This window comes from Oncorhynchus tshawytscha, linkage group LG18 (genome assembly GCF_018296145.1).
Source record: "Oncorhynchus tshawytscha isolate Ot180627B linkage group LG18, Otsh_v2.0, whole genome shotgun sequence".
In the NCBI taxonomy this organism is placed as follows: Eukaryota; Metazoa; Chordata; class Actinopteri; order Salmoniformes; family Salmonidae; genus Oncorhynchus; species Oncorhynchus tshawytscha.
In genome coordinates, this window is record NC_056446.1 from 10510692 (window position 1) to 10582780 (window position 72089).

At 43.4% G+C, this 72089-nt stretch overlaps 1 protein-coding gene across 2 annotated transcripts; it reads right to left on the reverse strand.

The window, feature by feature from the left end:
- Positions 1-8407: 8407 nt before the first annotated feature.
- On the reverse strand, positions 8408-41151 carry LOC112217474 (bifunctional protein GlmU). 2 transcript variants are annotated; one of them, XM_042300637.1, is made up of 3 exons: positions 40854-41151; positions 22221-22451; positions 8408-13036 (listed from the first exon to the last, which is right to left on the reverse strand). In XM_042300637.1, the coding sequence occupies exons 1-3, from the start codon at positions 40854-40856 to the stop codon at positions 12785-12787; spliced, it is 486 nt and encodes a 161-aa protein (XP_042156571.1). In that variant the 5' UTR covers positions 40857-41151; the 3' UTR covers positions 8408-12784. The 2 variants fall into 2 exon arrangements, with proteins under 2 accessions (XP_042156571.1, XP_042156572.1); XM_042300638.1 differs by having other exon boundaries at positions 22266-22451; positions 40854-41149.
- Positions 41152-72089: the final 30938 nt, after the last annotated feature.

Consider the following 72089-nt stretch of genomic DNA (forward strand, 5'->3'; position numbering starts at 1 on the left):
GCACCGGCAATTAAACATTGCTGTTTGGACCAGCATCGGGGAGGGTCGAGCCGTCCCGTCTGCCTTTTCACATGCATCCCCTTATCGGACTGCTTGGGTGATTGATGGCGAGTGTTCCAAATGGCACCCTTTGCCCTTCATAGTGTACTACTTTGCCCAGGGCCCATTTGAACACAGCCCTATGGGCCCTGGTCAAAAGTAATGCACTACATAGGGTATAGGGTGCCATTTAGGGGGCAGACATTGAGAATGGGATCAAAACAGAGTTATATGCTGCACTGCAAATGCATGCCAAACACTCCTTTGAAAATAATTGAATCACACTCCAGTTAAAAGGCTAACTGGGGGAAACATGTTTGTTATTAAAATGCTTTATACTCACAGCTCATCCTCTGCATTTCCATACTAATGGGCAGGTAAGGGCCCTCACGCGTTCGTATTACTGGGCACACTAGGCCCACTGCCAGTGGCTTCCCTTGCTTTTAACAGAGTGCTTTCAATTCAGATCAATTTAGCCCAATTAAACTGCTTTACGTCCCACCGAGAGTGTTTCAGAGCGGCATTACAAACCACCCTTTTCAATTAAGCATGATGAAAAGATACATGACAGATCCCCTTGTTTTCATGTTTGAATATATACCATGGATGTCCTGGGTGCCCTTCTGATATCACTGTTAACTCACATTTTGTTATCAGTACATGTTATCATCTTTGGGTCACATCTTGGGTCCCTTGGCCGATAACCAACAATAGGGCCTGTGTGACTGTCTGGAGGACTGTCTGGAGAACAGAGGATAGTGTCTTACTGTTTGTCCCACAGAAAGAGGAGACCTACTAGGTGCATCACATCTGGATGTTCTCTTCCCTCAGTGCTTAGTGCCCTGCTCTCTAGATGTATGCATTGATAGAGGATCTGATTGTCTCAATATTATCGTATAGCATTGAACTGAATACTAAACTTCCCCTTTCACCAAATGTGTACTGTAGTTTCAGTGAAATTGGCTACCCCTTAATGTTTACAGTAAAGTTAATTACTGAGCTTCAATGGGCGATCAAATCTTCTGATACTGTATGTACATTTTCCTCAAATATCTCACCTAGTAGATGTTGTCATGCCTGGTAATGTTATGAAGAGGCTTTATTTATTTTCTAATGACTAATATAAATACATAGAGTAGTAGAGCTCCAGTAATTATGATCAGAGAAGCAGTTCCTATGCTTTGGTTTGTCTTTGCTCCAAACAGGGCAGTTTCCCACAAACAGAGGATATATCACAATAACACACTAGAGCACTGTGGGGTCTCAGCTGCTCACTATAGCTTCTCATTTGATGTACAACTACCAGGGGCGGACATAGTGATTTGGAGACCCCAGGCAGTGGCCACTCTGAGGGCCCCCCTCCCCCCACTCCATAAAACAAGGGGGGAAAAGGGTTTCATAGTAAAGACTGGGGCTGTTACGGTGACCGTATTACCGCTACACTGATGCTACTGATGGTCATTAGTAGCCTACCAAACTTGCTAACTGCCTGGTACGCAGCACTCTATTGTCCCTCTAATCACTCTGACATCAATGCAAATGTGATCAAAAAATCTAACACTTAATGGGGAGCACATGAGCTCCTGTTGCTCAACATTTCTACAGGCAACACAATTGAGTGAGTAAACATTGATGGTCTCTATTAAAAAGAGGTGGACCCCATCAGCTTTCAACTGGCTACTATATTTATTTTCTCAACTTTCCTAATATTAAGCACATTGCTTCTCTTTACAACAGGAGTATAGCCTACCTGGCTGGCATGAAAATTAACCTTGGGAATAGCGTGCTCCATTCGCTATTTAAGTGCATAGATTACATGTATTTTTTCCCCCTGCCTGTGTTTCCAGACAGGTGCATGGTAATGGTCCATTCTAAATCCCAAAAATGTCACACATATTATTTAGTATATGTAAAGATAAGATTAAATCAAGAGTAGTCTGAATAGCATTACATGCATAATCGCATTTGTGGTCACTTTTGAGAATGGTGTTTTCCTGCTAATGGAACATTTGCGCTTATAGCCTACTGCCATGTGCGCATTACTGTGCTTATAATGTGAAGAAATAGCCTAATCATTTATCAATATCTTCAGCTAAAATGTTCTAATCTGTTGCGACAGCCTCATTACCTAAAAAAGTTGTTTTGATGCTAGTGGTTGTATTAATTTGGGATCTATCACATCCCACAAAGCTCATGCCTTTCATGCAACTTCTTCAAATCCTCATTACAGTTGCATCATGCAGCCTTAGAATGTATTAAAAAGTATATAAAGTAAAGTATATAGCACAATGTTTGTTTCACAACTAAAGTGACATAACTCTAAATTAAGCATTTAGGAGTACCTATTTCCTTGTTAACCTATCAATACAGAATAGCCGCATGTGCGCACTTCTCCAAATCGTTTGGAGAAAACATCCTTTATATTTTATTCAGATATGTTCAATTGTATTCTTCATACTATAAAATAATATAAAGCTAATCTTGTCTGCTAAATGAAATCGTGTAGCCTACAGGCATATGGCATAGCCAGATCAGGACCTAACATCAAATAAAACTTTATTTGTCACATTCACTGAATACAACAAGTGTAGACCTCACCGTGAAATGCTTACTTACAAGCCCTTAACCAACAGTGCAGTTCAAGAAGAGTTAAGAAAATATTTATCAAATAAACTAAAGTAAAAAAATACAAAATTATAAAAGGTAACACAATAACATAACAATAACGAGGCTATATACAGGGGGTACCGGTACTGAGTCTGTGTGCGGAGGTACAGGTTAGTTGAGGTAATTTGTACATGTAGGTAGGGGTGAAGTGACTATGCATAGATAATAAACAGCGAGTAGGGGGGGGGGTCAATGCAAATAGTCAATTTGATTCATTGCTCAGCAGTCTTATGGCTTGAGGGTAGAAGCTGTTAAGGAGCCTCTTGGTCCTAGACTTGGCGTTCCGGTACCGCAGAGAAAACAGTTTATGACTTGGGTGACTGGAGTCTCTGACAATTTTATGGGCATTCCTCTGACACCGCCTATTATATAGGTCCTGGATTGCAGGAAGCTTGGCCCCAGTGATGTACTAGGCCGTACGCACTACTCTCTATAGCGCCTTAAGGTCAGATGCAGAGAAGTTGCCATACCAGGCGGTGATGCAACCAGTGCTCTTGATAGTGCAGCTGTAGAACTTTTTGAGGATCTGGGGACCCATGCCAAATCTTTTCAGTCTCCTGAGGGGGAATAGGTTTTGTCGTACCCTCTTCACGACTGTCTTGGTGTGTATGGACCATGATAGTTCGTTGGTGATGTGGACACCAAGGAACTTGAAACTCTCGACCCGCTCCACTACAGCCCTGTCGATGTTAATGGGGGCCTGTTCGGCCCGCCTTTTCCTGTAGTCCACGATCATCTCCTTTGTCTTGCTCACATTGAGGAAGAGGTTGTTGTCCTGGCACCACACTGCCAGTTCTCTGACCTCCTCCCTATAGGCTGTCTCATCGTTGTCTGTGATTAGGCCTACACTGTTGTGTCATCAGAAAACTTAATGATGGTGTTGGAGTTGTGTTTGGCCACGCAGTCGTGGGTGAACAGGGAGTACAGGAGGGTACTAAGTACACACCCCTGAGGGGCCCCAGTGTTAAGGATCAGCGTGGCAGACCTGTTGTTGCTTACTCTTACCACCTGGGGGGGTGGCCCATCAGGAAGTCCAGGATCCAGTTGCAGAGGGAGGTGTTTAGTCCCACTGTCCTTAGCTTAGTGATGAGCTTCGTGGGCACTATGGTGTTGAACGCTGTACTGTAGTCAATGAACAGCATTCTCACATTGTTGTTCCTTTTGTCCAGGTGGAAAAGGTGTGGAGTGTGGAGTGCGATTGAGATTGCGTCAACTGAATAACATAAGGATAACTCAGAGTAAGCTAGTAAGTTCTTCTGAAACAGACTACATTTTCTTCATTTCATGTTTCTTTAGACCCGTCTAAAATAAATAATGGATTTATTGTGATGGTGTAGGCTATATTACATGGATTTATTAGGCTTTTTAAAATGTAGATGTTTCAAAATGCTATCTGGCCAAAAAGAGTATGACATGCAATAGTCTTTTTGGCCAGAAAGCATCAGATACATGGTCTACATGTAGTAAGACAGCGCCGTTTTTTCTCGCTCAGATGCTTTCTCCGTTGAGATAGTTCCAGCCTCTTGCGAAATTAAGGAAAGTTTGTGGGTGCACAGTACACTGTTTGGATGATGTAATTATGGGCTACACATACATGTCCTCTGCCTGGGGGGGAGGGAGGTTATGCCCCGCTCATGACACCGCTCGATGATGTGAGGCCTGAGGCAATTGCCACTTCTGCCTATTGGTAAGTCCGTTACTGCTGACCTAGAAAAAAACATGGCTTACATTTTCCCCATTGAGTCCGTTCAATACTGTGACCTTGGGACTTATGTAGCAGAGAGCAAATCCCTTTAATTTATGTTTCTATTTGGGCCTCTACAGTGCGAATTGAAACAAGGTTGACTACCAATAATAATGAATAATGACAAGTCATTTAAAGAGGGTGGCGTGTGGGAACTACACGGCCACTGGCAAGGTTGGGGTTTTCAGCAATAAAAGCAGGAGCTTTGCTGCTCACAAGATTGTCTACTCTGGCCTTATATATATATATATACATTTCAGTTGAATGCATTCAGTTGTACAACGGACTTGGTATCCCCCTCTCCTTATCCCTTTCCCTTATACCAGACTAGCCTGTGGTTATTGTCAATGCAGTCATATAGGCTAACCTTGGTCAAGACTGCCCCCACCTGGTAGAGTGTTGAACCAGCAGAGGATTGTCACTGATGCTCTCCCTGAGGATGGGCAGATTTGACTTGTCTAAGGTCATGAATTGAAATCTCCTATGTGAGGTGGGTATAGTGTTGATGACTTGCTAAAACAGTGTCATAATGAATCAGTCAATATACGGCACAGAGTCAACAGATCTCGGGCTGCCCACCCAGATGTCCTCTCTCAGATGTGTTTGTGGAGGAGCTTAGGGCTCAGTCCAAACTGTGAAATCACATAGAAGCCCCACTCGAGTGAGGCCACACACCTAAATGAATAGGGATCGTCTTGGTCCTGCCTTAGGAATCTTGCTTTAGTTGGAATCCACATCGTAAAGTCGTAAAATGTGACGGATTCCCCAAATAATATGCAGTATTATATGAATGAAACAGAATAGCAGACTGCTAAGCAGACGTTTTACCGGAAGTAAAAGACTTCATAATATAACAGACACAAGAAAAATAGTAAGCAGAACTGATCACAATACATGGTGAGAGTTCTTGTGTATCTACTTGCGCATGCGAGTCCTACTTTCACATTGTGTGTACTCATGAATATCTGTGCATAGTAGTGCGATCCACTTGATTAACTTTTGTGTGCCTAGCTGCTTTTCTACAGCAGTCGATGGGATCCATTCAGGCCTCAGATAAGTTCGCTCTGTCTGTCACAATAACGGTCTTTCAGCTGCCTATCTATCGAAGCTGTAATGGCCCTTTTCTTCCCCCGTCTGTGTGCCCTGCACATTCAGCTCCAGTCAGGTGGCCTTGGAGCATTAGGCCCAGTGGAGTCGTTATGTTCTATATTCAAGTATTCAATACTTTAATGTCCTTTCTGCACACATTTATCCCAGGTTTCTACGATTTATGTTTCGAAAGTCAAATAAGTATGGGCACAAGGTCCAACATGGGTTAACGCGGCTGTGTCGCTTCGGAGACCGGGTGTACCGGTTTCTCTTTGAACGTGGTCTTCTACTAGTCCCCTTTTACGTAGATTGTGCTGTGCAGTCTGGGAATGTAACATTTGAGACCGCAGTGTGATCATGGACACATGCTTGAAAACGTTCCACAACCACAGTTCATTATTCCACTTATCTCACGATTTTAGCATAGAAATAGGAATGCCCGCTGTGTGCCCGCTATAACAAACAGCCCTTATCAACATGACATCCGAGTGTGTACTGTACACAGTAAATAATACCCACTGTACAGGGCATTACTTTTGACCAGTCACATGGGCCCCGGTCAAAAGTGGTACACTGTATTGGGAATAGGGTGCCGTTTGGGACGGAACCAGGCGGACACCATAACAACTTCTGTCCCCAATAAGTGATTTGTCAACTAAGTTATTCAGCCCGAGGCCAAAGCCCCGTGCTGTGATTTAAACAGATCTCTCTGTCATTAGGCTGGGAAACTTTGGCTTTGACATGAAAGCTACGTGACACCAGTAAGAGCGACAGTTCTGCCCAATCAGTGCCGGCACCCCGGGGGGGTGACCATATTCCCCACTTAGGGGACTTGCATATTGGTACTGCTCAGTTGGCACGTTTTTCTTGTTCTCTCAGTTCACAGCTAGATCAGAGACTGCTAAGCAGACGTGCGATAATGACATGGATTTGGTTGTGTTTAGGGCCCACGGCAGGGGAGGTGGGGCACTAAGCAGCCAGAGCTACTGAACCTGCAACTGTAGACCATCTCATTATATCACTAATATGGCTCACAAACAAAGGCATCGATAAGGAAAAGTCACTAATGAGAAAACACACGCTAAATAGGAGCTCTCTGAACTGCCCTGGCTGCTTTCAACAGGCACACACAACATCAACAGGCACACACAACATCAACAGGCGCACACAACATCAACAGGCGCACACCACATCAACAGGCACACACAACATCAACAGGCACACACAACATCAACAGGCGCACACAACATCAACAGGCTCACACAACATCAACAGGCACACAACATCAACAGGCGCACACAACATCAACAGGCGCACACAACATCAACAGGCGCACACAACATCAACAGGCACACACAACATCAACAGGCACACACAACATCAACAGGCACACACAACATCAACAGGCGCACACAACATCAACAGGCTGACCGACACACACACGAACACAAAATGCAGGATATTTCACTTAGGCCTTCCGTTATCTTCTTCTTACTGCAGCTTTATCCATCCCTTGTAGAGGGACAATAATAACGATGATAAATAACTGGGAAGAAAAAGCCTTCAATGACTGAAGAAGAAAGGGCGATAGACCAATGACAGGACAGGAGAAACCAGGAGTCATACCATCTATCTACTTTGCCTTATCACAAAATCATGGCCTTCTTTGGGGAATTATACATCCAGGCCTACTGTATGTGCAACATGAACAAGAAACACAGATAGTTGCCGCCTATTACACATTCTGAGGATGGTAAACAATGCAAATGCTGTAAAATAAAAATGGCAGCCAGAGATCGATTTAGCAGAGCAGAGGCTTCTGTTATGCCTCCTCCTAGCTGCCAAATTATTCCAGTCCCACTCATTCACTCCAAGCCCTCATCCCTAATCATCTGCCCACACTACTATGACTGCCAGCCACCGCTGCCTCTCTATACACATGGAACAGGAAAGGGGGATTATTGCACAGTTTGCTGTGAATGAATGAGAGATCCTTCAAATGTAATGGTGCTCTTAAATGATTCATTAGCACAACCGTGTATTCAGGAGGGAAGAATTCACCCCTTTTTTTAGGAAATCTATCCAGATGTAAAATGAGGACACAGTGAAGGGGGCATTCACATTCAGTTCTGTTAGCCAGGGCATTGAGTAATAGGAACCAATAAATACTCTCTGGTTAATGATGTTGTCAGTGGGGATAATTTATGCTAGAGAGCAACACAAAAGAAGATTGTCCACAAATAACTATTGCTTTTTCCATCCTCATTAAGAAAGACTGAATGCTACTGTTTAGTGCCCGCAGCAGCAAAGCTACTCTTTGTCCCATTGATAGAGGCCATTGTGTGTACGGAATCTACGGATGACTGTGTCACGATTCCGGAAGCTATGAAACGGATGGAGGATGATAAGCCAATCAATCATTTAGTGTAGAGAGATTGATGCCTTTGGATTTCACAGCACAAAACTGTACTATAGTGACATCAGGCCTCATTCATTTACTAAAGTGTTTCCTTACTGTATGTGCAGTTTATTCTCAAATGAATACAACGTTTTATTTATTTATCCCTTATTTAACTTGGGAAGTTACTTTGAGATTGTTCTTTTTCAAGTGAGCCCTGAATGTAGGTCTTTAGTAGAGGGTTTAAAGTAGGGTAGGATTTAGGGTAAATGTACTTCAAATGTTTTTAACATAGTTTTTTTTGTCATATTAATCCCTTATACCATAAGATGTAAAAAAATAAATAAAGAGCTTCTTAAATCGAAACCATAGATTGCACGCCTTCCATTATCAAGCTGTCATTTTATATGCACATTGAACAGCATTACATTTATTCAATTTATTCTTTATCACAATTCTCCTTGACCTCACCTGAAATGCATTTGTGAAATAGCTTTTAGTAATTGCATCCATTTCACTGTAGCTCACTGGTTTGGCGTTGAAGTGTTTTTTTTTCCCCCAACAAAATTCCAGCATGAATCTAGTCCCATGCAGTTGAAAGGGAAATGTGTAAATATGTAAAACTTCCAACCAATTATCATTGGATAGTGCCTCCACATCAATTAAATTAATTTCCAATTATTTTCAAGACACAAATGACATATTTCACAGGCGCAACATGTCAAGGCACATTTCATTAGACCATTATACTGTATATTTGGAGACAAATCATTTTGGTCAGTCAGTAAAAAAGGACAGATAGCTTTCCAGTGGACTCTCAAAAGCATTTAGTTTAGTACTGTAGCCGCCTCGGTCAAGTTCTATCTGCTCCTTTCTCTTGTCGCGGGGGTACAATAACAAGCATCCTCCGCAGACAGAGGCAGTCGTGTACGTCAGTGGAGGCTGCTAAGGGGAGGACGGCATAATAACGGCTACGGCGAAGCGAATGGAATGGCATCAAGAGGATGAATGTAATACCATTCCCCTCAAGCCATTACCATGAGCCCATCCTCCCCAATTAAGGTGCCACCAACCACCTGTGGTGTTTCGTGTAAGTCTCCAGATAGAGTGCAGCCTTCTGCAGAATCACCACAATCCAGACAGTGTGCCCTAGAGCAGAGAGAGCTCCAACCATGACCACCCCCAATCACAGAATTTGCATATAACAGTTGAACACAGTAGAGGGTGGAAAACTAAGCAACTTCTCTCTCACTCAGAAACACTAAGGGCACGTTGGACTCGGAGAGCAATGAAAACCAACAACACAGATCTCTGAACACTTACGGCAAGATCAATATGCTGCAGAACTGTAGCAAATCTTTAGATCTTTAGATCCAGAAACATCCGTTTGGGGTCACTGTTGCTCGCCTGCTCATTTGTCACAAAAGAGGACTTTGAGCTGCTTAGCAGTACGTGTAGCTAAAGCAGTCCCAGTGGGCACGGGGGCAGACCACCAACACATTCGGCCACCATGCTGTGTAAACAGATCAAAACAAAAGCACAAAGATGCTTGCCGCGGGAGCTCTATAGTTCCCTCAACCTCTGGCTTCATTTGCTTCTACCCTGCAGGCATCTAGCTGTGTCCCCTTGGACTGGAACCATCCGTTATTGTGACACAGTAACAGTGACTAAATGCCCTTTTTGGGGAGAATATTCCAGTTGATTGTCCCTACTCCCAGTGGGCAGCTGTGTCAATACACATGTCTTTCTGGATTCTTACTGTTATATCAGCCTTCTGCATATTTCAGTGAAATTTTACATTAACATGACATTGTGTTATCATTATAAAATTATACCAAGCGAGAGAAAAAGAGTTAGCTACCTCTTGAAGGAAAGAAATTCATACAAGAACATCACCTGGTGTTGAGGGTAATCCACACAAAAAACATGAGTGGTGACACTACAAATATGGCTTAAGAGAGGACATTAAAAAAGCCATGAACCAATGGCTCGTCTGATGTAAAAATGAAAAACTAAAATGGGATTTCTTTTGTGACAGGATTAGCATTCCACCCCAAAGCGGGGATTGTTGGGGAGAGGGGTGGCAAGGCCACTTCAGCATGCCCGCTCAGAGCTGAAAGCACTGGGAGCCCAGTAGTAAGTGATGCTCCGGCTCATTTCAATGGGCACTTAGAGACTCAGCCTCTCGTCCACATACTGTGAAAATGTATCTGTAGTGCTGCCCTGTGAGTAAGTGTGTATCCATGTGTCCCTTCGTCAATGTCAAAAACCTTGCTGTACCTATTGCTGTGCTTTGAGGCACTCTTCCGTCCTGCACACTTTGAGTTCATTTGGAACATGAACTATAGTACACACAAAATACAGCTCTCTCAGAATGGCACCATGTAAACTTTGAGTTGTGTGATGCAGTTAAATGTACAATATATTGATCACGGTTTCCTGCTTTAAAAAGTATAATGTAATGGGTTAGTTACAGTGTGTTAAACTGCTTGCTTATTCCAACTCTAATTTTACTGCTCTAGCCCTCTGACTTTAATCCGAAACACAATCAACTGTCTCTCTAGAATCAGGATGCGGACCAAATGGAACCCTATTCCCTACATAGTCTCTGGTCAAAAGTAGTGCACTATGGGCCCACTTTATAGGGAACCGGGTGCCATTTGGAATGCATCCTCAGTCTAGCTTCCTCCTCCAGCCTACCAAGACTTTGCGGTGACTCATAAGCAGGAACCCACGACAAAAGCTATATAATCTACCGTATTGTTTCCAGCCCAATTCCATGTTGTATTCCTGATTTAACTTTGTTGTGGGATCTATTACGATAAGACCGGTAATCAACACAGGACCTTGATGGCCCACTCCTTCACTAGCCATTTGACATTTAAGAATGACAACAGGCACACCAGAAGGTGCCTGGAAGGGAAAAGCCAAAGAAGATGCATAAAATGGATACAAATTTCCATGCTAAAAAAATCTGTAAAATCCTTTAGGAAATGTGGTGAAGGGCTTAGTTATGTACCGTCTAGCTCCTATTCGAGTCATCATCAACACTCTGATCTGAAGAACAACTTAATGTAGCACTCGCTCAGTAAGCACTTACAACACATACAGGTATGCTTTCAATGTCACCCCTCTCTCCCTCGGGCCTAATTAAAGCACATAGATCTATGTGAACCCTGCTCCATCAAAATGTTGTTACCACTCCCTGCCCACATACAACCATGTATCTGTCCCCTCAGACAGCCCTGTGCTAGCCTACTTTCTTCAGTCGGGCGGCTGGGGCTGTGTGGATGTCACAGCTAATCCTGGGGGAGTTCTCACATTGTGTCTCAGCAAACAGGCGGTCAGAGCCATTAAAAAGACATGCTTTGGTTAAACATCTATTAGCAGAACACTGCCCAGGCCCCTAGAGATTCTCCTATTGGTCAGAACGACTCCACGCTCAGGGGAGGGAGGGGTTCTGTTCGAAACGATTTCTCCCACAGCTGTTCGGTGTTACATCATTAGTCATCTGCTCCATAGAAAGTGTTACCGTCCAAAGGCGCTCTATGGAGGCTGTATTTGGGGATCGTCAGTTCACATTAGCAGAGGAAAGGTGGAAGAAAATAATATATAACTACTGTGAAATAGCTGTTTTCCTATCAATTTTACAACCTCCCAGTGAACAAAAGAGCCAAACCCAACATCTACATGTGGAAACTGGAAGAGACAACAAAATGGAAGAGTGCTCTCTCCAGTTGGCTGTTCCGTCAGCTGTTGACATATGCTACAAACATCCTTATGGTATTGTCAGTGCTCTCCAAGGCCTGCTCTGGTGAAGACCACTGTTCACTGGTGGCTGTATGTGTGGGGGAGAATAAGAACACTAAGCTTAAGAAAGTGACCAAGAAGCGGGTTAGATTAGGGAGATGTGCTGTATTAAGGCTGGTCTTGGTGAACGTAGTATACTACATTACAAAAGCATAATAAGAGTGTAGTAAACGACAAAGACAAAGCTGTCTCCAAATATCTGGTATAAAGTGGTACACTGCCATTGTAGTCAAGCAGAATGAATTAAATCTCATTACAATCTAATTATATTAAACTGCTAGAGGAGAAGATAATTTCTATTAGACATCCAAACACTCCCATCCATATGAATTTAGTCAGTGAAGCATTTTTTTTTTTTTGGGGGGGGGCTCTATACTCCAGCATTTTGGATTTGAGATCAAATGTTTCATATTACTTGAAGCACTTTGAGATTCTATGATTAGCGCTACAGAAGTTTAATACATGAAAATGCTAACCTGCTATTGGTAATGGTGAGAGGTTAGCATGTTTTGTTGTAGCCTCTGTAACCTTCTCAATCGTCATTATTCTTGGTTCTCTCCTGATTTTTCTTAATCGTGGCATTTACAGGATTAATTTTAGAAGTGTTGAGAAACATCTTATCTATTCACTTAGAATAGATAACTACTCCAGACATCATTCACCATTCAGTTCCTATTGGGCAAAACGCAACCAAAACCAACTGCAAATGCATCCATCGAGTTTGTAGGGTCACCAGATTGATGTAATCATTGTGTACTAGGAATATAGGACCAAATACTAAACGTTAGACCACTTCAATACCCTATAAGTGAATTTGTCCAAATACTTATGACTTATTTAAAATGGGGCAACTTGATACATGAAGTGTTTTCATATCTGAACAGTAAAACAGAAAAGGTGACATTCTGTACTGTCGCCTCATAGGAAACATTTGATCGTAAATCCAAAATTCTGGATTACAGAGAAATAATTTTAAAAATGCTTCACTGTCCAAATAAATATGGAGGTGAGTATAGGAGAATAAAGGCCTCCTTCGTCTAGTTCATTTCAGAGCGGGGTTGGATGACCAGCTCAGGGAAGCCTGTGCGATGGTCCATCTGTCTGTCAAACAGCAGATCAGAGGCCTCACCGATGACCACCTCAGCCGTGGTGAACACCTCCAGGTCTCCCAGTACATGTCCTCCCAACGTCTTCCCCTCCTTGTCGGCCAGGCAGATGTGGAGGTGAGCCTCCTTGTTCAGCGTGCCCACCAGCGACACGATCTCAAAGCGCTCGTCAAGATGGATCACCTGGAAACAGGTTGGAGGAGAAAACACAAGGTTATTACAGTGCCTTCGGAAAGTATTCAGACCCCTTGACTTTTTTCCCACATTTTGTTATGTTACAGCCTTATTATAAAATGCATTAATGATTACATTTAAATAAAAAAATCTACACACAATACCCCATAATGACAAAATGAAAACAGGTTTTTAGAAATGTTTATACATTTGTAAAAAACAAACCCAAATACATTATTTACATAAGTATTCAGAACCTTTGCTATGAGACTCTAAATTGAGCTCAGGTGCATCCTGTTTCCATTGATCGTACTTGAGATGTTTCGACAACTTGATTGGAATCCACCTGTGGTAAATTCAATTGATTGGACATGATTTGGAAAGGCACACACCTGTCTATATAAAGGTCCCAGATGACAGTGCACGTCAGGGAAAAAAACAAACAAAAAAAACAAGCCATGAGGTCTATTTACTATACAGGATTACAGTCGATTTTCGTCACTTCCGGTCACAACTTGCATCCTTGTTGACGTGTTGCTGTGCGTTCTGTTGCCAACATTAATTTGCTACCTGACAACTTTACGGTTTTTACTTTTTAATTACCGTTTATATTTTTTGTTTTTCCCTCTCTCAACTTTTTTCACCCCGGACAAGGTTCGTCAGGACTTCCAACAGTTGATGCTAAGTAGTAACATTAACATGATGCCTTCTAATTGCAGTCGCTGTACTCATAATATATAGGAAAACGATCGCCTTACGGCGAGGATAGCTGTGCTGCGAGCCCAGCTTCAGACGCAATCTTTAGGCAATTGTAATTTCAGTGTAGGAAAATGTGAAACGGCGTCTGTGCCACCAGTAAGTACAGATAGTAACGTTAGTACAAATCCCCTCGTGCAGTCCCTGCAGCCGGACAACTTTCTCATGGCTTCTGGAGGGAAATGCTGTAGGAGCGCTCAACCGGTGTCACTCATTCAGCCGACAGAAACTTTCAACCGGTTCTCCCCATTAAGCAGCGAGTCGGAGTCTGAGGCCAAGCCTTCTCTGGTCTCTACTCCTCCCGTTACGGGGTCTGAGACGCCAAAGTCTTCCACCATTAGCTCTGACAAATTGAAAACCCTAGTCATTGGCGACTCCATTACCCAAAACTAATCATCCAGCGATCATACACTGTTTACCAGTGTCACGCCCTGGTCTTAGTATTTTGTGTTTTCTTTATTATTTTGGTCAGGCCAGGGTGTGACATGGGTTTATTATGTGGTGTGTTTAGTCTTGTTTTTTTGTAGGTATTGGGATTGTGGTATAGTGGGGTTTTCTAGAAAAGTCTATGGTTGCCTGAAGTGGTTCTCAATCAGAGGCAGGTGTTTATCGTTGTCTCTGATTGGGAACCATATTTAGGCAGCCATATTCTTTGAGTGTTTCGTGGGGTGATTGTTCCTGTCTCTGTGTTAGTTTGCACCAGCATAGGCTGTTTCGGTTTTCATGTTACGTTTATTGTTTTTGTATTGTTCGTGTTTATTCGGTTATTAAACATGTATCAAAATTACCACGCTGCATTTTGGTCCAATCCTTGCTACACCTCCTCGTCAGAGGAGGAGACAGAAGAAAACCGTAACAGAATCACCCACCACAAAAGGACCAAGCGGCGTGGTGGCAGCAGGAGCAACAAGGTCTGGATTATACGACTTGGGAGGAAATAGACAGGTGGGCGGTCGACCCAGGGAGAGTGCCGGAGCCCGCCTGGGATTCGCTGGAGCAGTGCGAGGAAGGTTATAGGAGAATGGAGTTGGAGAAACGAACACGGCGGCGTGGAAGGAAGCCCGAGAGTCAGCCCCAAACATTTCTTGGGAGGGGGCACAGGGAGAGTGTGGCAGAGTCAGGAGTCAGACCTGAGCCAACTCCCCCTGTTTATCGTGAGGAGCCAAGGAGGAGACCAGAACCAGAGCCGGTGTTGGAGGTGAGTGAAGCAGAGACTGTGAAGGAGTTAATGGGGAAATTGGAGGAGAGAGTTATGAGGGAGTTGCTGTGTTGGTGCTTTAGGCACGGAATTCGCCCGACGGAGCGTGTCGGGGATTTGATGGCACCTGGGTCAGCGCTCCATACTCGTCCTGAGGTGCGTGTTAGTCGGCTGGTGAAGATTGTGCCAGCCTCACGCACCAGGCCTCCTGTGCACCTCCCTAGCCTTCCACTTCCTGTGCCAGCCCTGCTCTCAAGATCTCCAGTACGCCTTCACGGTCCAGGCCATCCTGTGCCACCTCCAGACACCAGCCCTCCGGTGGCAGCTCCCCGCACCAGGCTTCCTGTGCGTGTTCTCGGCCCAGTACCACCAGTGCCAGCACCACGCACCAGGCCTTCAGTGCGCTTCGCCTGTCCAGCGCTGCCAGAGCCTTCCTCCTCTCCAGCGCTGCCGGAGTCTCCCGCCTGTTTAGCGCTGCCAGAGCCTTCCTCCTCTCCAGCGCTGCCGGAGTCTCCTGCCTGTTTAGCGCTGCCAGAGCCTTCCTCCTCTACAGCGATGCTGGAGTCTCCTGGTTGTTCAGCGCTGCCAGTCTGCATGGAGCAGCCAGAGCCACCAGTCTGCATGGAGCAGCCAGAGCCGCCAGTCTGCATGGAGCAGCCAGAGCCGCCAGTCTGCATGGAGCAGCCAGAGCCACCAGTCTGCATGGAGCAGCCAGAGCCGCCAGTCAGCATGGAGCAGCCAGAGCCGCCAGTCTGCATGGAGCAGCCAGAGCCGCCAGTCAGCATGGAGCCGCCAGGCAGCCAGGATCTTCCAGATCCGCCAGTCAGCCAGGATCCGCCAGTCAGCCAGGATCTTCCAGATCCGTCAGTCAGACAGGATCCGCCAGTCAGCCAGGATCTTCCAGACCTGCCAGTCAGCCAGGATCCGCCAGTCAGCCAGGATCTGCCGGAACCGCCAGTCAGCCAGGATCTGCCGGAACCACCAGCCAGCCAGGATCTGCCAGAGCCAACTACCTGCCTGAGCTTCCTCTCAGTACTGAGCTTCCTCTCAGTGCTGAGCTTCCTCTCAGTGCTGAGCTTCCCCTCAGTCCTGAGCTTCCCCTCAGTCCCGAGCTACCCCTCAGTCCCGAGCTTCCCCTCAGTCCCGAGCTTCCCCTCAGTCCCGAGCTACCCCTCAGTCCAGTGGGGTCCTTGGTGAGGGTTATTAGGCCAAGGTCGGCGGCGAGGGTCGCCAATCTAAGGACTCGATGCAAGGGGACTAAGACTTTGTTGGAGTGGGGTCCACGTCCCGCGCCGGAGCCGCCCCCGTGGACAGACGCCCCCCTGGACCCTCCCCTATGGGTTTAGGTGTGCGGCCGGGAGTCCGCACCTGGGGGGGGGTTCTGTCACGCCCTGGTCTTAGTATTTTGTGTTTTCTTTATTATTTTGGTCAGGCCAGGGTGTGACATGGGTTTATTATGTGGTGTGTTTAGTCTTGCTTTTTTGTTGTTGTAGGTATTGGGACTGTGGTATAGTGGGGATTTCTAGAAAAGTCTATGGTTGCCTGAAGTGGTTCTCAATCAGAGGCAGGTGTTTATCGTTGTCTCTGATTGGGAACCATATTTAGGCAGCCATATTCTTTGAGTGTTTTGTGGGGTGATTGTTCCTGTCTCTGTGTTAGTTTGCACCAGCATAGGCTGTTTCGGTTTTCATGTTATGTTTATTGTTTTTGTATTGTTCGTGTTTATTCGGTTATTAAACATGTATCAAAATTACCACGCTGCATTTTGGTCCGATCCTTGCTAGAAGAAAAAGAAGAAAACCGTAACAACCAGGGGGCAGGGCTACCGATGTTAAGGCTAATCTGAAGATGGTGCTGGCTAAGGCTAAAACTGGTGAGTGTAGAAAGTATAGAGATATTGTTATCCACGTCGGCACAATGATGTTAGGATGAAACAGTCAGAGGTCACCAAGCGCAACATAGCTTCAGCGTGTAAATCAGCTAGAAAGATGTTTCTGCATCGAGTAATTGTCTCTGGCCCCCTCCCAGTTAGGGGGAGTGATGAGCTCTACAGCAGAGTCTCACAACTCAATCGCTGGTTGAAAACGGTTTTCTGCCACTCCCAAAATATAGAATTTGTGGATAATTGGCCCTCTTTCTGGGACTCACCCACAAACAGGACCAAGCCTGGCCTGCTGAGGAGTTGACGGACTCCATCCTAGCTGGAGGGGTGCTCTCATCTTATCTACCAACATAGACAGGGCTCTAACTCCTCTAGCTCCACAAAGCCATCCTCTCTTGGGGAATGCTGCTTTTTAGTTAGCTTTGCGACAGTATCAAAAATAAATTTCGGATCGTTCTGTTAGCCAGCCTGCCAGCTTAGTGGAGTCAGCTCCGCTATCCCCTATCCTCATTGAGACCGTGTCTGTGCCTCGACCTAGGTTGGGCAAAACTAAACATGGCGGTGTTCGCCTTAGCAATCTCACTAGAATAAAGACCTCCTCCATTCCTGCCATTATCGAAAGAGATCATGATACCTCACATCTCAAAATAGGGCTACTTAATGTTAGATCCTTCACTTCAAAGGCAGTTTTATAGTGTAACGTTCAATGAGTGAAAAGGTGTGGAGTCAGGCGCAGAAAGCAAAAGGATGTGGGAAAAACACGCTTCAATGTCCAGGAAAAATAACATGAACAAAAGTAGATAAACAAATGATCAGAAATAATAACAGACAGCGCGAAATGCAAACAAAAATCACTCAAACACAAAACAGACGAACAAGCCCGCACGAAACAGAAGCGGGCTGAACAAACTTAAATAACCCCACCCTAACAACCAAACAAGAAACAGGTGATACCAATTAGACAAAACCAAACGAACACAGAACAAAGGATCGGTGATAGCTAGTAGACCGGTGACGACGACCGCCGGGCGCCACCCGAACAAGAAGGGGAGTCACCTTCGGTAATATTCGTGACATATAGTCAATTAACTAATCACTGATCATATTCTTGATGTGATTGGTCTGACTGAAACATGGCTTAAGCCTGATGAATTGACTGTGTTAAATGAGGCCTCACCTCCTGGTTACACCAGTGACCATATCCCCCATGCATTCCGCAAAGGCGGAGGTGTTGCTAACATTTACGATAGCAAATTTCAATTTACAAAAAAAAAAAAATGTTTTTGTCTTTTGAGCTTCTGGGCCATATACAGTGTTCCTCACTGAGTTCTCTGAATTCCTATCGGACCTTGTAGTCATAGCAGATAATATTCCCATTTTTGATTTTAATATTCACATGGAAAAGTCTAGACTCACTCCAAAAGGCTTTTGGAACCATCATCGACTCAGTGGGTTTTGTCCAACATGTCTCTGGACCTACTCACTGTCAGTCATACTCTGGACCTAGTTTTGTCCCATGGAATAAATGTTGTGGATCTTAATGTTTTTCCTCATAATCCTGGACTATCGGACCACCATTTTATTACATTTGCAATCGCAACAAATAATCTGCTCAGACCCCAACCAAGGAGCATCAAAAGTCGTGCTATAAATTCTCAGACAACCCAAAGATTCCTTGATGCCCTTCCAGACTCCCTCTGCCTACCCAAGGACGTCAGAAGACAAAAATCAGTTAGCCACCTAACTGAGGAACTCAATTTAACCTTGCGCAATACCCTAGATGCAGTTGCACCCCTAAAAACAAAAAACATTTGTCATTAGAAACTAGCTCCCTGGTATACAGAAAATACCCGAGCTCTGAAGCAAGCTTCCAGAAAATTGGAATGGAAATGGTGCCACACCAAACTGGAAGTCTTCCGACTAGCTTGGAAAGACAGTACCGTGCAGTATCAAAGAGCCCTCACTGCTGCTCGATCATCCTATTTTCCAACTTAATTGAGGAAAATAAGAAGGATCCTAAATTTATTTTTGATACTGTCGCAAAGCTAACTAAAAAGCAGCATTCCCCAAGAGAGGATGGCTTTCACTTCAGCAGTAATAAATTCATGAACTTCTTTGAGGAAAAGAAAGCAAATTACGGACTCCTCTTTAAATCTGCGTATTCCTCCAAAGCTCAGTTGTCCTGAGTCTGCACAACTCTGCCAGGACCTAGGATCAAGAGAGACACTCAAGTGTTTCAGTACTATATCTCTTGACACAATGATGACACAATCATGTCCTCTAAACCTTCAAGCTGCATACTGGACCCTATTCCAACTAAACTACTGAAAGAGCTGCTTCCTGTGCTTGGCCCTCCTATGTTGAACATAATAAACGGCTCTCTATCCACCGGATGTGTACCAAACTCACTAAAAGTGGCAGTAATAAAGACTCTCTTGAAAAAGCCAAACCTTGACCCAGAAAATATTTTAAAAACTATCGGCCTATATCGAATCTTCCATTCCTCTCAAATAGAAAAAGCTGTTGCGCAGCAACTCACTGTCTTGCTGAAGACAAACAATGTATACGAAATGCTTCAGTCTGGTTTTAGACCTCATCATAGCACTGAGACTGCACTTATAAAGGTGGTAAATGACCTTTTAATGGCGTCAGACCGAGGCTCTGTATCTGTCCTCGTGCTCCTAGACCTTAGTGCTGCTTTTGATACCATCGATCACCACATTTTTGGAGAGATTGGAAACCCAAATTGGTCTACACGGACAAGTTCTGGCCTGGTTTAGATCTTATCTGTCGGAACGATATCAGTTTGTCTCTGTGAATGGTTTGTCCTCTGACAAATCAACTGTACATTTCGGTGTTCCTCAAGGATCCGTTTTAGGACCACTATTGTTTTCACTATATATTTTACCTCTTGGGGATGTTATTCGAAAACATAATGTTAACTCTCACTGCTATGCAGATGACACACAGCTGTACATTTCAATGAAACATGGTGAAGCCCCAAAATTGCCCTCGCTAGAAGCCTGTGTTTCAGACATAAGGAAGTGGATGGCTGCAAACGTTCTACTTTAAAACTCGGACAAAACAGAGATGCTTGTTCTAGGTCCCAAGAAACAAAGAGATCTTCTGTTGAATCTGACAATTAATCTTGATGGTTGTACAGTCGTCTCAAATAAAACTGAAGGACCTCGGCGTAACTCTGGACCCTGATCTCTCTTTTGATGAACATATCAAGACTGTTTCAATGACAGCTTTTTTCCATCTACGTAACATTGCAAAAATCAGAAACTTTCTGTCCAAAAATGATACAGAAAAATCAATCCATGCTTTTGTTGCTTCTAGGTTAGACTACTGCAATGCTCTACTTTCTGGCTACCCGGAAAAAGCACTAAATGAACAAAGCATTACATGGGCTTGCTCCTACCCATCTTTCCGATTTGGTCCTGCCGTACATACCTACACGTACTCTACGGTCACAAGACGCAGGCCTCCTAATTGTCCCTAGAATTTCTAAGCAAACAGCTGGAGGCAGGGCTTTCTCCTATAGAGCTCCATTTTTATGAATGGTCTGCCTACCCATGTGAGAGACGCAGACTTGGTCTCAACCTTTAAGTCTTTACTGAAGACTCATCTCTTCAGTAGGTCATATGGTTGAGTGTAGTCTGGCCCAGGAGTGTGAAGGTGAACGGAAAGGCACTGGAGCAACGAACCACCCTTGCTGTCTCTGCCTGGCCGGTTCCCCTCTCTCCACTGGGATTCTATGCCTCTAACGCTATTACAGGGGCTGAGTCACTGGCTTACTGGTGCTCTTCCATGCAGTCCCTAGGAGGGGTGCGTCACTTAAGTGGGTTGAGTCACTGATGTGATCTTCCTGTCTGGGTTGGCGCCCCCCTTGGGTTGTGCTGTGGCGGAGATCTTTGTGGGCTATACTCGGCCTCGTCTCAGGATGGTAAGTTGGTGGTTGAAGATATCCCTCTAGTGGTGTGGGGGCTGTGCTTTGGCAAAGTGGATGGGGTTATATCCTGCCTGTTTGGCCCTGTCCGGGGGTATCATCAGATGGGGCCACAGTGTCTCCTGACCCCTCCTGTCTCAGTCTCCAGTATTTATGCTGCAGTAGTTTGTGTCGGGGGGCTAGGGTCAGTCTGTTATATCTGGAGTACTTCTCCTGTCTTATCCGGTGTCCTGTGTGAATTTAAGTATGCTCTCTCTAATTCTCTCTCTCTCTGAGGACCTGAGCCCTAGGACCATGCCTCAGGACTATCTGGCATGATGACTCCTTGCTGTCCCCAGTCCACCTGGCCGTGCTGCTGCTCCAGTTTCAACTGTTCTGCCTGCGGCTATGGAACCCTGACCTGTTCACCGGACGTGCTACCTGTCCCAGACCTGCTGTTTTCAACTCTCTAGAGACAACTGGAGCGGTAGAGATACTCTTATTGATCGGCTATGAAAAGCAACTGACATTTACTCCTGAGGTGCTGACTTGTTGCACCCTCGACAACTACTTGCACCCTCGACAACTACTATTATTATTATTTGACCATGCTGGTCATTTATGAACTTTTGAACATCTTTGCCATGTTCTGTTATAATCTCCACCCGGCACAGCCATAAGAGTACTGGCCACCCCTCATAGCCTGGTTCCCTCTCTAGGTTTCTTCCTAGGTTTTGGCCTTTTTATTTATTAGGTTTTATTTACTGCAGTGTCTACTTGTCCAAACGCACAGCCGTGTTCCCACTCTATTGCCACAGAATGTTCACAAATGCCTCACTATACGTCCTATCCAAACATTAAAATGTTAAAATGACCATATATAAGTGCTCTTTTGTCTGATTAATTTTTTTTTTTAAGTAGTCATTCTTCCTGGTGGTGTAACATTTTTTTTTAAATGTATGAACAGATTTTAATAAGATTTTAATAAGCTTGTTGTTGCTAAAACGCTGTCAGTTCCACTTTAAGCAGGTAGTCCAAATGAGCTCAGAGGACCTCTTTCCCAAGGGAGACTGTAGTGTAGTATTACTGTAGTATATTGTCGTACTATAACACAACACGTACCCATTTATGAGAGATTTGCTGTGTGTACAACAGTGCTCAAAGGCCCTTTCATCATGTCCTTTGACATCTTGCCAGATGTCCTCCCAATCCCACTCAGTCCCAACCCAAACCCCTGTGAATTCTGTGGAGGCACTTACAAGACTTGGCTATGTCCCAAATGGTACCCGATTCCCTATATAGTGCACTACTTTAGACCAGAGCCATCAGAAGCCTGTTCAAAAGTAGTGGACTATGAAGTGTATAGGGTGCCATTTGGGATGCCGACATTGTCTTTTCATTTACAACAACAATTTAGACACTTCACCAGAAGCATGACGGCTGGTTGCCAGCCAACATCTCTGCCAAGTACCTCATTGGTATTCCCTGCAGTGGCGTTTGCCAGCCGGAGTGTTGCCTTGGTTACGCTGCCCACGCAGGTGATGATGAATGGCGCTTTGAGGTTTCTCTCCTCCACAAATGCCAGCAGGGAGCACAGCAGCTCCTGTCCCGGCCCAAAGCGTACTGCGTGGACTTTGAGGGCAGAGCCTGCAGATGCCTAGGCACAGTGGACATAGAAAGGGGGGAGGTAAACCGAGACATGAGCATGTTTGGTACTGGGCTGGTGGCGAACTGTAGCATTGCAAAGCTCCCAAACTTTATTCACTCCCAACCCCTAGCAGCCATCGCTTCTTTCTCCTTCTCAATCTGGGGCTGCTCTCTATTGCTCCAGGCCTGGCTTGACCCAATTATGGTTTCCCACAGTCATTGAACCCAAGAAGTCCATTAATCATAGTTCAGATGTTGGGTAAAGGGGAACAGAGGGAGAGGAGAGGGGAGGAGAATAGGGGTATAGACTCTAGAGGCACACTCGCTAGGATGGTGGTCCATTCAGTTCTTTAACAGGATCATCACGGTTAACTAAATACGAGCCTGACCCCATAACCTGCAGTAAAGACATGGGCCCCAGCCGGTGTATACAAATGAGTTTATCACCACCTCGGTGTTCTTTCCAACGGATTCCATATCGTATTCTCATTTACTCAGTGTTCACCCTGCTGGTCTTCAACCGCCTGACAGAGCAGCTCTGCATTACAGAAGTAAACCATAACATCATGATTTTTCTTAAAGCTATCCACGGCTTGCCTCGTTCAACCAACTTGATCTTATGAACTACACATTCAAGTTACACAAACTGAAAGGCAATGGGAGCGTAGAGGTCAGTCGGTTTCATGAGACTAATCAACAAGGAGAAACATTTGCGTTATTGATGCACATTTTAAAAATGTATTCATTTAACTAGGCAATTCAGTTTAGAACTAAATCTTATTTACAATGACGGCCTACCCCAGCCAAACCTTAACGACGCTGGGCCAATTGTGCGCCGCCCTACGGGACTCCCAATCATGGACGGTTGTGATACAGCCCGCAATCGAACCAGGGTCTATGGTGATGCCTCTAGCACTGAGATGCAGTGTCTTAGGCCGCTGCGCCACTCGGGAGCCCCCCGGATGTGAGCATCTATGTTTTGTCCAATTACTTAGCCCCTATTCAGATCATTAAGGCAATGTTTCATATAGCTTATATAGCTTATATAATATTTATCATGGATGGATGAACAAAAATACACTACATGACAAAAAGTATGTGGACACCTGATCATTGAACATCTCATTCCAAAATCATGGGCCTTAATATGGAGTTTGTCCCCCCTTTGCTGCTGTAACAGCCTCCACTCTTATGGGAAGGCTTTCCACTAGATGTTGGAACATTTCTGCGGGGACTTCCATTCAGCCACAAGAGCCTTAGTGAGGTCGGGCACTGATGTTGGGCGATTAGGCCCGGCTCGCAGTCGGCGTTCCAAATCATCCCAAAGGTGTTTGATGGGGTTGAGGTCAGAGCTCTGTGCAGGCCAGTCAAATTCTTCCACACCAATCTCGACAAATCATTTGTGTATGGACCTCGCTTTGTGCACAGGGTTATTGTCATGCTGAAACAGGAAAGGGCCTTCCCCAAACTTTTGCCATAAAGTTGGAAGCATAGAATCATTTACAATGTCATTGTATGCTGTAGCGTTAAAATTTCCCTTCACTGGAACTAAGGAGTCTAGCCCGAACCATGAAAAACAACCCCAGACCATTATTACTCCTCCACCAAACTTTACAGTTGGCACTATGCATTGGGGCAGGTAGCGTACTCCCGGCATCCGACAAACCCAAATTCGTCCATCGGACTGCTAGATGGTGAAGTGTGATTCATCACTCCAGAGAACGCGTTTCCACTGTTTGAGTCCAATTGCAGCGAGGTTTACACCACTCCAGGTGACACTTGGCATTGTGCGTGGTGATCTTAGGCTTCTGTGCAGCTGCTCGGCTATGGAAAACTATTTCACAAAGATCCCAATGAACAGTTCTTGTGCTGACGTTGCTTCCAGAGGCAGTTTGTAACTTGGTAGTGAGTGTTGCAATAGACAGACAATTTTTACACGCTACGCACTTTTAAGCACTCGGCGGTCCCATTCTGTGAGCTTGTGTGGCCTACCACTTCGCGACTGAATCGTTGTTGCCAGGCATGGTAGAGAAATTAATTTTACATTCTCTGGGAATAGCTCTGGTAGACATTCCTGCAGTCAGCATGCCAATGGCACGCTCCCTCAAAATTTGAGACATCTGTGGCATTGTGTTGTGTGACAAAACTGCACATTTTAGAGTGGCCTTTTATTGTCCCCAGCCCAAGGTGCACCTGTGTAATAATCCTGCTGTTTAATCATATTCTTGATATGCCACATCTGTCAGTTGGATAGAATATCTTGGAAAAGTGTGCAGCGCCTCTAAAAATGAACCATGAATGAATTATCTTCACGAGAGCACAGCCCCCAGCCAGACAGTGTTCCAGCACGAGGTGGAATAGGCTAGAATTTGTGCGATTTAATTTACCAGCTATAAAACAAAACGGCATAAATACTTTTTAAACATCAACTGCAGCATTTATTTTACTATAAATGTGATCATATTTGACTTTTTTTTTAAATTCACAAATGCGAGTGAAATGCTCGCACTGTGGAGCCCTGACCACCCGCCGACGTGGCTGGTGAAATAGACATCTTAAAGCCAATATCTGAAAATGTGGTTAGTCTCCGTATGGAGGTTGTGATGCAATCGTGGAGCCTCCGGAGGCCAAATTGTGCTCCATACTGTGTCACTGTGCGCCTCCCAAATATTGTAACACTACGGATGGGTCCATGTAGCTCCATAATTTACATGATTGGTTGATGGTAGGCGGGGACGGGAGGTCTTGTATAAACACAAACACACGTCCTTGACAACTTCCTTCACAACAGGTCTGTGCTGCTCCGCGAAGCGCAAGAAGGATGAATGCCCTGACTTCTGCTGAGGCCGTATCCCCGTAAATTCTGCACAGCCCAATGCAGATTCCAGATTGACTTCTCAGCACCTTTTACCCTCCAATGACAAAATCTACCCGCATATGGCAGGTGTTAATTTTAGGCCCTGATGGTCTATATTGTTTGTTACAGGGTTTGTTAGTATCTAACCTGCCACAAACACAATCAGGGGACTTTTGTTCGAACCAAAACAGTGATTGTAACCCTGGATCTGAACAAGCAACTTCCAGCTTTGTCACAGAGCAGAGAGAGGCTCTGATGACTGCACGCTTTTAAAGCACATAATTATCAAACCTCTGTGAAGCACCTCTCTGTCACTCTCTCCTGCTCATCTAACTACTTAAAATCCCCTGGATTGGATCACCACAAATAAACACTTGTACAACCAAGTGATCAAAGACAACCCAAATATTTCAGGTGATGAATACATGTTTGGAGTAGTTGTAGTGTGCTTGATTAATGCAAGGACATTTTGGTTTGACAATGACAATTAATGCACATTTATTTATGGGGAAACTTTAAATGAGCTCAAAAGAGGAGATGCCAAAGCATGTATTCATACATACAGGCATAATGCAATGTCGTATGGGCAGATGACGTTACACTTAATTTATATTGCTATGTTTGTTATAGGTTACCCCGTTCATTAGCACCTATTGATGGTATCTTAAATGCGCATTGATTGTGGGAAGTTCCTTATGTTTCCAACATGTATCTTTCATATCAGATAGAAATCATTTTCAAAAAAAGCTTAAATTACTACACACCGCCCACACAGCCATACCTCTATATTAGAGGCAACCACCTGGGCTAATTAACTATCTAGCATGCTCCGCACTCCTGTGTGTAACAGAAGGCCACCAGAAACGTGTTGTAACTGACAAATACTGTTGGCTGCAACTGTCATAAGGCTGATTATAACAGCGTACAGTAAGTGTGTATTTTGAAAATATTTTTGAGGAGATATGAAAGTAAAAGTCTTTATGTTTCGAGAACAGTATCGCAATTGAGATTCGATTCATGTTTAGATGGGGTATTTGGCTGCCAGAGCCAGTCTACCTCGGGAAATTAGGTAGTAGTCTGGGTCCAGTTTCCCAAAAGCATCGTTAGGCTAAATTCATCATTAGAGCCTTCGTAGGAGCATCAGAATATCTCGAGCTGTTTTCCAAAACCATCGTTATTAACGTTGCACTTAAATGTAGATCAGCGAAGTGCATCGTTAGATGCTTTTTTTTGCCCTTCTTCATCACTTTATACAATATAATCACATGGTTTATCGGCCCTCTGTGAACACTTTTAACTTCAGAACAAAGTTGATTACACATACAATGTTGCCAACCGATGTCTTTGCAATTGATAGAAACAAGCAACGTATAAAATATGCTTAAAATGAAAAACGAAATAAATGCATTAAAATATAAAATGAGCAAAGTATTGAGACAGTGAGACATTTTTTTGTTTTGGCTCTGAACTCCAGCACTTTGGGTTTTAAATTATACAATATAGGATGTTAAAACTGCAAATGGTCAACTTTCATTTGAGGCTATTTTCATCCATATGGGGTGAACTGTTTAGAAATTACAGCACCTCTTTTTTTTTAACACAGTTCCCCCCCATTTTAGAGTACTAACAGTATTGGGACAAATTCACTTGTGTATTAAAGTCACTTTTATTGTAAATAAGAATATAATTTTTCTAAACACTTCTGTTTTTATTTACAATAAAAGTGAATCCAAAATGACACATTATATTATTTAGCCTACCATTCATTTCTATTGGACACAAAATAATCTGAAACACAACCAAAACAAACAAAATGCATCCAACAAATTTCTAGAGTCACAAGTTTGATGTAGTCATTACGTGCTAGGAATATGGGACCAAATATTTAACGTTTTACTACTTTAATACACATTTGACCAATGACTGATACCTGACATGATAACTCCTTGCTGTCCCCAGTCCACCTGACTGTGCTGCTGCTCCAGTTTCCACCAACTGTTCTGCCTTATTATTATTCGACCATGCTGATCATTTATGAACATTTGAACATCTTGGCCATGTTCTGTTATAATCTCCACCCGGCACAGCCAGAAGAGGACTGGCCACCCCACATATGCTCTCTCTAATTCTCTCTTTCTTTCTCTCTCTCGGAGGACCTGAGCCCTAGGACCATGCCCCAGGACTACCTGACATGATGACTCCTTGCTGTCCCCAGTCCACCTGACCGTGCTGCTGCTCCAGTTTCAACTGTTCTGCCTTATTATTATTCGACCATGCTGGTCATTTATGAACATTTGAACATCTTGGCCATGTTCTGTTATAATCTCCACCCGGCACAGCCAGAAGAGGACTGGCCACCCCACATAGCCTGGTTCCTCTCTAGGTTTCTTCCTAGGTTTTGGCCTTTCTAGGGAGTTTTTCCTAGCCACCGTGCTTCTACACCTGCATTGCTTGCTGTTTGGGGTTTTAGGCTGGGTTTCTGTACAGCACTTTGAGATATCAGCTGATGTACGAAGGGCTATATAAATACATTTGATTTGATTTGAGAGTGATGGGAGTGCTGGATCAGATGACCTGGCCTTCACAATCACCCGTCCTCAACCCAATTGGGATGAGTTGGACTGCAGAGTGAAGGAAAAGCAGTTAATAAGTACTCAGCATATGTGGGAACTCCTTCAAGATTGTTGGAAAATAATTCCTCATGAAGCTGGTTGAGAGAATGCCAAGAGTGTACAAAGCTGTCATCAAGGCAAAGGGTGGCTACTTTGAAGAATCTCAAATATATTTTGATTTGTTTTTTGGTTACTACGTGATTCCATGTATTTCATAGTTTGTCTTCACTATTATTCTACAATGTAGAAAATAGTAAAAATAAAAATATTATCAGCTCTCAACCAATCATGCTATTTTTTTTCTCCCCCCCCCGCATTGTTCGTAACTTGTTTTGTACATAATGTTGCTGCTACCATCTCTTATGACCGAAAAGAGCTTCTGGACATCAGAACTGGCATTCCTCACATCAAATTGGACGAGGAGTTCTTCTTCAATGAGTCGGACGCAAGGGATATACTGCAGACACCAGGCCCCGATTCGCTGGAGAAGGAAACTGAGATTGAGGCAAAAGATCCGAGTGCCTTGCGACGAGTGGGTTTTCTGCCCTTGCCATTCTGCTAGCTAACGTTCAAATGCTGGAAAATAAATGGGACAAACTGAAGGCACGTACAGTTGAAATCGGAAGTTTACATACACATACAAGGAAGTGGATGGCTGCAAACTTTCTATTTTTAAACTTGGACAAAATAGAGATGCATGTTCTAGGTCCCAAGAAACAAAGAGATCTTCTGTTGAATCTGACAATTAATCTTAATGGTTGTACAGTCATCTCAAATAAAATTGTGAAGGACCTTGGCGTTACTCTGGACCCTGATCTCTCTTTTGACGAACATATCAAGACTGTTTCAATGACAGCTTTTTTCCATCTACGTAACATTGCAAAGATCAGAAACTTTCTGTCCAAAAATGATGCAGAAAAATTAATTCATGCTTTTGTTACTTCTAGGTTAGACTACTGCAATGCTCTACTTTCCGGCTACCCGGATAAAGCACTAAATAAACTTCAGTTAGTGCTAGAATCCTGACTAGAACCCCAAAATGTGATCATATTACTCCAGTGCTAGCCTCCCTACACTGGCTTCCTGTTAAGGCAAGGGCTGATTTCCAAGGTTTTACTGCTAACCTACAAAGCATTACATGGGCTTGCTCCTACCTATCTCTCTGATTTGGTCCTGCCGTACATACCTAAACGTATGCTACGGTCACAAGACTCAGGCCTCCTAATTGTCCCTAGAATTTCTAAGCAAACAGCTGGAGGCAGGGCTTTCTCCTATAGAGCTCCATTTTTATGGAATGGTCTGCCTACCCATGTGAGAGACGCAGACTCGGTCTCTCTAACCCTATTACAGGGGCTGAGTCACTGGCTTACTGGTGCTCTTTCATGCCGTCCCTAGGAGGGGTGCTTCACTTGAGTTGGTTGAGTCACTGATGTGATCTTCCTGTCTGGGTTGGCGCCCCCCCTTGGGTTGTGCCGTGGTGGAGATCTTTGTGGGCTATACTCGGCCTTGTCTCAGGATGGTAAGTTAGATATCCTTTTAGTGGTGTGGGTGCTGTGCTTTGGCAAAGTGGGTGGGGTTATATCCTTCCTGTTTGGCCCTGTCCTGGGGTATCATCGTGGGGCCACAGTGTCTCCTGACTCCTCCTGTCTCAGCCTCCAGTATTTATGCTGCAGTAGTTTGTGTCGGGGGGGCTAGGGTCAGTTTGTTATATCTGGAGTGGAGTACTTCTCCTGTCTTCAAAAATCAAATCAAATTTTATTTGTCACATACACATGGTTAGCAGATGTTAATGCGAGTGTAGCGAAATGCTTGTGCTTCTAGTTCCGACAATGCAGTAATAACCAACAAGTAATCTAACTAACAATTCCAAAACTACTGTCTTATACACAGTGTAAGGGGATAAAGAATATGTACATAAGGCTATATGAATGAGTGATGGTACAGAGCAGCATAGGCAAGATACAGTAGCTGATATCGAGTACAGTATATACATATGAGATGAGTATGTAAACAAAGTGGCATAGTTAAAGTGGCTAGTGATACATGTATTACATAAGGATGCAGTCGATGATATAGAGTACAGTATATACGTATGCATATGAGATGAATAATGTAGGGTATGTAAACATTATATAAGGTAGCATTGTTTAAAGTGGCTAGTGATATATTTACATCATTTCCCATCAATTCCCATTATTAAAGTGGCTGGAGTTGAGTCAGTGTCAGTGTCAGTGTGTTGGCAGCAGCCACTCAATGTTAGTGGTGGCTGTTTAACAGTCTGATGGCCTTGAGATAGAAGCTGTTTTTCAGTCTCTCTGTCCCAGCTTTGATGCACCTGTACTGACCTCGCCTTCTGGATGATAGCGGGGTGAACAGGCAGTGGCTCGGGTGGTTGATGTCCTTGATGATCTTTATGGCCTTCCTGTAACATCGGGTGGTGTAGGTGTCCTGGAGGGCAGGTAGTTTGCCCCCGGTGATGCGTTGTGCAGACCTCACTACCCTCTGGAGAGCATTACGGTTGAGGGCGGAGCAGTTGCCGTACCAGGCGGTGATACAGCCCGCCAGGATGCTCTCGATTGTGCATCTGTAGAACTTTGTGAGTGCTTTTGGTGACAAGCCGAATTTCTTCAGCCTCCTGAGGTTGAAGAGGCGCTGCTGCGCCTTCTTCACGATGCTGTCTGTGTGAGTGGACCAATTCAGTTTGTCTGTGATGTGTATGCCGAGGAACTTAAAACTTGCTACCCTCTCCACTACTGTTCCATCGATGTGGATAGGGGGGTATTCCCTCTGCTGTTTCCTGAAGTCCACAATCATCTCCTTAGTTTTGTTGATGTTGAGTGTGAGGTTATTTTCCTGACACCACACTCCGAGGGCCCTCACCTCCTCCCTGTAGGCCGTCTCGTCGTTGTTGGTAATCAAGCCTACCACTGTTGTGTCGTCCGCAAACTTGATGATTGAGTTGGAGGCGTGCGTGGCCACGCAGTCATGGGTGAACAGGGAGTACAGGAGAGGGCTCAGAACGCACCCTTGTGGGGCCCCAGTGTTGAGGATCAGCGGGGAGGAGATGTTGTTGCCTACCCTCACCACCTGGGGGCGGCCCGTCAGTAAGTCCAGTACCCAGTTGCACAGGGCGGGGTCGAGACCCAGGGTCTCGAGCTTGATGACGAGCTTGGAGGGTACTATGGTGTTGAATGCCGAGCTGTAGTCGATGAACAGCATTCTCACATAGGTATTCCTCTTGTCCAGATGGGTTAGGGCAGTGTGCAGTGTGGTTGAGATTGCATCGTCTGTGGACCTATTTGGGCGGTAAGCAAATTGGAGTGGGTCTAGGGTGTCAGGTAGGGTGGAGGTGATATGGTCCTTGACTAGTCTCTCAAAGCACTTCATGATGACGGATGTGAGTGCTACGGGGCGGTAGTCGTTTATCCGGTGTCCTGTGTGATTTTAAGTATGCTCTCTCTAATTCTCTTTCTTTCTTTCTCTCTCTTGGAGGACCTGAGCCCTAGGACCATGCCTCAGGACTACCTGGCATGAGGACTCCATGCTGTCCCCAGTCCACCTGGCCGTGCTGCTGCACCAGTTTCAACTGTTCTGCCTGCGGCTATGGAACCCTGACCTGTTCACCGGACGTGCTACCTGTCCAAGACATGCTGTTTTCAACTCTCTAGAGACAGCAGGAGTGGTAGAGATACTCTTAATGATCGGCTATGAAAAGCCAACTGACATTTACTCCTGAGGTGCTGACTTGCTGCACCCTCGACAACTACTGTGATTATTATTATTTGACCATGCTGGTCATTTATGAACATTTGAACATCTTTGCCATGTTCTGTTATAATCTCCACCTGGCACAGCCATAAGAGTACTGGCCTCCCCTCATAGCCTGGTTCCTCTCTTAAGTTTCTTCCTAGGTTTTGGCCTTTTTAGGGAGTTTTTCCTAGCCACTGTGCTTCTACACCCGCATTGCTTTCTGTTTGGGGTTTTAGGCTGGGTTTCTGTACAGCACTTTGAGATATCAGCTGATGTACGAAGGGCTATATAAATACATTTGATTTGATACACCTTAGCCAAATACATTTAAACTCAGTTTTTCACAATTCCTGACATTCAATCCTAGTAAAAATTCCCTGTCTTAGGTCAGTTAGGATCACCCCTTTATTTTAAGAATGTGAAATATCAGAAAAATATCATGATTTAGTTAATCTTTTATTTATTTCATCACATTCCCAGTGGGTCAGAAGTTGACATACACTCAATTAGTATTTGGTAGCATTGCCTTTAAATTGTTTAACTTGCGTCAAACGTTTCGGGTAGCTTCCCACAATAAGTTGGGTGAATTTTGGCCCATTCCTCCTGACAGAGCTGGTGTAACTGAGTCAGGTGTGTAGGCCTCCTTCCTCACACACATTTTCAGTTCTACCCAAAAATCTTCTATAGGATTGAGGTCAAGGCTTTGTGATGGCCACTCCATTACCTTGACTTTGTTGTCCTTAAGCCATTTTGGAAGTATGCTTGGGGTCATTGTCCATTTGGAAGACCCATTTGCAACCAAGCTTTAACTTCCTGACTGATGTCTTGAGATGTTGCTTCAATATATCCACATAATTTTCCTACCTCATGATGCCATCTATTTTGTGAAGTGCACCAGTCCCTCCTGCAGCAAAGCACCCCGTGCTTCACAGTTGGGATGGTGTTCTTCGGCTTGTAAGCCTCCCCTTTTTCCTCCAAACATAACGATGGTCATTATGCCAAACAGTGTTGTTTCATCCGACCAGAGGACATTTCTCCCAAAAGTACGATCTTTGTCCCCATGTGCAGTTGCAAACCGTAGTCTTGCTTTTTTTATGGCGGTTTTGGAGCAGTGGCTTCTTCCTTGCTAAGCAGCCTTTCAGGTTATGTCGACATAGGACTCGTTTTTACTGTGGATATAGATACTTTTGTACCTGTTTCCTTCAGCACCTTCACAAGGTCCTTTGCTGTTCTGGGATTGATTTGCACTTTTCACACCAAAGTCGTTCATCTCTAACTCGTCTCCTTCCTGAGCGGTATGACGGCTGCGGGTCCCATGGTGTCTATACTTGCATACTATTGTTTGTGCAGATGAGTGGTACCTTCAGGCGTTTGGAAATTGCTCCCAAGGTTGAACCAGACTTTTGGAGGTCTACAATTTTTTTCCCCATGATGTCAAGCAAAGAGGCACTGAGTTTGAAGGTAGGCCTTGAAAAACATCCACAGGTACACCTCCAATTGACACAAATTATGCCAATTAGCCTATCAGAAGCTTCTAAAGCCATGACATAATTTTCTGGGATTTTCCAAGCTGTTTAAAGGCACAGTCAATTTAGTGTTTGTAAACCTCTGACCCACTGGAAATGTGATACAGTGAAATAATCTGTCTGTAAACAATTTTTGGAAAAATGACTTGTCATGCACAAAGTAGCTGTCCTATTTTGTTAACAAGAAATTTGTGGAGTGGTTGAAAAATTAGTTTTAATGATTCCAACCTAAGTGTATGTAAACTTCTGACATCAACTGTATATCCTACCAATGGGACATTAAGACGAATATCTTATGTTTCACCGAGTCGTGGCTGAACAACGACATGAAGAACATATTGCTGGTGGGTTATACACTATCGACAAGACAGAACAGCAGCCTCTGGTAAGACACGGGCTGGGGGCCTATGCATTTATGTAAACAGCTGGTGCACGATATCTAAGTCAAACCAAAATAGTCTCAGTTTTGCTCGCCCAAGGTAGAGTATATAAGTTGTAGACCACACTATCTACCTAGAGAGTTTATCTGTATTTTTCGTAGCTGTCTACATACTGCCACAGAACGAAGTTGGCACTAAAACCGCACTCAATGACTTGTATTCTGCCATAAGCAAACAGGAAAATGCTCACCCAGTGGCGGTGCTCCTGGTGGCCGGTAACTTTAATGCAGGGAAACTTAAATCAGTTTTACCGAATTTCTATCAGCATGTTAAATGTGAAACCAGAGGGGAAAAAATTCCAGACCACCTTTATTCCACACACAGAGATGCATACAAAGCTCTCCCTCGCCCTCCATTTGGCAAATCTGACCATAATTCTATCCTCCTGATTCCTGCTTAGAAGCAAAAATAAAAGCAGGAAGTACCAGTGACTCGGTCTGTAAGAAAGTGGTCAGATGAAGCAGATGCTAAACTACAGGACTGTTGCTAGCACAGACTGAAATATGTTCTGGGATTCTTCCGATGACATTGAGGAGTACACCACATCAGTCACTGGCTTCATCAATAAGTGCATCGAGGACATCGTCCCCACAGTGGCTGTACGTACATACCCCAACCAGAAGCCATGGATTACAGGCAACATCCACACCAAGCTAAAGGGTAGAACTGCCGCATTCAAGGATCGGGACTCTAACCCGGAAGCGTATATGAAATCCTGCTATGCCCTCTGATGAACCATCAAACAGGCAAAGCGTCAATACAGGAGTAAGCTCAAATCGTACTACACTGGCTCCGACACTCATCGGATGTGGCAGAGCTTGCAAACTATTACAGACTACAAAGGGAAGTACAACCGAGAATTGCCCAGTGACACAAGCCTACAAGACGAGCTAAATAACTTATATGCTCGCTTCGAGGCAAGTAACACCGAAACCTGCATGAGATCATCAGCTGGCCCGGATGACTGTGTGATCACGTTCTCCGCAGCCGATGTGGGTAAGACCTTTTAAACAGGTCAACATTCACAAGTCCGCTGGGCCAGACGGATTACCAGGACGTGTACTCCAAGCATAACCTGACCAACTGGCAACAGCCTTCACTGACATTTTCAACCTCTCCCTGTCTGAGTCTGTAACACCAACATGTTTTAAGCAGACCACCATGGTCCCTGTGCCCAGGAACACTAAGGTAACCTACCGAAATGACTACCGACCCGTAGCACTCACGTCCGTAGCCATGAAATGCTTTGAAAGGCTGCTCATGGCTCACATCATCAGCATTTTCCTAGAAACCCTAGACCCACTCCAATTTGCATACCGCACCAACCGATCCACAGATTATGCAATCTCTATTGCACAAAAGGAACACCTATGTGAGAATGCTATTCATTGACTACAGCTGAGCATTCAACATCATAATGCCCTCAAAGCTCATCACTAAGCTAAGGACCCTGGGACTAAACACCTCCCTCTGCAACTGGATCCTAGACTTCCTGACGGGCCACCCCCAGGTGGTAAGGGTAGTTAACGGCACATCCTCCACGCAGATCCTCAACACGGGGGCCCCTCAGGGGTCCGTACTCAGACCCCTCCTGTACTCCCTTTTCATTCATGACTGCTCGGCCAGGCATAACTCCAACACCATCATTAAGTATGCTGATGACACAACAGTGGTAGGCCTGGTCACCGACAACGATGAGACAGCATATAGGGAGGAGGTCAGATACCTGACCATGTGGTGCAAGGACAACAACCTCTCCCTCAACGTCATCAAGACAAAGGAGATTATTGTGGACTACAGGAAAAGGAGGACAGAGCATGCCCCCATTCTCATTTACGGGGCTGCAGTGGAGAAGGTTGACAGCTTCAAGTTCCTTGGCATCCACATCACCAACAAACTAACATGGTCCAAGCACATCAAGACAGTCGTGAAGAGGGCACGACAAAACCTATTCCCCCTCAGGAGACCGAAAGGATTTGGCATGGGTCCCCAGATACTCAAAAGGTTTTACAGCTGCACCATCGAGAGCATCCTGACATGTTGCATCACTGCCTGGTATGGCAACTGCTTGGCGTCCGACCGCAAGGCACTACAGAGGGTAGTGAGTATGGCCCAGTACATCACCGGGGCCAAGCTTCCTGCCATCCAGAACCTTTATACCAGGCGGTGTCAGAGGAAGGCCCAAAAAATGGTCAAAGACTCCAGCCACCCTAGTCATAGACTGTTCTCTCTGCTACCGCATGGCAAGCGGTACCGGAGCACCAAGTCTAGTTACAAGAGGCTTCTAAACAGCTTCTACCCCCAATCCATAAGACTCCTAAACAGCTAATCAAATGGCTACCCAGACTATTTGCACACCCCCTGCTGCTACTCAATGTTATTATCCATGCATAGCCACTTTAACTCGACCTGTATGTACATAATTACCTCGACATCAGTGCCCCCGCACATTGACACATTGACTCTGAACCGATACCTCCTGTATATAGCCCCACTATTGTTATTTATTGCTGCTCCTTAATTGTTTTTCTTATCTCTTTTTAAAGGTATTTTCTTAACTGCATTGTTGGTTAAGGGCTTGTAAGTAAGCATTTCACTGTTGTATTCCGCGCATGTGTTGACTGTATGTTTGTTTATTCCATGTGTAACTCTGTTGTTTGTGTCCTTTGCTTTATCTTGGCCAGGTCGCAGTTGTAAATGAGAACTTGTTCTCAACTAGCCTACCTGGTTAAATAAAAGTGAAATTAAAAAAATATTTTGATTTGAAATACAGTATGATATAGCCCTATTTCATGTTCAATAAATCATTCTATTTTGCTAGTACTGTCTATCATTTGTCTCAATATATTTTATGACGTGTGCGCAATGATGTGCCAAATCGGTGATTTAGTGCATTTTTATTGGGTAAGCATTAGAATAAGCCACCTCAATTTTTGTAGCCATGGGTGGTAATATTTCTCTCGGAGCTGATCCGTCGTCAGTATTGTGAAACATTTTTAATGATAAGGTAAGATTTTAAATGATAAAGCTGACCTGAGAACAGCACTGCCTTTCTTTCGATTCTAGCAGTATCAACAAACGCTCCAAAGACGCACTTAGCGACTGTTCTCTCTGCGTGGTGTTTTGGGAAACACGTTACATATTGGCTGCTGTAGAAAAGATGCATCGTTAAAACACCCATACACCTAAGTTCTATCGCCAAAGAGAAACTGGGCCCTGGAAAATATTGCGTTGAGAGCAGTGGCGGTCGGCACCATTGAAGATGAGGGAGGACTTTAAAAAAAAAATATATATATATATATATATATATACAGTGCCTTGCGAAAGTATTCGGCCCCCTTGAACTTTGCGACCTTTTGCCACATTTCAGGCTTCAAACATAAAGATATAAAACTGTATTTTTTTGTGAAGAATCAACAACAAGTGGGACACAATCATGAAGTGGAAGACATTTATTGGATATTTCAAACTTTTTTAACAAATGAAAAACTGAAAAATTGGGCGTGCAAAATTATTCAGCCCCCTTAAGTTAATACTTTGTAGCGCCACCTTTTGCTGCAATTACAGCTGTAAGTCGCTTGGGGTATGTCTCTATCAGTTTTGCACATCGAGAGACTGACATTTTTTCCCATTCCTCCTTGCAAAACAGCTCGAGCTCAGTGAGGTTGGATGGAGAGCATTTGTGAACAGCAGTTTTCAGTTCTTTCCACAGATTCTCGATTGGATTCAGGTCTGGACTTTGACTTGGCCATTCTAACACCTGGATATGTTTATTTTTGAACCATTCCATTGTAGATTTTGCTTTATGTTTTGGATCATTGTCTTGTTGGAAGACAAATCTCCGTCCCAGTCTCAGGTCTTTTGCAGACTCCATCAGGTTTTCTTCCAGAATGGTCCTGTATTTGGCTCCATCCATCTTCCCATCAATTTTAACCATCTTCCCTGTCCCTGCTGAAGAAAAGCAGGCCCAAACCATGATGCTGCCACTACCATGTTTGACGGTTGGGGATGGTGAGTTCAGGTTGATGAGCTGTGTTGCTTTTACGCCAAACATAACGTTTTGCATTGTTGCCAAAAAGTTCAATTTTGGTTTCATCTGACCAGAGCACCTTCTTCCACATGTTTGGTGTGTCTCCCAGGTGGCTTGTGGCAAACTTTAAACAACACTTTTTATGGATATCTTTAAGAAATGGCTTTCTTCTTGCCACTCTTCCATAAAGGCCAGATTTGTGCAATATACGACTGATTGTTGTTTAATGGACAGAGTCTCCCACCTCAGCTGTAGATCTCTGCAGTTCATCCAGAGTGATCATGGGCCTCTTGGCTGCATCTCTGATCAGTCTTCTCCTTGTATGAGCTGAAAGTTTAGAGGGACGGCCAGGTCTTGGTACATTTGCAGTGGTCTGATACTCCTTCCATTTCAATATTATCGCTTGCACAGCGCTCCTTGGGATGTTTAAAGCTTGGGAAATCTTTTTGTATCCAAATCCGGCTTTAAACTTCTTCACAACAGTATCTCGGACCTGCCTGGTGTGTTCCTTGTTCTTCATGATGCTCTCTGCGCTTTTAACGGACCTCTGAGACTATCACAGTGCAGGTGCATTTATATGGAGACTTGATTACACACAGGTGGATTGTATTTATCATCATTAGTCATTTAGGTCAACATTGGATCATTCAGAGATCCTCACTGAACTTCTGGAGAGAGTTTGCTGCACTGAAAGTAAAGGGGCTGAATAATTTTGCACGCCCAATTTTTCAGTTTTTGATTTGTTAAAAAAGTTTGAAATATCCAATAAATGTCGTTCCACTTCATGATTGTGTCCCACTTGTTGTTGATTCTTCACAAAAAATACAGTTTTATATCTTTATGTTTGAAGCCTGAAATGTGGCAAAAGGTCGCAAAGTTCAAGGGGGCAGAATACTTTCGCAAGGCACTGTATATATATATATTAATTTATGAGCATGACCTTATTTATATTAAGGTCATTCATATTCCATTCACCCAACTCAATGTAACATCGATAAGTTTAGGCTACAACATGATACTCAAATTTTCCCAATACCCATCATGAGGTTATAACAACCTAGCCTATGAATGAAAGTTTAGAACATAGGTGCACAGGTCGACAGAAATGTGAGTAATCAAGGTGTCAGACAATGACACATTCAATACCGCCTTGCACACTCTGGCCTGCATCTAGCTGATCTAGGGTCTAATAATTAGTCCAACAGTTGCAATTGAGAGTTTCTATTTGTCAAAATCAGGTATGTTTATCCCAGTTTCATTGCATATGCTGAGGGTGCTGCAGCACGCCCTGAAAAATCAGTATTAAAAAATATATATATTTTTTTATCTCACAAATGTAGTGCACTGGGACTTTACTAGTCCTGTATTAGCGGACCGACATAGCTGTCTGTAGTGCGGGCAACATTTTGTTGCAGCACCCTCACTCCAAAACATTTTCCTGCAGCTATGTTTGTAGCTATAATTCCTTCTTGCATCTATGCGCTCTCCTCCTCTCACCTTTTCCCTTAGCTTGTGGACTTCAGTGTACAACACATCAGCTGTCTGACTAGATGAAAAAATCTTAACAAGCCAAACCTTTATATCATAACCGCTAACTGCTACACGCAGCCTAAATCGTTGTCACCATTATTAGCCAACGTCATAGTCAATATAGCTACTAGAACTAACGCATTAGTAAACCCGCTACTATCCTGCAGCAGTTTAGCAGTTACACCGGTTGGCCCTGGTGGCAATAAACTAATAAAACTGACCTTGACTTGGAAGAGTTACAGTGTTGTAAAAGCTATAACCAGCTAGCATCCCTCTCTGTTTGAGCTGGGTGTAACATTCCTCTCTGTTTGAGCTGGATGTTTTTAGTAGGCTAAACTAGCTAGCTGCATTCGCAGTAAGTGAAAATGAAAGAAAAAAATACAAATATAGCTCTCTTGCGTCACCTTCATTTTTGAATAAATTAATTTCTTAAACTCTTCAACTATTGTGTTTCTCTCTCTTTGAGTCAACTACTCACCAAATGTTATGCACTGCAGCGCTAGCTAGCTGAAGCATATGCTTTCAGTATGAGATTTATTCCATGATCCTTTCATTGGGTGGACAACATGTCAGTTCATATTGCAAGAGCTCTAACAGGTTGGAGGACGTCCTCCAGGAGTTGTCATAATTACTGTGTAAGTCTATGGAAGAGGATGAGAACCATGTGCCTCCTGGGTTTTGTATTGAAGAGGACGGAAACTAGCTGTCCTCCGGCTAATACACCATGGTGCTACCTTACTGCGCTGTTGAGGCTACTCTATACCTTTATTGCAAAACATGTTTTTTAATCAATTATTTGGTGACGTGTGACTATATTTAGTACAGTTTTATCTATGCAATTCACTGAGGAAGATGGTCCTCCCCTTCCTCCTCTGAGGAGGCTCCACTGTTGAGACCTTTCTCCATAGGTGCCACATTTCAAGTTTTGTGCAAATGGTTAATTTAGTGTTTTTCACAAAATTCTAAATGGCGGACCCTGAGGCAAATTTGTTCCTTGTGAGGAGAGGGACCAAGGTACTGCATTTGATGACTTTGGGTCAGTGGGTGAAGGCCGTCATCTTCCCAAGTTTTCATTTTCAACCTCTTGTTATGGCGCTACCATCTGGCCAATCAGTGTAATTTAACAACGCATTCCAAGGTGCTGGCTTGTTTTTACCAACACTCGTCACCCTCTGTGTCCCTTGTCTAAACGCAGCATGAACGAATTTACGAACGGAGACAGATCCACAGTCCCCTTCCCGATTTCATCGTGGGGGACCATAACATTGAAGTCATTAGACCTTAAGGAGTAACAGTAGGCTGGCCTACAGTCATTACGAGTACATTATTGGGCTAGTTATAGGTTAAAGGCCTATGAACATCACACGCAGCAACTCGGATGCTCACATTCCCGCTCACCCGATCTTGACATCGCTAATGAGAAGACCCAGGTCTATGCAAACACTTTACTGTGACCTATCGGGGGGTGGGGGGGCACAACTAGCACACTTGGTGTGCACATCCTATGTTCAAGGTATTTTGTACCTTGGGTGATATGTTGCTCCCGTGGAGAGCCTTAGAACGAAGGAAGGTTAGTAGCCAAACTAGTGTATTTATGAATCTAAATACCTTGAAAACCGATGTAAAACAAGACATGTATTAAAGCAGGAAACAGTCGGTCAACTCACCATACTTTCAAAGAGAACGTCAGTTTAGGATTGAAGTTGTGTATTTTTTTCCTGCCACTTGCATAACGTGGCACTGTTTTAACAAAAGGTTAACTTTCCCTTGTTTTGATAAAGTAGTGGGTGAAGTTACACAGATTCCGGTGCATGAACTGCTGAACGTTGCAGTTAAAACACACACCCCACTGCTGTTTTCTGTAGTCTACCCCTTAAAATCCAAAATATTGGTAATTAAATGGGCATTACGTAGTAGCCTACGCTACACGATAAACCTAATATTATTGCCTGTAGCGTATTTTCTTCTGCCCCAATTTATTGTCTTTTACTGCCACCTGCTGTTGAATAGTTGGCGCCAGAGCCATTCATTTTGCGTTTAATATAGGCGGACCTAATTTTGTTGAAACTGCTCAGTTATCACGTACTCTTCATCATAATGTTATTTCACGCATATGGCCTCAAACCTGCTTGATAATTACTAGACAGAGTCTTTGTGGCCCCCCAGACACAGGCCTGCAAGCTGAATATACCCTAGTAGGTAGGCTAATTTACATAGAGAGGGTATTTATTCAGTATTTTATTACACTCTGGTAAATAGCCTACTGCAATGTAATCGTTTTTAATTGAACAGTCAGCCTACAATTCTAGTGGTTTATTTCCTATGTAAAATCAACACCCAACTCAATTGTTCTCTCTCTCTCTCTCTCTCTCTCTCTCTCTCTCTCTCTCTCTCTCTCTCTCTCTCTCTCATATACACACACACACGGACCTCCTCACCCCTGCTATGCTACCGAAGGGCATCAATTGTGAAAACGTGTTATTCAGACACAGGGAGAAAAATTTCCACTGCAGAGGACACATTCTTCACTAATCATCTTGGCAGTGACCTTTTGTGTGGGCTGTGCTATGTGTCCTTGGACGTAAACACCTGTGCTCCAGCGTGCAAAACATGTTGTTATGTTGGAATGGGGATGAAGTGAATTTGAAAGCTCTTGCCCTCTAAGTGTTTACTGAGCTGAAGGTTGGCAGTTGATGGTCCTTGTGGCCTATGGAGACTAACTAATGCAATACAATGTATTACATTTGTTACCCTAATGCACTAGCGGCCACAATTCCTGTGTTTCGTTTATCAGCACACTGCGAAATTCCTGCTGCCATACCAATTTTAGAAATGCATTTCATGATGGAAAAATGGACTTATATGTTTAAAAATAATACAATCTTTGAGAACTAGAAATCACAAAAATAAAAGCTAAACCAATAAAATAAAATAATGCATTTAGGAGTACAATTTGGCATAGCTGGATTACCGACCGGGCATACCCAGGGCCCCCGATTGGGGTTCCCATTGAATTTATTATAATGTTTGAGCATAAGAACACAGAATTAGCCATGGCTAAAGCGACCTTTGCCACCGCTGCTAAAATACATCTAAGGAAACACTGAATTTGATCCTGTCTCATACATTTAATGCAATGGTCAATTCATTCTAGACTGTCTGTCTTGATAAACATGAGAGGAGTAGTGATTTAGGCTTAGGTGTAGTCTCTAAGCATTCTGCATATGTTTATTATAGCAATTTAAATAGACAAATGTATTTGACTCTATTCAAATTTGTAGTAGGCTACATTCAATTCATAATACTTCAGGGGTAAAATAATGCTTATGCAATAAACGTGACAATTTAATTTGAGTGAGATTAATGTTTTTATATGCCTTTTATCAAATGTCATCAAAGATCTATATACAACGTGTAGTTTACAGGGCCATGCATGTTGATGTTGGGCATATGCATTTAATCTGGTTGTGGTAGGGTGCTCTGTCATCGTTTACTCTCTAGATGGCGCTGTGGTGAAATAAATCAAGCTTTTGATTATGAAAGTCAGCTGAGAAGACACAAGGCTGAGGTGTAACAGGGATTCTCTCCATTTCAAATGTGTTACACCTGTATCATAATAATAATCATATTAATTGAAGAGTGGCAAACTATTGTGATTGTGAGAGAGCAAGCAACTCAAAACACACTTCAACCCACCTTTCAAATAGAGGAAAGGAACTATATATATTATTTAACAAATAGCTGTGGTGATAGTATTTCAAAGATGTGCCAAAGGATTTGGCTGCTATACCAAAGCACAGCAAATAACCTTAGCAAGACAGGTTCAGCATCAGCAGTGCTCTACCCACACCAAAAGTGTGCGTCCCAAATGTCACCCTATTCTCCCATAGGGCTCTTGTCAAAAGAAGTGATATAGGGAATTGGGTGCTATTTGGGACGCAACCCAAGTCTACCTCTAAAATGTCTCCAGTATAAAAGACCCTCCTTATGGGCATGATTGGGCAGCATTCTCTGTGGTGCCACTTTGCTAAAGCTGGCCAACAGAGATTTGGCTCCAACTCATTACTTGTTTGGCCGAGTGCCAGTCCAAAAAAAACCTTTTGTAAAGGGATAACGCAATCCTACCCCAAAACAATGACAGGCTTAAAATATGATTGTAATTACCAGATCCCTTTATCATTATTAGCAATTCACCCAACGCTAGCTGGCTGGGTGTTTGTATTCATAACATAAACATAATCTGCCCACAAACCAAAACAGGTTATTTGTAAATGATTCAATATTGGCCACATCATATTGTGATGGAGTAGCAGCATTTGTGTGCGTTCATCTATGTGTCCCTCAACTGTGAATTGCATCATAAATGATAGCTGTTTCATTAGAGTAACAGTGCAGCACAACCTGCATCAGGGGTAGACGTAACACAGTAAACACAAATCCTGGACACTGAAATTAGTACAATATCTTACATGGTATGGTACAGTGCATTCTGAAAGTATTCAGACACCTTCACTTTTTCCACATTTTGTTACGTTACAGCCTTATTCTAAAATTGATTAAATACATTTTTTCCTCATCAATCTACACACAATACATCATAACGACAAAGCGAAAACAGGTTTTTAGAAATTTTGCAAATGTATTTAAAAAAAACAGATACCTTTTCTACATAACTATTCAGACCCTTTGATATGAGACTCGAAATTGAGCTCAGGTGCATCCTGTTTCCCTGGATCCTCCTTGATGTTTCTACAACTTGATTTTAGTCCACCTGTGGTAAATTCAATTGATTGGACATTATTTGGAAAGGTGCACACACCTGTCTATATAAGGTCCCACAGTTGACAGTGCATGTCAGAGCAAAAACCAATCCATGAGGTTGAAGGAATTGTCCGTAGAGCTCCGACACAGGATTGTGTCGAGGCACAGATCTGGGGAAGGGTACAAAAACAATTCTACAGCATTGAAGGTCCCCAGGAACAGTGTCCTCCGTCATTCTTAAATGGAAGAAGTTTGGAAACATCAAAACTGGCCAGGCGGCCAGCTCTAGGAAAACTGAGCAATCAGGGGAGAAGGGTCTTGTTCAGGGAGGTGGCCAAGAACCCAATGGTCACTCGGACAGAGCTCCAGAGTTCCTCTATGGCGATGTGACAACCTTCCAGAAGGACAATCATCTTTGCAGCACTCCACCAATCAGGACTTTATGGTAGAGTGGCAAGACGGAAGCCACTCCTCAGTAAAAGGCACATGACAGCCCTCTTGGAGTTTGCTAAAAGGCACCTAAAGACCCTCAGACCATGAGAAACAAGATTCTCTGGTCTGATGAAACCAAGATTGAACTCTTTGGCAATGAATGCCAAGCGTCATGTCTGGAGGAAACCTTGCACCATCCCTACGGTGAAGCATGGTGGTGGCAGCATCATGCTGTGGGGATGTTTTTCAGCGGCAGGGACTGGGACAGCAGTCGGGATCGAGGGAAAGATGAGCGAAGCAAAGTACAGAGAGATCCTTAATGAAAACCTGCTCCAGAGCGCTCAGGGCCTCTGACTGGGGCAAAGGTTCACCTTCCAATAGGACAATGACCCTAAGCACACAGCCAAGACATCGCAGGAGTGGCTTCGAGACAAGTCTCTGAATGGCCCAGCCAGAGCCCGGACTTGAACTCGATCGAACATATCTGGATATAGCTCTGCAGTGATGTTCCCAGCCAACCTGACAGCTTGAGAGGATCTGCAGAGAAGAATGGGAGAAACTCTCCAAATACAGGTGTGCCAAGCTTGTAGTGTCATAACCAAAAAGAGTTGAGGCTGTAATGTGATATTGCATTTTTTTAAATATTAAAAAAAAATACATTTGCAGAAATGTCTAAACCTGTCTTTGCTTTGTCATTATGGGGTATTGTGTGTAGATTGATGAGGGGGGGAAAAAACAATTTCATCCATTTTAAAGTAAGGCTGTAACGTAACAAAAAGTCAAGGGGTCTAATTACTTTCCGACTGCACTGTATGTATTATTTTGTGGATGTCCATCCAGTGGATGGTGCCTGGAGAAGTGGTACACTCTAATTTTGGCCAAAACTTCCCAAACAATTTTGGCGAAGGGAAGATGGCCTGTGTGAAAAATTGGTGGTACTATATGGCTCAGTTGGTAGAGCATGGCCCTTGCACCTTCAGGGTTGTGTTTTCGATTCCCGGGGCCACTCATACGTAACATGTATGCACACAAGTCGCTTTGGATAAAAGTGTTGTTACAAACAGCACAGGAATTAAATCATCAACATGTATTGATCACAGCTTTACTAGTGCTGCAGAAATTTGCTTGAAAGCAGTATCCAGATCATGTGACTAAACTAAATAAAAAGAAGAAACTACACTATGAAACAAAGATGAATGATAGTAAAAAGCTTTGGAGCACCTTCAATAATTATTTTGGGGAAAAGGCAAACTCAGCTCTGTCCTTCATTGAATTAGATGGCTCATTCATTACAAAACCGACTCCTATTGCTAATTTACTTTAATGCTTTTTTAAATTGGCAAGATTAGCAAATTTAGGCATGACATGCCAGCAACAAACACTGAAACTACACATCCAAGTATATCTGACCAAATTATGAGACCAGAATTGTAATGTTGAATTCTGTAAAGTGAGTGTGGAAGAGGTGAAAAAATTGTTGTCCATTAACAATGACCAGCCACCGGGGTCTGACTACTTGGATGGAACATAATAGAGGATGATATTGCCACTCCTATTTGCCATATATTCAATTTAATTTCTACTAGAAAGTGTGTGCCCTCATGCCTGGAGGGAAGCAAAAGTCATTCCTCTACCTAAGAATAGGAAAGTCCCCTTTACTGGCTCAAATAGCCGACCAATCAACCTGTTACCAACCCTTATTAAAGTTTTGGGAAAATTGTGTTTGACCAGATAAAATGCTATTTTACAGTAAACAAATTGACAACAGAAGCACTTACACAAATGACTGATGCTTGGCAGAGAGAAATTGATGATAAAAAGATTGGGGGGGCTGTTTTGTTAGACTTCAGTGCAGCTTTTGACATTATCAATCATAGTCTGCTGTTGGAAAAATGTATGTGTTATGGCTTTCCCCCCCTGCTATATTGTGGCTAAAGAGTTACCTGTCTATCAGAGGGTGTTTTTTTAATGGAAGCCTCTCAAGCACTTCCAGGTAGAATCAGGAATTCCCCAGGGTAGCTGTTTAGGCCCCTTGCTTTTTTCAATCTTTACTAACAACATGCCACTGGCTTTGAGTAAAGCCAGTGTGTTTGTTTGCGGATGACTCAACACTATACACATCAGCTACTACAGCGACTGAAATGACTGCAACACTTAACATAGAGCTGCAGTTTCAGAATGGGTGGCAAGGAATATGTTAGTCCTAAATATTTCAAAAACTAAATGTCCCACCAAACATACAAAGAACATGGTTGACATGTTCTCAGAACATGTTGTTAGACACATTTTTATGAGAATGTTGCACATACAGTCGGAAGTTTACATACACTTAGGTTGGCGTCATTAAAACTTGTTTTTCAACCACTCCACAAATTTCTTGTTAACAAAATATTGTTTTGGCAAGTCGGTTAGGACATCTACTTTGTGCATGACACAAGTAACTTTTCCAACACTTGTTTAGACATATTATTTCACTTATAATTCACTGTATCACAAGACGGTACCTTTTAAACAGCTTGGAAAATTCCAGAAAATTATGTCATGGCTTTAGAAGCTTCTTATAGCTTAATTGACATCATTGGAGTCAATTGGAGGTGTACCTGTGGCTGTATTTCAAGGCCTACCTTCAAACTCAGTGCATCTTTGCTTGACATCATGGGAAAATCAAAAGAAATCAGCGAAGACCTCAGAAAAATAATTGTAGACCTCCCCAAGTCTGGTACATCCTTGGGAGCAATTTCCAAACACCTGAAGGTACCACTCATCTGCACAAACAATAGTACGCAAGTATAAACACTATGGGACCACGCAGCTGTCATACTGCTCAGGAAGGAGACGCGCTCTGTCTTCTAGAGATTTTATGTACTTTGGTGTGAAAAGTGCAAATCAATCCCAGAACAACAGCAAAGGAACTTGTGAAGATGCTGGAGGATAAATAGATGGCATCACGAGGATGGGAAATTAGGTGGATATATTGAAGCAACATCTCAAGACATCAGTCAGGAAGTTAAAGCTTGGTCGCAAATGGGTCTTCCAAATGGACAATGACCCCAAGCATACTTCCAAAGTTGTGACAAAATGGCTTAAGGATAACAAAGTCAAGGTATTGGAGTGACCATCACAAAGCCCTGACCTCAATCCTATAGAACATTTGTGGGTAGAACTGAAAGCGCGTGCGAGCAAGGAGGCCAACAAACCTGACTCAGTTACACCAGCTCTGTCAGGAGTAATGGGCCAAAATTCACCCAACATATTGTGGGAAGCTTGTGGAAGGCTACCTGAAACGTTTTAACCAAGTTAAACAATTTAAAGGCAATGGTACCAAATACATATTGAGTGTATGTAAACTTCTGACCCACTGGGAATGTGATGAAAGAAGTAAAAGCTTAAATAAATTATTCTCTCTATTATTCTGACATTTCACATTCTTAAAATGAAGTGGTGATCCTAACTCACCTAAGCCAGGTACTTTTTTAACTAGGCTTAAATGCCAGGAATTGTGAAAAACTAAGTTTAAATGTATTTGGCTAAGGTGTATGTAAACTTCCGACTTTGTAATTACACATCTTGTTACTTTTTCAGAGCCAATCAAGGCCCCTCCTGTCTCAGCCTCCAGTATTTATGCTGCAATAATTTGTGTCTGGGGGGCTAGGGTCAGTCAGTTATATCTGGAGTATTTCTCCTGTCTTATCCGGTGTCCTGTGTGAATTTAAGTATGCTCTCTCTAATTCTCTCTCTCTCTCGGAGGACATGAGCCCTAGGACCATGCCTCAGGACTATCTGGCACGATGACTCCTTGCTGTGTGAATTTTAAGTATTCTCTCTCTTTTTCTCCTCTCTCTCTCTTCTCTCGGAGGACCAGAGCCATAGGAGCATGCTTCAGGACTACCTGGCCTGATGACTCCTTGCTGTCCCCAGTCCACCTGGTCATACTGCTGCTCCCGTTTCAACTGTTCTGCCTTCGGCTATGGAACCCTGACCTGTTCACTGGTGTGCTACCTTGTCCCGGACCTGCTGTTTTGGACTCTCTCTCTACTGCACCTGCTGTCTCTAACTCTGAATGATCGGCTATGAAAAGCCAACTGACATTTACTCCTGAGGTGCTGACCTTTTGCACCCTCTACAACCACTGTGATTATTATTATCTGACCCTGCTGGTCATCTATGAACGTTTGAACCTCTTGGCCGTGTTCTGTTATAATCTCCACCTGGCACAGCTAGAAGAGGACTGGCCACCCCTCATAGCCTGGTTCCTCTCTAGGTTTCTTCCTAGGTTCCGGCCTTTCTAAGGAGTTTTTCCTAGCCACCGTGCTTCTACATCTGCATTGCTTGCTTTTGGGGGTTTTAGGCTGGGTTTCTGTACATCACTTTGTGACATCGGCTGATGTAAAAAGGGCTTTACAAATAAGTGTGGTTGATGATCCATTCAAAAATCTTTGTCTGTTGGCAAGGATACTCACACACTTTTAACATACATAATTACATTGAGCATGTACACCAGTTTTATTATTCAACATGTCTTCACCTGGGATTTGAACTCACAACCTTTTGGTTCACAGTACTCCAGCTCTTCCTGCTACACCACCATATCCATGTCAGGTATCAATTAATCTGACTATTTTCTCATCATTGATTTTATGTACTTATTTCAGCAATTGAAGGGCTTTCTGTATAGTTGTTTAATGTTGGTGGGGCATATTAGCCTGTTTTAACGATGCTCCTGAATCACTAGGATAAATAAAATAGTTTTCTTGAGTATACATTTAGCAGAGCTTAGATTTACTTCAAAGTGCATTCACCCAATTGCTTACACCTATCCAGTGGCGATTTTAGCATGTAAATCCTGGTCAGGCAAACGCAACTTTTTTGTTTTATTTTTTATGCATGCCAGCAAAGCCACTACACAACACTACACAAACTGTGACAAACGGTGCCCACACAATGTTAGAGCCTACATAAAGCTGTCCCAACAGCAGAGCTCTCTATTCAGCACCATGGAGTGAATCCTTACTATCACTACACCTGGCTCTCAGCGGAGCCTTGTCTGGCAGCGAAACAGTTCATTCAGCCTCATTTACTGCCTTTCTTTAAAACATAGCTGAAATGGCTGACTTGCTTAAACTAATGTGGTTTCTACTGACAATTGAGATACACAAACTATAGCATAAGGGGACAACGAGTGGATAAGAGGCAATCCGTAATTTTGATGAAGACCTTACATTCGTCATAGCTCGCTCATTAGTCTATATAACTATTTGTTCAGCACTTTTGAAATGTACAGCGACAGGATTCAGATTATGGGACGTTCTTATAGTATTCTTCCTGTACACCATGTCAGAACTGTAGGATAAATAAAGGACGCGTATAAGCAGACAATGAAAGCTCTTACATTATTCGATGATGGCATTTCTCTAAAACAGGCTATAGGCTACATGTGCACCACCAAGTCAGAACAGTAGGCTAAGTTATGAGGGGGGGAATAATTGGGGTGATATATATCTCCCTGGCCTATTACATCATTTATGCAGCAGCATACAAGACATTTTTGGACTCACCTTGTTGTGCTGTGCTCACTTGAACAGGAAGGTGGTGCGGCGGTCCTTCTTGTGGGCAAATTTTGTGCTAACTTTGTCACCAAAGTCTAGAATTTCCTGGATTTATGGCGCTTTCAAGACAACTGGGAACTCTGGGGGAAAAAACAAGGTTGAGTCATGACGTCAGTGATCTTCAAATCGGAGCTTTCGAAAGTGGCCAGAGTTCCTAACATGGAATTCTGAGTTGGATGACCGTTCAAAATGTATTTTCCCAGTCGGAGCTCGTTTTTTCCCAAGTTCCCAATTGTCTTAAACTCACTGAAGTCTGAGATTTTCCAGTTCCAAGATTCCACTTGTTTTGAATGCGGCAAAAGTCATGCTGTGTTGACAGCATGGCCAATATTTTCAACCTTTTCTGGCCCATGGTGTTGCGTGTGAATGTTTAGCCTTTTAAGCTGGGAAAAGAGACCCTTAAACCCAGATTTGGACCATACACCCTCTCCACCGAATAGCAGGCAGGGGAAACAAAATGGCGATTGCTTTGCAAATCTTCCAAACCACTCATTGTTTAATATGCGATTTCCAACATGTTGTGTAATGTTTATGTCCAATGGCCGACGAGCACCGAAACGTTTTATCTATAATTTCTCTTCATATGATAAGGATTTGCCAGTAGATTGTCGACGTGTTGCATTAAGATGACTGCTTGTCTATCTTGCTAGCTAAGATCAGGCCAACCAAAGCTAGAGTAGATATAACATGATTTGACGTCCTTTTATCTGTGGCCAATGACCTTGAGCCTTCGTGGATGGGCACTTCTAATGTAACTATATGGCAGCACCCAAGGGGTATTATACCAGCAGCATACCACCCTGCATACCACTGCTGGCTTGCTTCTGAAGCTAAGCAGGGTTGTTCCTTCTCAGTCCCTGGATGGGAGACCAGATGCTGCTGGAAGTGTGGTTGGAGTAGGAGGCACTCTTTTGTCTGGTCTAAAAAATGCCCCAGGGCAATGATTGGGGACACTGCCCTGTGTTGGGTGCCATCTTTTGGTGTCCTGGCTAAATTCCCAATCTGGCCCTCAAACCATCACTGTCACCTAATATTCTCCAGTGTACAATTGGCTCATTCATCCCCCTCCTCTCCCCTGTAACTATTCCCCAGGTCGTTGCTGTAAATGAGAACATGTTCTCAGTCTACTTACTTGGTAAAATGACGGATAAAAAAACTTATAGCCAGCCTGTAGATTTCGGGGTGGCGTAGTGTCCACATGAGTGACAGAACGCTAGAGAAGATCACCAACCCCTATGCTCTGTATTTTCCGCTGGCTACCCCTCCAGCACAGAAAGCACAGAGCTTGATATAATGTATATATTTTTTTGCTAATCAGGTGGGGCTCAAAACAGGTGGGGCTCTGACCCATATGCCCTTAATGAAGGGTCATCACTGCACCTATCACGTTGTTTCAGATTTACACAAGTGCCTAGTGAGGAGGGGTAGGGTTTCTTCTGGACAAGGCCTAACTATACTGTCCCAATAAGCACATGCCCCTAAAAATACCCCTTATTGGGACAGTGGCTAGGCTGTTTGTCATTGGTGCTGGTGTCCTGGGTTCATGACCTACAAGGGGAATCACCATACTCTAACATTCTTAGAACTATATGTTAATGTCATTATTGCTGTTTTTAATTGCATTTATCAGACATTTAGATTGTTATATGGAAATTTAATTAGAACACTTGAAAATATTATTTATGCATCTTTGTTTAGTATCATAATGTGCATAGATTTCTCCTGTTTCAGGAATTTCTGGAAATGTGGCTACCAGCTTTGTGCCTTTGTGCACAACCTCCAGATGCTTTTTCAGGTTTGATGTGGTATTTGTGGATGAAGAGATCAATGCTGCCTTTGCAGAGTTTGCATTTTACAAAAATGTTGTTTTTCTCCTCGATCAACTCAAAATAATAGGAGCATTTGCACAAGGAAAATAAGCTGAGTATCTTTCTTAGATTTTCAGATTTACAATAGCCTACTGGAAACAAATGAGCATATAGCATGAATTCCGTTAGCATGAGACTTGAGAGAGAGAGATGCTTCTGAAAGTAATATACAGGTTACTTGAAAAAGTAACTAATAATATTACAATATTTGAAGACAGTGACTCATTACTCCATTACTCACAAAGTAATATATTACCCCCAACACGGGTCCCAAGGGATTCTGTTGCAATTTGTCTGTTTTTCCCCATTAAAACTTGGAGATGGAACTCTGCTGTGTATTGTTTTGGTATAACTTGCATCATCATTGCTTAAATGGCAAATATAAATAAGTATAGATATGCTTCTGTAAATATACACATTTATGATGTCCTGAGAACGTGGAAACCTTCTGGGTTATTGGTATGTTTCTATCATAAGCAACACTACCACCTGGGCAATATTTTGGCAACAAATGATGAATGTTATAGATAGAAATGCAATGGCGAGAGCTGATGTGGCCTTGATGGGCTTGGCAACAAATTTGTTGGGAGAATGTTTTCTTGGGACGATCAGACGACGTCCTGGCAACTGATACACATAAATGTTCTTGCAACGTTCCCATGAAAGGTGTCTAGAACATTCATATTTTGTATTCTGAGAACATGCCAACCATGTTCTAAGTATGTTTGGTGGGACGTTGATTGGATATTCTCCTCGCCCTCAGAAAACTGGACACGTGAATGATATTGCAACGTCACATGAAACGTGTCTAGAACATATCTTATTTTCTGAGAAAATGGCAACCATGTTCTAGATAAGATCTGTTCGACATTAAGGGAACGTTCTTAACAACAAAACATGCAAAAAAAAGTTATCTAAAGGTTTTTGCTAACATAGAATGTTCCCCTAATTAATGGAAAACTGGACACTCAAACGTTAGGGGAACATTACTGGTAACGTTACAAAAACGTTCTCTCTCCCTAGAATTGTTAGCTAGATGGCTAACATTAGCTAGGTTAGGGGTTAAGGTTAGGTTAAAGGGTAAGGTTAGGGTTAACTAACATGCTAAGTGGTTGCAAAGTAGCTAGTAGTTGTAAAGTTGCTCAAACGCTAAAGTGATGAGATTTGAACACGCAACCATTTGGTTGCAAGACGTTTGTGTTATACACATACCCATCCACCCTATCAACACCCCTCCTTTAATTTTTTCCTTAAGTACCTTCTGTCTTATGTAACCATACCAAACGTAGCATATCATTCTAATTTGAGTGTCCCGGATTCTTTTTTTACTATGTTACGTCTAGTCCATGAGACCAGCCTGGCCTGTGCAGCAATACCTTTGTAAACTCACACAGTGAGTCTAAAATGAAACAGTAGATATGTATTAGCACTCTTAAACCCAGCATCTAGGGTGAGTCAGGTGGCTTTGGTGATCAAAGACCAACAATGCTGCATTGCACTGCTTTTCTTTGTCTCCATAACATCCAAATCAAAAAAGAGTGTTATGGAGACAAAGAAAAGCAGAGTAACGCTTTACATTAAGGTTCCATTTGTAAAGGGGTTTGCAGTTACATTATTAACAGTTATTTAATCATTTGTAAATGTATTATAAACTAGTAATAAATGGGTTCTAAAAACTTGGTCAAAATTGTGTGAAAGCCAGTCAGTGCTTGCCAATTAGTGAGCCATCTATTAGCCATTTATAAATGCACTTACTAATGCGTTTAATATTGAACCTTTATGTATCATCATGCAACCTTATTTTCAATGATCGCAAGGTTATACAATAGTTAGTTTCTCACTTTTGGGTGTGACAGTCCCAGGAACAGAAAAAATGGTCAATTCCCATGATGTATCTTGCGCCACGTTTTAAACCCTGATGATACATTGGTACACTTATTTATTCCAAGAATGAAGGCTTCATCTCAAGATCTCAAGCCATATTATTGGTGTGGTTCACGGGTTTCTGAAAAATGACCCGACCTTTGTGAGATCTGTAAACGCACTTGAAAAAATGATGACCTGGAATGTGCCCTGAATGTTGACACTGACATCGTGTGACAGTGCCTCATGAAGAATCATGATGGACGTGGCTATGAGAAGGGTGCAAAGGCCAGACAGAAGAGATTGCGTTCACGAGATACAAATGTTGACAGAGGGGAGAGGGTAAGTTATTTTATGCAGTTTGTTTCACTTTTGAATTACAGAAGTTCTGCTGGATGATTTAGCACACTGCTCAGCTAACTTTGCTAGCACCTCTGTCCTACCTAGCTAGCTAGGAAACGTTAGCTAGCCTACTAGCTAGCATTTATATTTTTGTATTTATAAAATAGAAATTAAAATGCGGGCAGATCAGCTTTAATATTGCATATAGATTGTGGCTTCATCAATGTATCAATATTAAAGCTGATCTGCCCGCATTTTTTTCTTTTTTTATAGAATATATATATATATTACATAATTATTTTCCCCTAACACTACCACCCATCCCTAATTGTATTACACTAATGGACAACAACACTTAGGCTTCTACTTCCAGCTCAACAGCATTAGATAAAACCTCAAATGTATGTTTTAATATAGACATTATTTTTTATTTTATTTTCAATGACAGCCTAGGAACAGTGGGTTAACTGCTTGTTCAGGGGCAGAACGACAGATTTGTACCTTGTCAGCTTGGGGTTTTGAACTTGCAACCTTTCGGTTACTAGTCCAACACTCTAACCACTAGGCTACCCTGCCGCCCCATTCTGCTAGATGATTTAACACAGATCATCAGTGGCATGATATAGCTAACTAGCTAAGTAGATTACGTTTGCTGGCTAGTTAGCTTCACTAGCTAGCAAACACTAGCTGCCAACTAGCTAGCTAACATCGACATGATATGACATCCTTTTTTCAGCACACTATCATGAGTGGTTCCAATTTTAAGACTAACTAGCTAGCTAACTAGTGTCAAAGATATTTATAACTAACTCAAGATAGGTCATCTGTGTCATTTACAGTGGAAGCAAATTAAGCAAAGTGGGCAGAACAAGCAAGGAGGTGGGCAAAGCCAAGCACGAGCTAGCGAGATCCTATTGGCCCCGTTGTAGGATGTATTTGTTTCCGTTAGGGAACGCCTCCTCTGTGAAGTGAGCTTGTGCACAACTTTAATTCAACCATTCATTCCTTCTAAACGACAATTTAAAAAAACTTTGCCAAAGGGTCAAGTCTACAACACGTAGTGCACTGTGTTCGTAACATATTCTAGTTTTGGGAACAGAAACAATTATTGATGAGAAAATTTGCAGAATACTGTCCCAGTTTCACCTAGTTCCATCCTCTCCCACTAACTACGACTGGACTTTCTCTCATTACCATATTTGGTGGTGAGAAAACGTTCTAAACGGATGCTTCAGCTTTATAGCCCCTGTGACGCTTTATAGCCCCTACTCACTATACCAAAGATAGGCTACAGATTAGAGTCACTGAAATTAAACGGTTTCCCCAATGTATCCTTTTATTAAATTTCATTTTTTTCTTACTATGTATTGCATGTTTGACATGATATACTATTATAAATGTTTATAACTTAACATTTATTTATTTAACTAGGCAAGTCAGTTAAGAAAAAATTCTTATTTTACAATGACGGCCTATCCCTGGCCAAATCCTCCCCTAACCCGGACAACACTGGGCCAATTGTGCGTCGCCCTATGTGACTCCCGATCACAGCCTGTTGTGATACAGCCCAGGTTCGAACCAGGGTCTGCAGTGACGCCACTAGCGTCACTGCAGTCATTAATAAATGGTCAGTAGTTTTCCATTTTCTTTAAAGGTTATAGATCTGTCATTCTCATTGAAAGCAAGTCTACGAAGTGGTAGATGTGTTCTAAGTGTGCCTTTTCTATTTCTATGCTTCCCTTTGTTAAGATTTGTTTTTGCCTCTTTTGCTTTCAGTTTTGGACACCAGGTTCAAACAGCTGAAAATACAGTATTTTTGGTTAGGGAAAATATGTTTCACAGCAGTTAACATGGCACAATGATTCTCTACACAATGACTGCTTGTTTTGTCACATAAACTGATATTAGGCAAAATATTAGAATTGCAGCAACCAGGAAATTGCGGAGCGACTTTTGCATATTGCACCTTTTAAAAGTATATTTTCAGCAATCGGTAACTCGTTGTTAATGATCAGTTTATTGCCACTTGTCACGTTCGTCATAATGATTGGACCATGGCGCAGCGTGTGTAGAATTCTACATGTTTAATAAATAATAAACTCACCAAACAAAGCAGAAGAAACACTAAACGTGAAGCTAATAATAGTGCTAACAAGCTACTATCCATAGTCAAGATCCCACAAAGCACAATGGGGAAATGGCTACCTAAATATGATCCCCAATCAGAGACAACGATAAACAGCTGCCTCTGATTGGGAACCATACTAGGCCAGCATAGATATACAATTCCCCTAGATAACCCACCCTTAATCACACTCCGACCTAATCAACATAGAGGATAAACAGCTCTCTACGGTCAGGGTGTGACACCGCTTTAAAATAAGTTATACTTTTAGCAGTTATACATGTTGATAACTCCAGTTATAAATGTTCATAGAGCTGTCACTTAAGGTGTACTTAAGGTGTACTTTTAGCAGTTATAAATGTTTATAACTGTGTTATAAATGTTTGTAGGTCTGTCACTTTAAAATAAGGTATACCTTTAGCAGTTATACATGTAAATCATTTGTAGATGATTTGAGAATTCACTCAGAGTTTAGACATATTTATAGGCAGTGTTGGGTATTCATCACTACATACATAAGAGACGATTCAAAACTTTGTTAATCATGTTCAGTCAATGAATGGGAGGTATGAAGACCAAAACATTCAATGTTGTGAGAGGAAATACCTCCAAAGGTATTACAGTTATCATTTCACACCAGAGTGTTCACCATACTCACAGAGAAGTGGTAAGTGTGTTTATATAATCTGGTAAGGAGTATTGATGACTTTATAATGTCCTGGATGTAAATTTGGCCAGGGCATAAGGGTTTCAATAGTCTGTCAAGACACATCATGAAAACCAACCTCTTCTGTTCCTGGGACAGAGCAACAATCCATCACACCCAAAAGTGAGAAAATAACTATTTTTCATCTTTGAAACTATTGAAAAAAAAGGTTGCATGATGATACATAAGGGTTCATCTTTTAAGGATTTCTATGTGCATTAATAAATTATTAATAACTGGAGGTAAATATTGGCGCAGTATTTGGCAAACACTGACCAGTCCAGTGGCACAGCGGTCCAAGGCAGTATATCTCAGTGCTCTAGGTGTCACTACAGACACCATGGTTCAATTCCAGGCTGCATCACAACCGGCCGTGATTGTGAGTCCAATGTAGCGGCGCACAATTGCCTAGCGTCATCCGGGTTTGACCTGTGTAGGCTGTCATTGTAAATAAGAATTTGTTCTTAACTGACTCGCCTAGTTAAATAAAGGTCAAATTAAAAATTATTGCACTTTTTTGACCAATGCAAACGTTTAATGGTTTATAATGCATTTACAAATTATTAAATAACCATTAATAATGTCATTATAACCCCTTTTACAAAAGGAACCTTATTGTAAAGTGTTACCATAGGACACTAGTGCTCATATGAGTGGTTGACAGAAAACAAAGGACACAAAAAGACTACTCCACTACACGACACTCATTTCCTTCCGAGGTCACTTTATCCGCCTTTCCTCTCCTGACACAATGCCATAAACCATCTAGCCAGTCACTCAGTGAGATCAAATAAAGTCATATCCGCATCAAATAACATCAGGCTCCCCCTGAATGCCAGCCATTCATTTCCTCACTCACAATGACAAGGTTTTGTCAGAGTACCTTTGTCATGGCGTTATAAGAGTACAGTGCCACTGCTTACTATATTGCTTTATATTGGACAACTGTCAATGAGGATAGCTATTTCTAGAGGTTGGGGAAAATTACAGGAAACATTAACAAGGTTAACTCATATATCAATATGGCTGAGCTACCGGTATATACACTATATACAAAAGTATGTGGTCACCCCTTCAAATTAGTGGATTCGGCTAATTCAGCCACACCCGTTGCTGACAGGTGTATAAAATTGAGCACACCGCCATGCAATCTCCATAGACAAGCATTGGCAGGAGAATGGCCTTACTGAACAGCTCAGTGACTTTCAACGTGGCACCATCATAGGATGCCAACTTTCCGATAAGTCAAGTCGTCAAATTTCTGCCCTGCTAGAGCCGCCTCGGTCAACTATAAGTTCTTTTATTGTGAAGTGGAAATGTCTAGGAGCAACAATGGCTCAGCCGCGAAGTGATAGGCCATACAAGCTCACAGAATGGGACCGTCAAGTGCTACCGAGTTCCAAGCTTCATGAAATGGACTTCCATGGTCGAGCAGCCATACACAAGCTTAAGATCACCATGCGCAATGCCAAGCGTCGGCTGGAGTGGTGTAAAGCTCGCCGCCATTGGACTCTGGAGCTGTCACGTCCTGACCATAGAAAGCCTTTATTTTCTATGGTGGAGTAGGTCAGGGTGTGACTGGGGGGGGCGTTCTAGTTTATTATTTCTATGTGTAGTCTAGTTTTTGTATTTCTATGTTGGCCTGGTATGGTTCCCAATCAGAGGCAGCTGTCTATCATTGTCTCTGATTGGGGATCATATTTAGGTAGCCTTTTCCCAACTGTTGTTTGTGGGATCTTCTTTTTGCATTGTTGCTTTTGAGCCCTACAAGGCTGTACATTTGTTTGTTTGTTTCTCTTTATTGTTTTGTTGCTGGTTCACATTTAAATAAATGATGATGAACCCAAATCACGCTGTGCCTTGGTCTACCCATCTACCCATTATGACGATCGTTACAGGAGCAGTGGAAACGCATTTTTCTGGAGTGATGATTCACATCTGGCAGTCCAACGGACAAATCTGGGTTTAGAGAATGCCAGGAGAACGCCACCTGCCCGAATGCATAGTGCCAACTGTAAAGTTTGGTGGAGGAGGAATAATGGTTTGGGGCTGTTTTTCATGGTTTGGGCTAGGCCCCTTAGTTCAAGTGGAGGGAAATCTTAACGCTACCGCATACAATATTCTAGATTATTCTGTGCTTCCAACTTTTTGGCACAAACCGAGGTCAAACCCCAGTGCACAAAGCGAGGTCCATACAGAAATGGTTTGTCAAGATCAGTGTGGAAGAACTTGACTGGCCTGCACAGAGTCCTGACCTCAACCACATCGAACACCTTTAGGATGAATTGGAACACCGACTGCGAGCCAGGCTTAATCGCCCAACATCAGTGCCGGACCTCACAAAATGCTCTTGTGGCTCAATGGAAGCAAGTCCAATATTCCAACATCTAGTGGAAAGCCTTCCCAGAAGAGTGGAGGCTGTTATAGCAGCAAAGGGGGGACCAACTCCATATTAATTCCTGTGATTTTGGAATGAGCTGTTCGACGAGCAGGTGTCCACATGCATTTGGTCATGTAGTGTGTTTAGTTATGTCCCACTTGGCACTCTATTCCCTACATAAGTGCACTACTTTTGACCAAGGCCCTATGGAAAATAGGGTGTCATTTGGGACACCTTAATCTCCAAATGCAGCTCCCTCTTTGGGTAAGGTATAGGATTAGTAGCCCTGTCCTAATAGCTAATAGGCTTTCTCATGGAGGAAATACTAAGTCTGTATTCCAAATGGCACCCTATTCCCTATGATTGGCTTTCTATTGGAGTAAAGACTAAGAGTGCGTACTGTTCCAAATGGCACTTTTAAAAGTAATGCACTATAAAGAGAGAAGGGTGCCATTTGGGACGCATCCTAAGCAGCTGCCAACGCAGAGGGGAGGGTCTGTCCACGCAGTCTTTTCAGATGGAGTTTGTACATTTAACAAACACAAGTGAAACGGTAAGCTGAATGGAAAATGAAGAAGAATAAAAGCTCACTATTTAAACATCACACAACAGCCCCTCCCCTCCCCTCTTCTTGCCTCCATTCGCCAGACGCTGTTTTCTCTTCCTCCTTCTATCTATAATTACAGTAAAGAAAGTAGTAAAAGACATTAAGTGATTTCTGCGATAGCCAGGTGTTTACCCAGTGAACATGCAATTGATTGATTTTCCAGGTGGGGAGCAAAAGAACGTGGCAGGTATTTACAGAGCAGGGCAGTAAAACTGGTCAGTGTTTAAACAGCCTGATTTGAGCGGGCGGATGGATGGAGGCGGGGTGGATAGAGCCAGGAGGCAGGATGAAGGCAGTACTAAGGCAGGGTGGAGGCAGGGGCAGATGGGGCTAGCACATAACAGCCTGAGATAAGATATGTGGTCAGTTAGGTGGTTTATGACCCCTCACCCTGGGTAGCTGATGATGATGGGGGAAGTTGTTGTGATCAATGTCAAGAATGTTTGTGTAGCAGAACTCCCTGTAAGCTCTCAGAAACACCCGCTAAGAAATATACAGCACATTTATGGCAATGACCACTTTTTGAAGTAGCACCTAGCTTTTCTTTCTGTTAATTAAACCTTTACATCTGACTGAGTTTATGGAATAAAAAAAATAAAAACATGTTTAATTATCACATACTATACACCGAAGAGGTGCAGTGAAATGTGTTGTTTTACAGGGTCAGCCGTAGTAGTACAGTGCCCCTGTGGAGCAAATTAGGGTTAAGGGCCTTGCGTAAGGGTACATCAACGGGTGTTTCACCTTGTCGGCTCAGGTGTTCAAACCAGCGACCTTTCAGTTAGTGGCCCAATGCTCTAACCGCTAGGCTACCTTCCGCTCAACATACAATCCTACAATCCTCTAATGTGAAATATCCCCTTCATTCTCTGTCATACCGTAGGCAGCCAGTTTCAGTTATTAAGCCTATGGAGTGTTAGCACTTGTGCTCTTTCACTTCGAGGGTTTGTGATGCCCTAATGCGTCTACCCCGTGCTCTCCTTGTCTCTTCAGACTTTGATGCAATGTCACCGAGAGCTCTCTGTCTGTGTTCCCCTTGAGCTGTTAATATCTATTCCTGTCATCACACAGTATGAACCATGAAGCAATCTCTGACTTAAGAAATCTATTGAATTTATTCACCGTGGGTTATTCAACCCGGCATGATGATTTGGCTGCAACTAATTTGATTGAACACCTTCAGTCTCGACGGCAGTCAGTCATTGAAAACGTTCAGTAAACAATGGAAACCAAAACCATGCGGGCTCGATCAAAAACAGGAAAAATACATGTTAATTAACTAAGCAAGATCCAGACAGCTCAGATAAGTAAAGGAGCCTGGCCTTGGTGTATTTAGTAACATAATTTCCCACCGCATAAGGCAGTAGAGGCAGATGGATACAACCAGGCTGATAAGAGTGATGGTGAAGAGCAGCTTCTAAAAGACCATTGTGAAATAAAGGACAGCATCCATCCACTCTGATGAAAGCAGCTGCTCTGCTCTCAGCTCATCACACACACACACACACACACACACACACACACACACACACACACACACACACACACACACACACACACACACACACACACACACACACACACACACACACACACACACACACACACACACACACACACACACTCCATACAGACCAATCAATAGGCTCTGCTCTGAAACCTGCTAATTACTATGAGCTGTGGAGGAGCATCTTTCCTACTGTACTCTCTGGTCTAGCTCTAATGTGCACCTGGTAACTTGTGTATGTATTACACAAACTGCATATAGTATTTGCCCATATAACTCTAAAGTTATACTGTGATTATTCTGCAGACAGGATATGATCAGAATAACTTGTTTTCTGAGATGCAGGATTCTAAAAAAAACAACATTTTTTTAACTGCCCTCCCTCAGTCCTCTTGAACCTTTCTCTCTCTTTCTCCCTCTCTCTCTCTCTCTCTCTAAACTCAGCAAAATAAGAAACGTCCTCTCACTGTCAACTGTGTTTATTTTCAGCAAACTTAACATGTGTACATATTTGTATGAACATAACAAGATTCAACAACTGAGACATAAGCTGAATAAGTTCCACAGACATGTGACTAACAGAAATTGAATAATGTGTCCCTGAAGAAAGGGGGGTCAAAATCAAAAGTAACAGTTACACATGGTCTGCCACTGTGAGGATGATCAGCTACCTGTAGCGCTGTCTTAGGCTCTCACAGTACGGATATGGCAATTTATTGCCATGGCCACATCTGCAGTCATCGTGCCTCTTTGCAGCATGCCTAAGGCACATTCACGCATAGGGACCCTGGGCATCTTTCTTTTGGTGTTTTTCAGAGTCAGTAGAAACACCTCTTTAGTGTCCTAAATTTTCATAATTGACCTTAATTGCCTACCGTCTATAAGCTGTTAGTGTCTTAACAACCGTTTCACAGGTGCATGTTCATTAATTGTTCATGGTTCATTGAACAAGCATGGGAAACAGTGTTTAAACCCTTTACAATGAAGATCTGTGAAGTTATTTGGATTTTTACGAAGGATCTTTGAAAGACAGGGTCCTGAAAAAGGGACGTTTTTTGTTGTTGCTGAGTTTATCTATCAATCATCTGGGTTGTCCTGGATGATCTCTCTCTCAGACACACACTGATCTCTGAACTTTGCAAGCCTATATGGGGTGGCAGGGTAGCCTAGTGGTTAGAGAGTTGGATTAGTAACCAAAAGGTTGCAAGTTCAAATCCCCAAACTGACAAGGTCCAAATCTGTTGTTCTGCCCCTGAACAGGCAGTTAACCCACTGTTCCTAGGCCATCATTGATAATAAGAATGTGTTCTTAACTGACTTGCCTAGTTAAATGAAGGTAAAGTAAATACACTGTAGCAGATGGGTTTCTCAACCTGAGGTTAACTGTACCACCTGGGCTGTGGATGCTGCACGTCCCTACTGATGTGTGAAGTGTCCATGCACACTGTAAAAAAAGCTAACTTAAAGCCAATTGCTTAATGAGCATTATTCTGTGAGTTGAGTGTACTTCAAAATGACAAGAATTTGAGCTAATGTGTTGTTGTTTTTTTACTCAGCAAACTCTTCTCAAAGTGAGTTGAATTTGATTAAGCTAGTTGAGTAAAAATGACAAACTAATGTTTGCTCAAAACCTCTCAAAACCACACCAATCATGATCATTTTTCCCAGCATGCTCAATTGCAGGTAGATTTTCAGAATTGTTTGTTTCAATACCTGTGTTTTTGCATTTTCTAAACTAATCCAATATGTTAGAAGTTGGACTTATTGCACCCATTACTGAGATGTTTGTTCCAGTTTATATGATTTAGGTCATCTCAATAATCAATCTACCCTACCCCGGCAGTCATTCTCAATGCAGGTTATGGGTGATTCAAATTCCAATTGATGTATATCATCACTCAGGCTGGATTCCAATGGGAATTATACATCACTTTGCAAGCCAGCATAATGTGACTTGCAGGCTTGATATGACCTGTAAACCAGGGGTTTCTGACCACTGTGTTAGGGTGTAACTAGGCCCTCAAAGAAAGCCCTTATGATATACAGTGCCTTCAGAAAGTATTCACACCCCTTGACTTTTTCCACATTTTGTTGTGTTACCGCCTGAATTTAAAATGGATTAAATTGAGATGTTGTGTTACTGGCCTAAGCACAATACCCCATAATGTCAAAGTGGAATTATGTTGGAATGTCTGGAGTCAATAAGTATTCAACCCCTTTCTTATGGCAAGCCTAAATAAGTTGCACGGACTCACTCTGTATGCAATAGTAGTGTTTAACATGATTTTTGAACGACTACCTCATCTCTGTACCCCACACATACAATTATCTGTAAGGTCCCTCAGTCGAGCAGTGAATTCAAACACAGATTCAACTGCAAAGACCAGTAAGGTTTCCAATGCCTCGCAAAGAAGGGCACCTATTGGTAGATGGGTGAATTTAAAAAAATCAGACATTGAATATCCTTTTGAGCATAGGGAAGTTATTAATTACACATTGGATGGTGTATCAATACACCCAGTCACTACAAAGATACAGGCGTCCTTCCTAACTCAGTTGCCGGAGAGGATGGAAACCACTCAGGGATTTCACCATGGGGCCAGTGGTGACTTTAACATAGTTACAGAGTTTAATGGCTTTGATAGGAGAAAACTGAGTTGTAAGTTACTTCACAATACTAACCTGACAGAGTGAAAAGAAGGAAGCTTGTACAGAATACAAATATTCCAAAACATGCATCCTGTTAGCAATAAGGCACTAAAGTAAATCTGCAAAAACATTGGAAAATAAATAAACTTTATGTCCTGATTACAAAGCGTTATGTTTGTGGAAAATCCAACACAACACATCAGTGAGTACCACTCTTCATAATTTCAAGCATGGTGGTGGCTGCATCATGTTTTGGGTATGCTTGTCATCGGCAAGGACTAGGGAGTTTTTAAAAATAAAAATGAACAGAATACAGCTAAGCACAGGCAAAATCCTAGAGGAAAACCTGGTTCAGTCTGCTTTCCAACAAACATTCCTTTCAGCAGGACAATAATAACCTAAAGCACAAGGGTAAATATACACTATAGTAGCTTACCAAGACAACATTGAATGTTCATGAGTGGCCTAGTTAGTTTTGACTTAAATCGGCTTGAAAATCTATGGCAAGTCTTGAAAATGGCTGTCTAGCAATGATCAACAACCAACTTGACAGAGCTTGAATAATTATTTAATTAAAGAATATGCAATTATTGCACAATCCAGGTGTGCAAAGCTCTTAGACTCTGAAGGAACTTTATGTAATGTATTGTCATAAAGAGTTTGATTTTAAAGATAACATAATCACTTACACACTCACTTGGTGAATGCTGCAGGACTGAAAGCCATTGAATACAACAACCATGTCTCTGTCTCTAACAAATACAGTCATGGGTGGTAACTACTATTCACTCGAAAAGTATAGGCACACAGGGAAATATGCAAATAAGGTTGAATAAATTCTCAAGTTCAATTGTATGTTCACTCGAACTGAAGTTAAAAGTTAAGTGAAAATGCAATTCAACTTGAGAATGTATGTTGGCTTAGCTATATGTCCAAATGTTGAACAAGCTCACGCTCTTATCGCAGCTGGTTGCCTTACAATTGTACATTGAATCAGCTTTAATGCTATTTTGTTGAGCAAACAGCTGGTTGCCTTACTTACAGTAACACATGTACATAAAAAGTAGATGAGTCTCTCTCTCTCTCTCTCTCTCTCTCTCTCTCTCTCTCTCTCTCTCTCTCTCTCTCTCTCCCTCTCTCTCTCCACGTGTGTGTGTGTGTGTGGGTGTGCTGTACGTCTGAGCACCACTGTTTTGTGAGGTCACACCCTTTGTCTAGAGACGGAGGTCCACAGGGTTTGCAAGGAAACAGCTTCCCTTCACATTACACCTAAAAAAACTAAACAAGTCGAAGGAGTATACCAGTTCACCAAAGTAACAAATATGATACTGAAACCTAATGGCGTAAGACTGGACCATTGTCCCTGCTTGTCTTTGGTTATAACTTGTTCCAGTACGTGCTATTTTTCCACCTGATTATGAGCAGATTAAATCTGAGGCTTTGGAGGCTGTGATAGAGCTGTGGCCCCTGGGAGGGGGAACAGGGCCCTGCTCTGCTGATTAGGCCAGGTGGAGGCGCTTACGTTTATTCCCACAGCCTACTATCAGGTTACCACATCCATGGCAACGCGGCGACTCTGTTTCTAGCTGGAAGCAACATCCCTGCTACTCCCTGATCATTTGAAATGGATGTATTGTTCTTGAGATTTTAGACCATATGACTCTATATGTTATCCTGTGATAAGCAGAAGGTGGTATCTGAAATTAAGCAGTACCTGAAAGCTAACCATTCAAGTGTGTGTGTGTGTGTGTGTGTGTGTGTGTGTGTGTGTGTGTGTGTGTGTGTGTGTGTGTGTGTGAGCGACCGACCCTGTGTTTGTTAGAGTGTGTGTGGACTAATTAGGACCAGCAACTACCCCAAACTGTGTCTCCGTCTTCCCCTCAGACTGGGGACAATAGGCTGTCTGTCAGTGCCAATGTTGCCCATGCATGACAGATGCGTGTGGACACCCCAGACAATGGCACGGCTGGCCAAGTGGATGCCCAAGTGCTGTGGGGTGGAGGGGCGGCAGGGGCCCAGGCGAACGGCAGCTTGCGTCCGACACAGACGTGGAGGAGTGCTGCTGGCTGGCCAGGCCCAGCTCCACGGCACCAGTGGGTCTCAGCAGCCCCCTGCAGCCACAGCCCTAATGCTCACACGCAGACCTGTCAAAACTCCTGCAGCGCCAGGCCCAGCCTGCTAATGGATGTCTGACTCTGGCTCTCTGGCTCCGTAGCCAGTCATCTAGACTGTGTGTGCGCCCCAAATGGCACCCTATTCCCGATATAGTGCTCTACTTTTGAACAAAGCCCGTATGGGCCCTGGTCAAAAGTAGTGCACTACATAGGGAATAGGGTGCCATTTGGGACGCATGCCGTGTTCTGGTGAAGACGGCAGGACCAGACCATGAATATGCTGTGGATTCTTCAACTTGATTTTCTAACTTGTAGGTTATGGTTAGATATAACAAAGAATGAGAATGGAGGTAGGGGGTATTTTAATCAGTACAGTTTTAATTCAGAAGAAATTCCACTTTGTCGACAAGATACATTAAATAGATTACGGAGCATCTCTGCCAATACATTTGAAATGAATAGTGAACAGCAGGGGCAGGGTTTCAGGCCAACTGCCTAAAGGCCTTTCTGAACCAGGTCCAAATAGGTGGAGCTATTGTAAGCATGGATTAAAATGGACCGTCAGTCCTGCATTTTGTATATGTTTTACAATAGATTTGGTGGAAAAAAATGTATGTTGGCAGAGGACATTTGTCATTCCGAACCTTTACTCTGACTTATTTACCCTGTACTTTATGAATAAATGAATGAATGGCACACATAATAACAGTAACACGACAGTATACCCATTGAATAAAACTGCTCAAGTAATGGGCGAGCGATGCTATTCTCTAAAGTGTTTTCTCTTTACCCTATCAACAATGCAGTTAGTGAAGTGTTTGTTGTGGGACAGTGTGTTGTGCTTTGTCCTACCTGCCAGAATCAGACCAGCAGCACGTTGGAATGACGTGCCGTGTATGAACATGCCACTGTTAGCGACAGCTGCTTCTGTCAAGTGCCTGATGAGGACCGCACTGTCTGTTTGTTTGTGTGTGTGTGTGTGTGTGTGTGTGTGTGTGTGTGCCTCCCCGTGCGCGTGTGTGTGTACGTGCGCTGCGTGTACCCGTCCGTGCATGTATGTATGTGTGTGTGTGAATGTCGCCTTTAGTCAGTGGAATCCCTTACTGCATGGAGCTCATTATTCCTCCCTCCCTCTGTGCCCCCCTCCCTCTGTGCCCCCCTCCCTCCATGGCCAAACCTGGAGGATGATGCCTGGCAGGGCGGGGGCAGTGGGTAATGCCAGCAGAACAGTGCCCGGTCCTGCCCTCCTATCCCAGGGAAGCTCAACTGATGCCTGCATCCTCTTTCCACTACCTCCCTCATCTGCTCTGTCCAACATCGTAATGAAAAATCAGGGCCGTGCAAAACGCTTTTGTTCTCGCTATGGCTCGGTGCGGTGTGTGTGTGTGTTATGGCTTTATGCAGGGTACTTTAAAAGGTCTCATCCGCCACTTTTTTAATCAATGTGAAACAGAGCTTTGAATGTCTTGGTTCAGAGAATCCTTGTAACTTTTGTGAATTTCGTGCTCTATGAATTCTGAGAAATCGCATTCAGCATATTTGTACTACTCTCACAATGCATTCTGTTATTAGAAAGCGGCAATCATCTGAAATTTGGCAAAGTGCGTTGCACCTGAGAGGACCTGCTTCTGCCATTTGTGTTATGCATTTACACGCTTCAATACCAGCATTTAAATATGTTCTCCTCTTGGGAATGACACACATCAAGCCATGAGGCCTCTGGTAATCTGCAGCTCACAAGCATGGAATGATTAGATAATGCTATGTGTGTGTTGGGTGTGTTTCTCAGCTATGACTGTGTTGTGTCTGGGTGTTTCTTGCTTTTTCTCCAGTGCCCTTAATAGCTGTAATAACCCCCCTCTTTCACCAATATGGCATGTTGTTGATTCCCAATTACAGCAGTGCAAATCCGTGGATTGAAGGACAATATAATCACTCAATGGAGATGTATTTGCATCTTAATTATGGAAAGGATATGGATGGTGGGCCGTTGCCAATGGAGACGAGGAGATGGCCTAATAAGACTACCGGCAATCTTGGTTGGGACCGCGAAAGCTACGGTGAATGGCAATGAGTGGGTGGTGCTTTCCATTTCCAACGTGGTTGTGGAACAACCATGCAATGTTTTAAGACAATTCTAATCATATTCTCTGCTTCAATGGAATGGGGACTGAGTGAGTGACTGTTTCTGCTTGAGAGGACTCATCTGTAAGTCACTGGATCAGTGGGGGCTTTTCTCTCGCCCCATAGTCCCATATGACAGGCCCCTCAGCTTTGTGTTCTGTATGTAAGCGCAGAGTGCTGCTTGTTCCATTTGTCTGCTGCGGACCCCTGGGGCTCTGGTGTGATTGGAGTGTAGGCAGCTGTCGGTCACAGGAAGCCAAGTGATTTATCAGTAGGTAAGCGCCCAGCCAGCTCTGTCCTAGGCCCCTCCCCAGCGGCCAGCAGGGCTGAGGGGCCTCTATCTGCTCATTGCTGTGGCTACGACCCAAATGGCACCCTATTCCATACATAATGCGCTACTTTTGACCAGAGGGCCCTGGTCAAAAGTAGTGCACTATGTAGGGAAAAGGGTGCCATTTGGGATTCAATCAGTGTGTGCCATCAGCCTGGAAGACAGGATCCTCAGACCTTCTGTGCTGGGAGGGAGTAGATCGCCATCGCCATGGTGGGACCCTCTCTGCCAGAACCTCCGTCTTCTCACCCGGGCGACTGGCTCCAAACAATCCTTCTGTCTGGCGACTCCAATCGCCACACCAAGGGATTCAACCCTCTGCATGTTTCATTGGGTTCTGAGTGCCACTTTCATTTTGTACTCTGAAAGCGGTTCTAAATCTTGAGCTTCATGTTTACAGAAGGGAGATAATACATGACTTTCAGACACCACCAGTGCGGTCAACAGTTGTCCATCCTCCAACTGGAGTCTCTGTAGGTAGTGATGAGAAGGAATGGTAGATGGACAGTTGTCTGTCTTGTCCTTCAGCCTGTATTCTGTAAGTAGTGGTACGTGTGGCTTGATGGATGGAGGCTACTCCTCTCCTGATTGAACGGTGGTGGATTAAGGAGGTGTGACCTCGGTTGATAGAGGTTCCCTTGCTTCTGTGATCGATAGCTCTTTGGGGACTTCACTCACACCCCCCACAACGACCACATCAGCCTTCACCACAGCCATCTCCTGGCACAGATCGATCTCCACAATCATCACCAACCCCACAGCATTCACCTTGGGCTTTTAGCTGGAATTATGAGGCGGTAGTGGTGGTGGTGGAGAGATGTCTAGACACACACGCATAGCTGGAGAGAGAAATAATGCATTGTGCACTTCAGGGCTTTCTCACAGTGCTAACATGTTGTTGGTATTAATGCTGCTGCTGCAAGGCAAGCACTTCTCCAGGCAGAGAGCAAAGGCTTTCTCCATCCCCATCAAAAACCCTGTCTGTGGCCGTGGAATATCAGGATGGGGATCAGTGAGATTGGTTGTGATAATAGCCTCACAGCGAGAAAGTGGTTGTTACCTTCTGGTGCTGGAAGAACCATTAAGTCCTAAAGTGTTTGAACTGCCTCCACTGTAGAAGTGCTTACCGCAGTCGTTAATTTAAGGGAGGGGCGGGGTGCGGGGGCTCATGGGCCTTTGTAGCACGTTCAGGGCCTGTGTTCCAAATGGCACCCTATTCCCTGGCCAAACGTAGTGCACTAAGAAGGGAACAGGTTGCCATTCGGGGTGTAAGTGGTAGCACTTTGTAGTCTCACCTGTCTGTTGAAACTCCGTTGCGTTGCATAAGAACCCCTTTAATGACTACAAAAACAACAGATTGACCTGTAGAGGGTAGTGTAGTAATCAGAGGGAGAACAGAGAAGTGGGTCTGGGGGGATTGGTTAGTTCGATCAGTGATTCCCAACCTTTTTTGGTTACTGTACCGACAACTGAATTTTGCTCTGCCCGGAGTACCCCTGAAGTATCCCCTCGTGTGTATTTTACCTGTACACCTATGGTCTCATGAGGCTTCTCATGTACCCACAGTGGATAGGCCAAGTACCCCCAGGGGTCCTAGTACCCCTGGTTGAGAACCACTGGGTTATGTGATGTTGTCCGTCTGCTGGTCCACCTCTTTGTTCGGAATGACTCTGATCCTTTCACCATATAAGCACAAACCCTTATGTGTCTAAACAGCCCACCTTATGTTCAAATAAGGATTCCCTTATAATGGAGACACCAGAAACAGGACACGAGAAGTTGTATAAATGTACAGGTTTCATAAGTGCTAAACACATCAAATATCAGATTTTAAAGTAGAATACAAGTTCAAATGGCATCGTTGTGCTGAAAGAAAGAGAGGCTCTTCTCTGCTCTAGGCCAGTAAATCTGAGATGAGTGAAAATGCCATTAGGCTGATCCTGCATGACCAATTCCTTTTGGCTCACCTTCTAACACTGGCACCACCACATCACTGTGAACCCCAGAGGCCCTGCAAAGGGCTTGGTAATGATTGGCATACCTGTAGTGTCTCTCTACAATCCAGGGTGGTATAGTTATGGTATGGATTTCGAAAGAGGGATGGAACAAGGGGAAAGGGATGGGTGGATGGGGGGTTTGTAGTACCCCTATTTGCCCTCCCTCCCTGTCCCCCCTGTCTGTCTCCCTGATTCTGCTTTCCCCCACTGCATGGCTTAAACTAATCCCATTACCAGTCAAGCGGCCTGACGCTGATGTGGCCTGCTAACTGACCAGCTGCTCCTGAGTCTGGCCTGGCTTGGACAGATACTGTAACTTTAGAAACCCATAGCCTGGGCCTCCTGTGTGTGTGTGTGTGTGTGTGTGTGTGTGTGTGTGTGTGTGTGTGTGTGTGTGTGTGTGTGTGTGTGTGTGTATCTTGGTGTGTGTGTTTGTGTGTGTCCACGCCTAACAGCCATGACAGTGGGGGCTCCAGTCTGCTAGTCCTGGGATGGCATGTGGTTTGGAATTGGAACCTCCTCATGCAAACCGTCGCAGAGTTCCATAACTGCCCCTCCGTCATGCAGAGTCACCCAGAGCATCACTAATCCAGTCTCCCAAACAAAGGGACCTACACCGAGTGCACAAAACATTAGGAGCGCGCGCTCTTTCCACGACATCCACTGACCAGGTGAATCCAGGTGTAAAGCTAGGATCCCTTTCTGTTGTCACTTGTACAATCCAATTTAGTGTAGATGAAGGGGAGGAGACAGGTTAAAGAAGGATTTTTACGCCTTGAGACATTTGAGACAGGTATGTGCACCGTTCAGAGGGTGACACACCTGTGGGGAGTATTGGAGTCGACATGGGCCAGCGTCCCTGTGGAACTCTTTCGACACCTTGTCGAGGACATGCCCAGACGAATTGAGGCTGTTCTGAGGGCAAAAGGGGGTGCTTCTCAACATAATGTTTTGTACACTCAGTGTATGCGCATCTATACCCCAGGGAGATTCTCTGAACACAAAGGTTCACGAGGGGAGGCAGGTAGAGGAACTCATAAACACAGCCAGGGAAACAAGCCAGGGAGGTAGAAAGGCTGTAATAAAGGAGAAATGAACTGCTTTATGTTCCCTGTTATGTTGCCTCTGCGAAAACATCCTATTTACCCCCAGTATAAAGGGTCAACATTAATGATCTCATTGACGCAATAATGCAACCTATATAGGGAGCAAGCATCTATCATCTGTGACGAAAAGTGCAACAATGATTATTAGGGTAATAATGTCACAGTTTATGGAGCGTGTCACCAGAGCAGGACCCTTTGGCTTGCCGTCAATAAATCCCTGTCTTCCACTGAGTGTTGCAGTATGGTTTCAGTATAGCTGAAGCCCTGTTGAGAATGTCAGCCAAATGTCACGTCTGTGAGAGTGTATACTGTTTAACCTCAGTGACTCCATAAAATCTCACGGCTGACCTGCCTATAGGTTAACCCTGCGAGATGTGACCTTGCT

Excerpts from the sequence above, each read along its gene's own strand:
- LOC112217474 (XM_042300637.1), bottom strand. Across the intron at positions 13,037-22,220 it reads AACCAGCCGTCATGCTTCTG|GTGATCCATCTTGACGAGCG; the intron begins GTGAAGTGTCTA and ends ACCTGTTTCCAG.